At 36.4% G+C, this 62,523-nt stretch overlaps 1 protein-coding gene across 2 annotated transcripts; it reads right to left on the reverse strand.

Annotated features, from left to right (window-relative positions):
- Window positions 1–32,509: 32,509 nt before the first annotated feature.
- Window positions 32,510–59,039, reverse strand: LOC132268238 (uncharacterized). 2 transcript variants are annotated; one of them, XM_059769056.1, is made up of 12 exons: window positions 58,724–59,039; window positions 56,722–58,546; window positions 56,286–56,525; window positions 51,553–51,682; window positions 50,242–50,394; window positions 49,666–49,910; window positions 49,486–49,555; window positions 40,925–41,131; window positions 37,795–38,024; window positions 36,617–36,695; window positions 36,397–36,534; window positions 32,510–33,585 (listed from the first exon to the last, which is right to left on the reverse strand). In XM_059769056.1, exons 1-12 carry the CDS (start codon window positions 58,812–58,814, stop codon window positions 33,421–33,423), a joined length of 3,573 nt encoding a protein of 1,190 aa, XP_059625039.1. In that variant the 5' UTR covers window positions 58,815–59,039; the 3' UTR covers window positions 32,510–33,420. The 2 variants fall into 2 exon arrangements, with proteins under 2 accessions (XP_059625039.1, XP_059625038.1); XM_059769055.1 differs by having other exon boundaries at window positions 56,722–59,039.
- Window positions 59,040–62,523: the final 3,484 nt, after the last annotated feature.

A 62,523-nucleotide genomic window follows, 5' to 3' on the forward strand; every position in this document is an offset into this window, starting at 1 on the left:
TACTTACAAGACAAATTAGCCCAAAATCCGACCAGGTATGTGTAATACCATATAAGCCCAACTGGATTGACCCAATCATATTATACATAAAAGAGATGCCGTTTTGCCCAAACAGAAAACTGAAGCAAGTAAAGTACAAACCAATGCAGCAAGGTATGCCATCCATCATAACCAACTGCATCGAAGGTCCTTCTTAGGCCCTTACCTAAAGTGTGTCACCCCACTAGAAGCCAAGGATGTCCTACGCACAATCTATGAAGGGATATATAGCAATCATACAGGGGGCAGATAATTGGCACACAAGGCTATGACTTAAGGTTACTTTTGGCCCCATTTGGCCAGGGACGCAGAAGAGTATTTCAGAAGATGTGATAAATGCCAAAGATATGGACCTTTGATTCACCAACCACCTGAGGACCTACACGTGATAGCCAACCCTTGGCCATTCGCGCAATAAGGGATGGATGTGGTTGGGCCACTGCAGGAAGCAAGATCATAGAACAAATATGTATTGCTAGCTACAAACTATTTCACCAAGTGGGTATAAGTGGAACCCTATCCTAATGTGACTCATACACAAGTTAGGTGATTCATCTGGAACAACATCATTTGTATATTCGGAGTTCCCACATCGATTGTTATGGACAATGGGAAAAACCTGGACAACTGACATGTAAGAAAGCTCTTAGACGAGCATGGGATCAACCAAAAATTGGTTGCCGTGAGCCACTCACAAGGGAACAGGCAAACAGAAATTACAAACAGAAAGATCTTCAGTTGCATAAAGAAGAAGCTAGAGAATAAAAAAGGAAATTGGTTAGATGAACTCCCAAATGTCCTCTGGGCATATCGAACGACACCTAGGAGACCGACCGGAGAGAGCCCATTTGCCATGGATTACAGAACAGAGGTCGTAATCCCGACCGAGCAAATAGCACCTATGGGCGAAGCTTAATATAATGACCCGGTTATTTTCCTTCTTTTCCTCCCCCCCCCCCCCCCCCCTATTTTTACAGATTTTCTTTTTCCGTTGATTTTTCTTTCCCGAGTATGGATTTTTGTCCCTTTGGGTTGTCTCGAGTACTCGGGAATAGTTCCTGAGACTCTTTTTTTTTGGATTGATATCGTCTTGGTGAGGACCGTGTCGTCTTCATATTTTATTTTTCTAATATTTTTCTTTTTTCGTCTTTTTCCCGTTTTTCATTTCTTTTCGCGTAACCTCACTTTTTGTGCAACCCCACTTTTTGTACTAGGATTTGGTCCTGGCTTTGCATGCATCCATTACGTTTGATTTTCATGAAATACGTAGTTTTATTTTTTTAGAAAAGTGTCCTACTTGTTTACTTTTTCGTAAAGGGCATGGATGCATAGTTTCTTCAGAAACATTCTTTGTTTTTTGGGTTTTTGTGTAATTAAATAATGTAATTATTTTTCGTTTTAGGGACCATTTTGTAATTTAATTTGCAAGATATTTGGTGGAGGGACCTTTTTGCAATTATTTTGGATTATTTTGGGATTACTTTTGGAAAGAGGGGTTTTTGTGTTATTACCTAAAGATGTGTGTAAAGACTACGGTACTAGTGCACATAGTGAGTGGAGGAATACAAGATCCTCCACTCACTTCATTTCATTTCATCTTTTTCATCTCTTTGCTTTGAAAACCCTAACTTTGCCTCCATTGAAGCAAGGCTTGAACTAGACCTAAAATCTTAGTTTTGGTCCCTTTCCACTCACCCTTTGACCTAAAGCTTGGAATACTTTAGCTTCCCCTACCCTCCTCTACAAAATCCTTGAAAGGTTTCTGAAAAACCTTTGCTTTCTTTGGATTCTAGAGAGACAGTTCTCTAGTGAGGTAAGGGGTGTTTCATGTTTATAAGCTTAGTGTTTTATATGTTTTTGGGGTTTATATAACTTGTATGCATGTCTTTACCTTAGTTTTAAAGATTGTTGGTAGTAGTACCTTCCATAAAAATAGGTTTTGACATGATATTATTAAAGGCCTTGATTTGATCTTTAATATATATATAAACTTGGAATCATTTGAAGTTGTTTTAAAATCTAGAGAATTTAATTAAATTCCATTTAATTGTTCTAATGATTTAATTAAGTTTTTTCCTTGGTATATGTAATGACTATGACATAATCTTTGACATATAATAATTTGAAGTCAATTAGATGAGTTTTGAAATCTAGAGAATTTAATTTAATTAAATTCTATTTAATTGCTCCATTGATTTACTCAAGTATTTGACATTATTTTTATATTTAAATCATTGATTTGGTCTTCTTGTACATTCATGCGAATATAATTCAAAAGCATGCTTAGTATATATATAATTGTATATCATGTTATAGTAAATTGTTTCATTTACTATATTTCTAAATTCTAAAGATTCTATTATTGTATTGATGAAATCTTGTATAATAATAATAATATTACTTTTAAGGCTTATTACTGGATTGTTGTATCCTTAGTAATTGTAGGTTGTATGAAAGTAACTTGATTTAATTAATATTTAGAAATTCAAAGCATGTGTAGCTTATAAATATTGTGTAGAAATGTTATTTGATTTAATAACTTGTAAATTCCTAGAGATTTCATTAAGGTTGTATTATGAAAATCTTGTAGATTACCCTAGTATATACCTTACAAGCATATTACTATATTGTGGGATGAGTAATTGTAGCTTACTTTGATAGTAAATTAGTTTAGGGTAGTATATCATATCTTGCTATGTGTGTAACGAATTGCACATTGAAGATTCAACATTTAATGCTATTGTATGTGTAACGTATCGCACATTGAAGATACGACATGGTGTATGCCATTGTAGACATGAAACCTTAGGATATGGTTTATGTGGTTTCACCTTATTTGTGCTTGGTGATGAGCGCTGAAAAGTGCGTATTTAAATCCCTTAAGCTTAGGTATTCTAGGACCTTTATCTATCTTATTTTTCTGTCTTAAACTAATTATATGTTATTGCCCCTTTTCAGGTGCTTATCCCAAAAATAAGCTAATTCAGCCAAATAAAAGCATTAAAGAAGCTAACTTAAGCTGGATGGAAGAAAGGAGCAAAGTGGAAGCAAAATGAAGCAAAGTGTGGAAATCAGTAAGTTCGATCGATCTCAACATTCCTTCGATCGATCAGAGCAACATCAATCTGGATACTTCAAGATGGATCCAAGCATTTGTCCTTATCCAAAAGATTCCATCATGTTCGATCGATCCAACCATTCTTTGATCGATCGAAAATATTCGATCTTATCTACACCTACCACCCCACCTACCACTTTTGTCTCTTTCCCAAAATATCCCAAAATATCTTAGAGATTTGTCTTTATTCAAAAAGGCGCCGCCAAGGATGATCGATCTCTACAGAATTCGATGGATCTCACCTAAGTTCAATCGATCAAACCTCCTCAAGTCCGAAAAAAATAAGTTCCAGCTCATTAAAAGTTATCTAATGGTGCAATCATTGGAGGAGCCCTTGTACATGAGTCCAGACCATTGGGTGTGACACTTGAGCTACCTGTATAAAAATTTGAGCTACTTTTTAAACATATACAAAGAGATATACTTAGAAACATTCTTAGAGATAAAGAAAAGAAATGAGGAGAGGCTAGAGATACATTCTTAGGAGTTCTTCCATTCTTCTAGGGTTTCCATTAAGAAAGAGGTCATTCCTACCATAGAGATAGCCCTTGAGGGTTGGATGACTACTTCAATGAGTGGCAAACCATCTTCTTGGGGCTAGAGTTAGCCCTAAGCATGCCTTCTAGACTCTAATGCTTTGTATTTTGAGGGAATTTGTGTTGTAATCTTGTCTTGACACTTATTTTATATATAAATCTTGTTTATTTAATGATTTATATGGTTTAATACTTCCAATTAATCATTTCATTCTATCCATATGTCTATGTATGTTAGAATAGATATTCATGTGTTTATCTCTAGTTTTTGTGTTATTGATGTATGTCTATGTGTATTGATGCTATGGATCTAGAGATTGTCAAGGCATAGTGCTTAATAGAATACTATTGTGGTTTATTTGATGGTTCAAACTCATGTCTTGATGGATTGTGCCTTTCCCTTAGTTTATTTAGTTTAATTTTCATGCTCTTAGCTTAGTTGTAGTGTAGTTGCCTTAGTTGTTAGATAGGAGGACAATCCATGCTCCTTGTTTGATGTTCCATGCTTATAAATGCAAGTAGTATTATTCTCTAACCATGTGATGTGTTTGGATTGTGAGCTTAAAGGAAGGATTAATGGCTTAGTTTGATGTATTGTGTTATTTACTAGGTTGCTTAGACAATATATGCTTAATTGGTCATCCATACTTGTTGAAACAATCAATCACACATTCTCAAATTGCAACGCATGTCTTCCCTCATTAATTATACATTGAATGTCTAGAATGGTGATGTTTAGTGGTGACCTCTAGACCCCAAGACCTCACACTCTTGTTTTCTCTAAATTTCATTTGAATTACTTATTTTACATTGAACTTGTTTTGTTTAGTTTGTAGTCTAATCAACCAAACAATCCACTTTTGATCACTCAACCTACTACCCTATATATTGTTTCCATTGCTAGAGCACCCACAATCCCTTGGGACGATCCCTACTCACCCTAGCTATATTTTTAGTTAGAGGTAGTAATGGTATTTATAAATATTAAAACTTGGCCACACTATTTTGCACAAATTTGGTTGTACATCGACGACCACACCAAGTTTTTGGCGCCGTTGCCGGGGATTGAATTGGCAACGCCGTGTTTTGGAAACAATTAGGAATTAGTACTCTTTTGATCGTGTCTTTTCTTTAATTTATTTTTAGTTATCTATTATGTTTGTTCTTATTTGGCTAGGTGAATTGAGAAAAGGAAGTTGAGTAAAAGAGAATTAAAAGCAAGGAAGCCAAATGAAGCTAAGCAAAAGCAAAAAGGCTAAAATCTAAAAAATTGCAAAGCATAGCAAGACTTGAAAATTGAAAATGAATTGAAGTTGCTTAAGGAACCTTTGCGAGATCTTTCTAACTCAATCTCTAGTTAAATCGTCAGCCCGCGTGGTGCCAAGTATTTAAATTCTTAGATAAATCGTGAGCCCGCGTGGAGGCAATTTAATTTTCTTTGCATATTGTTCAAGCATGGGAGCATGGGATCAATGTATGTGGAGAATGTTTGTTAATTGATTTGTTGTGGGGGCGAAGTGATTGTTATTTGCTTATTATTTGTTTAGCTAGTGTATGCATGGTTGTAGGTCATTAAATCCTACTCTTGCCCCTCCTTATTTGCATCTTGAATCGGTTGTTCGTAATCCTAGGGGAAGAGGTAGTTCTCATCACTCCATTTCACCAATGGAGGAACTAAATGACGACCATGTGGAGGACCTTAGCCACATAGACCAACAAGGCATCCTCCACCCTAATGTGCATCATGAAAACATTCAAGTACCGTTGGGCATGCCTAGACCATTCGTTCACTCACAACAACAAGGCCAAGTTCCATTGGGAATGCCTCGACCAATTTTTGCTCCATAACCTCCCATGGTTCAAGCTAATCAAGGTGTTCGTTTAGCACCACCAATTATGAATCCTCCCATTGCTTTAAGAGACCATTATATGCCTAATGAATACAATGCACCCACTTGCATTCAATTGCCCCCATTTAGAGCACATCACTATGAGATTAAACCGCAAACCATTCAAATGCTTCCTAACTATCATGGACTTCCAAGTGAAGAACCTTACAAGCATTTGGATGAGTTTCTTGAAGTGTGTTCCACCGTGAAATACACAGACATGCCGGAAGAGGTTTTAAGACTTTAACTTTTTCCTTTCACCCTTAAAGACAAAGCAAAATATTGGTTCAACAATCTTAGGCCTTTTTCAATAACTTCTTGGGCAGAAATGCAACAAGAGTTCTTGAAGAAGTATTACCCGGTTTCTAAAACCAATGCCATAAGGACTTCCATTTGTGAATTTTCTCAAGGGGATGGGGAAATGTTTCACGAGGCATGGGAAAGGTTTATTGATTTGCTTAGGAAATGCCCACATCATGACATACCTAAGTGGCAACTAGTTTAATATTTCTTTGAAAGTTTACAAAATAATCACAAGGGTATGGTTGATGCATCTATGGTTGGCTCTTATCTTGACAAGCATGAAAATGATGTGTGGCAATTGTATGAAAGTATGAGTGAAAATTAAATACATAGATCATTACCTTCTAAAAATGGTAGAAACTTTGGTAGAAGGAAGAATGTCGGTTTATATCAAATTGACAATTCCAATGATATAGCCGCCAAGTTGAAATCCTTATCTCAAAGATTTGATCAATTCTTGATTAACCAAACTTCGGTGAATCAAATGTCCTCCTCCCCTAATCATGTTCATCATCGTGCATCTAATAAATCTTGTATGACTTGTTCAAATGTTTTACATTCTACTTCCAATTGTCCCCATGGATATGTGCTAAGTGAAAACCATGAGCAAGTCAATGCTACATTTGTCAACCAAGGGAATAATCCCTATGGCACTCATTACAATTCAAGTTGGAGGAACCATCCAAACTTCTCTTGGAAAAACCAAGGGGAAGGCTCAAACCCTCCCCAAGGTAGTTTTCAAAAAAAGTATGTTCCACCTCCAATGCAAGGCCAAGGTTCCCAAGGTTTTAGATCATCATCATTTCAATTCCATGGCAATCAATTTTCTAATTCTCATTTTCCTAACCAATCATCTTATTCTCAAGGAAATTCTAAGAGTCCCGCTTTTGAGAAGAAAGTGTTGACCACTCTAGGCACTCTAGATGCGAATACTCAGTTGCTTCATTCCCATTCTCAATCTATTGATAAGCTAGAAACCCAAGACGGGCAAATAGCTAGTACCTTAAATGCTAGAGAGAAAGGGAAGATGCCTTTGAATGCACCACCAAAGCAATAATGCGTTATGAAGACTCATTCATCATCGAAAGGTCACACAATCGAACAAGTCAATGCGGTGACAACCTTGAGAAGTGGGAGAATTGTGGACAACCAAGTGAGTATGTCCAATGAAGAGAGTGAACTGGTGCAACCAAAAGTTGACACCCTTTCTGTTTTACATCATATTCCTCCTTTATTGCATTTGCATGACCCCTTTGTTAAAAAAGTAATGAAAAATGATTTGACCAAAGTTTTAAAAAATGATTTGAAAAATTCTTGTGACAGTTTGAAAATTTCTTATGTTGAAGATTCTTCAAAGAAAAATTCTGAAAAAGCTTTTGAGCCTAAAGCTCCATTTCCGGATGCCTTGAAAGGATCCCTTTCTCTTGACAAACAAAAGACCAAGACTAATGAAATCATTGATGTGTTTAGGAAAGTGAAGATCAATCTTCTGCTTTTGGATGCAATTAAACAAATTCCAGCTTATGCCAAGTTTTTGAAAGATCTTTGCACCCAAAAAAAGAAGAACAAAAGCTAAGCACCAAAGAAAGTGGTCTTCACCAAGCAAGTGAGCTCCATTTTGCAACACAACACTCTCCTAAAGTTTAAGGATCCCGGTTCACCTACTACCTCTTGCATAATCGGTGACCAGGTCATTAATCGAGCTCTTCTAGACTTAGGAGCAAGCGTCAACCTTCTTCCCTACTCGGTATATGTCAAATTGGGCTTAGGAGACTTGAAACCGACGTCGGTAGTTTTGTAACTTGCCAACCGATCCATCAAAAAGCCCGGGGTATTATAGAGGATGTTTTGATTAAGATTGATAAGTTCTTCTTCCCCGTTGATTTCGTTGTCATAGACACGAAATCGATTCCGAACCCCAATAGCCAAATTCTCGTTATCCTTGGCCTTCCTTTCTTGGCAACCGCAAATGCCAACATAAATTGTAGGACGGGGATAATGAAAATCTCATTTGGGCATATGAAAGTGAAGTTGAACATCTTTAATCCGACCCCAAATTCCATAGACAAGCATGAAGAAGTATGTGTTGCTGAAAAATGCATTGATAATGAATGTGATAAAGTTGAGTCCTTTCTTAAAAGTGGAATTTCCAAAACTCTATCTTCAAACTTGAATTCAAAGAAAATTGTTTCAAAACCTTATGTTGAAAGGGCATGGAAGCCCAAGAATTGTCTTGATGAAAGACCGTCATTTCCTTTTGATCCAAATCCAACAAGTTCCTTAAAGAACCATTTGTTAGATGGGGTTCAAAGTGTTTTTCACCCCGCCAAGGAGAGGATGCATAACAAGATATTTGATCTAGGCTAAAAGAGCCCAATGTCTTGCTAGTCCTTCCTCATTTCTATTTTATCTTTCGTTTCTTGTGACGTCTAGATATATTCTGGGTTCATACACATTGTTGGGGATTTTGGTTGAAAATACCTGCACTTTCAGTTCTGAAATAGGCATCTTGTGCCTGTTCGATCGATCTCAAAAGAGATTCGACCGATCGAACTTCATTCCTGCGTCAAACCTACATATTTCACCTTTCTGTCCCATCGTGCGAAATGTTTTGTAAGATCGATTCAAATTCTTCTTGGATCGATCTTCAGTTCCAACACTTAGAAAATTTTTGAACCCTGCATAAAACAGCTCTCTGTCTGATCGTTCAAACTTGTCTGCAGGTTTTTACCTGTTCGATCGATCGAAGCATCTTCCAGATCGATCTTGGATTGATCGATCTGTGTTCCTTTGTTGACTTTGACTTTGATTGTATTTTGATTTTGATTTTGATTTTATTTTATTTTATTTTCAAAAAAACCTCAAAAAAAAATTTATTTTAATCTTTACTTTTATTTTCATTTTATTTTATTTTTATTTTTCCAAAAATCCCAAAAAAAAAAAATAATAAATAATAATAATAATAATAATAAATATGTTTTCCAAGGTTAGATCGATCTGAGTCCTTTACAGATCGATCTATGTTTGATCAATTGAGGATTTTTCTAGATCGATTGCACAGGGCGGAGATCATTTTTAAAAATAGAAACCCTAAGGTCATTTGATCGATTTGGCCATCGATCTCAACCCTTGTCGCCTCCCACCGCTGCAACCCACCTTCTCAACCTCCGGTGAAGCCTCCAGCGAGTTTCCCGAGCTTCAAAATCTCATCTCCACCTCTAGATCTCGTCTCATCTCCTTCGTCTCCACTTCTATCCCAATTTGGTAAGTTTGAGTTGTATTTTTCCATTTTCAAGTTTCAATCTTTATGTTTTCGAGCTTTCCATGCTAGATTTAAGCTTCCATGATAGATTTGTTGCCATTGTTGATGATTTTCAAGCATGTATATATATATGTATATATTTTGTGTATATATTTGTTTCAATTTCTATTTAGGGGGTCACGTGCCTACACAAGTGACTATTTTTGTGTTGTTGAGGTGTAGGGGGACCCACAAGCTTGCTTAGGTACCCCCCGTGTCATCCACGTCACAGATTTGTGACTTTTCAAATTTCTCACAGCAGTTCAATCGATCGAAGATTTCTCAGATCAATTTGAGAGATCGAACTTTATCCTGATCAATCTGAGAGAGATCGATCTCATATTATCTTAATCGATCGAACTTCACAGATTTGGGTATGCACACTTCACACACTGTCCATAGTGTTCATACTAGTTTCTTGATGCCCAATGCCTATGTTTTCCACATTTGATGCATTTCATACTCACACTATTGAGCATGCTTCACTTAGTCATTGTTTACTTGGCTGCATGATCACTTACGTAGATTCATGATTATTACTCTGAGTTGTCTATCTTATTTGACATACATGTTTCTACATGTGTGCTTCAAATCTCTATTATTTGTTGCTGACTTTGCAAGTGTTTCATTCTTTTGCAGGCTATGGCACGGGTTAAGACAGTTAGTTGCCTATCGACATTATGAGCGGAAAGTCAGACCCCATTTAGATGAGGAGGCAGGACCTTCACATGCTCCAGATCCATCTCTAGAGCATGTTAAGCATATCGAGCAGCCCGAGCATTTAGAGCAGTATGAGGAGCCAGCTCCGGCTCAGTCTGACCGCTCTGTTTCTTCCGCCTCTACCTCTTCCTCGTCTCATTCTGATGAGGTTGAGCATACATCTTCTCCGTCTCCACCACCGGCACAGCCAGGCCAGATTAGAGGCCAGCCTCTCCTGAGATACTCACGCCTTTCAGTGGCGCATGAGTCAGTTATTGATATTGATTTCTTCTCCCGGTTAGTCTTGACTCGAGCAGCTTTCGACGACATCGAGCGGCGCGGCATTTCAGCCATTCTGGCGCCAGTTACTTATCCTGTCTTCCCGCGGCTAGTTCGAATGTTCTTTGAGAACCTCTGGCCAGCCCCAGGTAATCTATCAGAGCTGCAGACCACCATCGATGGCTACCCCATCTGGATTACAGTTGATACATTAGCCAAATCTTCTCGGTGCCCGCATGTCTGCCCTCCCGAGCTTCATTATCCTATTTTGCAGAGGCCTTCTGACGCAGACATAGCCATTGCATTGACAAGCCACTATGCAGCTGGCGAGACATTCGCCACTCAGACTTATCTGCCCGATGACCTATAGTTTTTCGATTCGGTCTTGTACCGAAATGTGTTTATGACGGGGCAAAAGATCCAAAGACGATCTGATTTTCTAGCCGCACTCAATGCTTTCTACACCGGGCACTGGGTATCTATCTCGGCACTCTACTGGAGTGTCATGATAAAGCTCTACACAGACTACATCAGCAAAGCGAAGCCCAAACGGGCTAAGTACCTTCCATTCGCTTATCTTATTACTCAGATCCTGCGGGACCAGCGCTACCCTTTCCATCCACAGGAGCGTCCTGAGACAGGGCCTGCAGCTTTCTCAAAAAGGACTGGAATAAGAGCTACAATGCTCTTATCAAGAGCCTAGAGCAGGATGCTGTTTTGGCAGCTAAGGAAGCGGAGATTGCAGAGACGGAGGCAGCAGCAGCAGCAATGCCAGCAGAGCATGATCCAGCAGACCCATCGAAGGCTGCGAACATGCATATAGATATTGATCTGGAGCGAGAGCCAGCACAGGAGTCACCACATCACTCTTAGGTAGGGTCGCCATTACATGTCCCGGAGCTTAGTCAGGATGAGCATCATTCTTCTAACCCAGTCATACCTAATGCTCCAGTTCCGACACCCAGCCTAGGAGAGCGTATGCAGACCTTGGAGGACACCGTTGTCTCTCCTCGATCCAATGTGGCCTCCCTCAGTACTAATGTGGTATCTCTCCACTTAGATGTCATGGTTGCGCTGCGAGATATATCCAGAGATATCCGGGGATCACGCCCCGCTCGCCCGACCTCCTCTGCCTGATCTCTCTATCTCTTTATTCTCATCATTTTTATATATCTGTGATATTTGACTGTTCTATTTATACTGTTATGATATTTTTGCGGCCAGTCTGTTGGCCTAGACACTATGATGTACATTATTTTTCTTTCTATACATGTTATCTTTTGGATGTCATATCTTTATATTGATATATCCGTTTGTGATTAACTCCATTTATCAGGTGCATCCCAGTGACTTCAGTGAGAGAGAGTGCTGCCCAAAAATTTTTTAGGACCACCCTTATTCCTCTCTCCTTAATTCATTTATTATCCCATTTACACTTGCATGTCTACTGTGCACTATTATTATCCCTTTTGTTATCTGATGAGTTTTATCCAAGTGCCATCTTTTCAAGACCATAGTTAATCTCGAGTTTAGGGGGGTTATACCACCCACTTTGGATACTTGTATCCCGGCCATTCTTTGCCATAGTTGCACTGGTATACTCTTTCTTTTGCTCTCTTTACACATTAAGGACATTGTGGCATTTAAGTTTGGGGGTAATGGTGTTAATTGCAGTATTTGTTTTCAATTCAAAATTTAAAGCATGACTTATGTATTTGAGGGATTTTCTATGATTGATCCATAACTAACTATGATTTTGATCTTTTGAGGACTATATTGCTTAAAATTAAAAAATTACTTGACTTGAGAGTCCAATACTCCTTGTATGCCTTGTGGATGCCATTTTGAGTAAATTTTTCGAAAGATTGATATCTTGCTTACACTTGTGGTCCACATCATCCTGATTTTGTGATTGCTTTGAGATTCACTCTAGGATTCTACACTAGGACAGACGCACACTAGCATTCATTTGTGGGGTACATGCTTTGTTGATTATTGCATTGGTTATATCCCAATTGGGCTAGTAGTGCATTGAAAGCTTTCATTTTGATAAAGGTGGATAACAAACCCTTTTCATTGAGTAGTCGGGGTTCTAGCCTCGTCAAGTATTGAATTTCTCACGCCGAAAGGTGGAGGGCCCAAACTCTAGGTTAATAATTGAATGCTATTGAAAAATAAAAAAAAATAAAGTTACAAAAGTAATAAAAAAAGTGAGGACTTCTCCCAAAAGGTGAGAAGTGGAAAATGATTAGATGGAGATTGTTTTGATTTGTAGCATAGTTGATTTGAGCTTGTAAGTCCTTAGGGGTGTTTTAACACCTAGTGCCCTAAAACCGTCTGGTTTAGGAGTCATTGACCTAACGCTTGACCTCATGGATCGCTAGAAAGCTTAATAGATCAACACATTGCACTATGCTTCCATCTTTGATCCTTAGGAATAAAAATAAAATTAAAAAAATAATAATAATAAAAAATTCGAGTGAAAAGAATAAACGCACCTAGATGAATAAAGTTTTAATAAAAGGTCTACTGTTTGTCTTGATGATCGGTACTAGATTTGTGTCCTACTTTGAGGGTAAGGATGTGATCATTTCTTTAGTTGGCTAAGATAGCAACATATTTGATGCCGGTTTACTCAAAAAGGATTCTAGAGTTGTTTTGATTTGCATGATCATTTTCTTGATGTGTGGAAGACCAAACTTGTTTGCTTGGTGTTGAGATTTTGGGAGATTGCTTAGAAAAAGTTGAAAAATTGCATACTTGAGATAGTTTTCTCCCAATGCTTGTTTGCAATATTGGTGCCTCTTTTGTGAGAATGAGCTTAATGCTTGTGGGTATCATTTCTAGAAACCCTTACGAGACTTCACTCGTTCACTAGGGGTAACCTAGGGGTTCAAAAGGCTTGTTGCATGCGCTAAATGCAATCGTGTTCCCTACGAAAGTGGCGTTATCCATTTATTACTTTCTAGATTCGTAATTGTATAGTTGTTCATTTCATTCCTTTACTTTGCAGTTCATTGCTAGGGACTAGCAATATTTAAGTTTGGAGGTGTAATGAGCGTTAAAAAATACACATTTAAACCCCTTAAGCTTAGGTATTCTAGGACCTTTATCTATCTTATTTTTCCGTCTTAGACTAATTTCATGTTATTGCCCCTTTTCAGGTGTTTATCCCAAAAATAAGCTAATTTAGCCAAATAAGAGCATTAAAGAAGCTAACTCAAGCTGGATGGAAGAAAGGGGCAAAGTGGAAGCAAAATGAAGCAAAGTGTGGAAATCAAAAAGTTCAATCGATCTTAACATTCCTTCAATCGATCAGAGCAACATCGATCTGGACACTTCAAGATGGATCCAAGCCTTTGTCCTTATCCAAAAGATTTCACCATATTCGATCAATCCAACCATTCTTCGATCGATCGAAAATATTCGAACTTATCCACACCTACCACCCCATCTACCACTTTTGTCTCTTTCCTAAAATATCCCAAAATATCTCAGAGATTTGTCTTTATTCAAAACGGCGCCGCCAAGGATGATCGATCTCTGCAACATTCGATGGATCTCACCTAAGTTCGATCGATCTCACCACGGTTCGATCGATCAAACCTCCTCAAGTCTGAAAAAAATAAGTTCCAGCTTATTAAAAGTTGTCTCATGGTACAATCATTGGAGGAGCCCTTGTGGACGAGTCCAGACCATTGGGTGTGACACTTGAGCTACCTATATAAAGATTTGAACTACTTTTTACACATATACAAAGAGATATACTTAGAATTATTCTTAAAGAGGAAGAAAGAGAGGAGGAGAGGCTAGAGATACATTCTTGGGAGTTCTTCCATTCTTCTAGGGTTTCCATCAAGAAGGAGGTCATCCTGCCACGGAGATAGCCTTTGAGGGTTGGATAGCTACTTCAATGAGTGGCTAAACATCTTCTTGGGGCTAGAGTTAGTCCTAAACATGCCTTCTAGACTCTAATGCTTTGTATTTTGAGGGGATTTGTGTTGTAATCTTGTCTTGACACTTATTTTATATATGAATCTTGTTTATTCAATGATTCGTGTGGTTTGATACTTCCAATTGATCATTTCGTTCTATCCATATGTCTATGTATGTTAGAATAGATGTTCATGTGTTTATCTCTAGTTTTTGTGTTATTGATGCATGTCTATGTGTGTTGATGCTATGGATCTAGAGATTGTCAAGGCATAATACTTAATAAAATACTATTGTGGTTTATTTGATAGTTTATACTCGTGTCTTGATGAATTGTGTCTCTCCCTTAGTTTATTTAGTTTAATTTTCATGCCCTTAGCTTAGTTGTAGCGTAGTTGCCTTAGTTATTAGATATGAGGACAATCCATACTTGTTGTTTGATATTCCATGCTTATAAATGCAAGTAGTATTATTCTCTAACCATGTGATGTGTTTGGATTGTAAGCTTAAAGGAAGGATTAATGACTTTGTTTGATGTATTGTGCTATTTACTTGGTTGCTTAGACAATATATGTTTAATTCGTCATCCATGCTTGTTGAAACAATCAATCACACACTCTCAAATTGCAACACATGTTTTCCCTCATTAATTATACATTGAATGTCTAGAATGGTGATGTTTAGTGGTGACCTCTAGACCCCAAGACCTCACTCTCTTGTTTTCTCTAAATTTCATTTGAATTGCTTATTTTACATTGAACTTGTTTAGTTTAGTTTATAGTCTAATCAACCAAACAATCAACTTTTAATCACTCGACCTACTAACCTATATATTGTTTCCATTGCTAGAGCACCCACAATCCCTTGGGACGATCCCTACTCACCCTAACTATATTTTTAGTTAGAGGTAGTAATGGCATTTTTAAATATTAAAACTTGGCCACACTATTTTGCACAAATTTGGTTGTAGATCGACGACCACACCACTTGGTAGGTAGTTTCATGCATTGTGATTATATATAAGTCTTGAACTTGTTAATTTTAGGAAAGTTTGTAAGGACATTGAAATATGTTACGGCTAGTGCTCGGCTCTAGTACGGGAGATAGAGAGCTCCCTACAACATATAGTGCGCACTAGGTAGTACCTTGTGGGTTGTAATTGCCCGGAATAACTTGTATAGTCTTGATTGAAAACCAAGATCACATGTCCTAGTCTTTCCAACTACTTGATTTCGCATTTAATTTCCAAGTTATTAGTCATTGATTACTTGTAACTTGTGATTTGGTGCTTGCGTTTTCAAATCCATTTAGTATACATGCGCCTCGTATACTTGTTTTGTGTATATTTAAATTCCGCTTAATATACTTGTACCTCGTATACTTGCTTTGTGTGTTTTTCTACTCCATTTAGTATACTTGTACCTTGTATACTCACTCCATCTGTTTTTCAACTCCGTTTGTATACTTGTACCTTGTATACTTTTTTTGGGTGTATTTAAATTTCATTTAGCATATTTATACCTTGTATGCTTGCATGTTGTGTATTTCATTTCAACCGCTTTTGTATCTTGAAATGATCCCTTAGTTCATCTTGGAATATAGACGTTAGGTGGCATGAACCACATGGATCGATTTATATCAACTTGAAAAACTTTAGGTTATACGCATGTTCATTTCCTATGAGTAACTTTTTACTCACCCTAGTGGTTTTGGTTATTTTTCATGTAAGGAAATGTTATTTTGGGATGCACAACATCCCTAGGTTGCTATGATAGCTTGAAGTGTTTTAGAGCATTGTATTCATGCACTTGTTAGCATGTTTTACTTTATTTTAGTTTTATATGCCGCAACTTGTATCTTTTGTTCTAAATATGTAATGTGCACTTGAGTGCACCTTTTGGGCCATATTTGACATGTATGTAATGAGGCCAAGGGCCATTCACCTTTAAGTTTACTTTTATGTCATTTGGACTTTATGTTTAATTATGAAAATGATGTAATTCAGAGGTTTGGTATATGATATTTTGCATATGACATGTATTAAGGCCGTAGGCCATTGGAACACACTTAAATATGCATATTACGGTTTCGTGCATGTTCACAATTGTACACAACATCATTCTTAACGAAATGAACACTTGGTAGCACTCATTTTCACCTTTTTTTTTGCGAAATCTGGTTTAAGGGTTATTTAGGGTATTTCTTTTGAAAAATAAGCTTCGTCCTTAACATGGTCACTTAGAAAACATGATTTTAGGAGGGGTTTCTTCACAACATTTTTTCAAAAAAAAGTCGTATCGGTCTCGAAAACCCCGCGTCAAAATTTTGATTTTCTAGTGCATACATTTTTGGGGAAAAAGTCTGATCTAAGTGACATTTTGGGTATTTCACTTGAAAAATAAGGGCTAGTTTTGACATAGTTGACCAGAAAACATGATTTTGGGGGGGTCACTTCACAACTTTTTTCCAAAAAAGGTCATTTAAGCCCTCAAAACAGCATTACAAGTTGGAAAATCTGTGCAAAACCATGTGGCTTGTCAGGGTGCTGCTGTGCGCACGCGTGTGCACCCCACGCGCGCGCGGCATGCGCTGTGGACACCCATGGTGCCCCTCCTTGGCAGCCTTGACGCCCTCTTTTCATTTGGCTATAACTCTTTCATTTGGACTCCGAATCAGACGATTTTCGAGTCTAACTTCGTTAATTTTTTGTCTTCTATCCAATGGTGTGCCCGGTAGCACCCACTTTTGTTTTGAAATGACCATTTTACCCCTAGGGTTGCATTTGTCCGTTTTTAAAATGTTGCTTTCGCATCTTGTTATCTTTTGAGTTCCGTAGCTTCGTGGGAAGTTATGTTGGCGTCTTAGGGATGACATGCATTCCTAGAGACTTTGTTTTTGGGTGAAAAGACCATTTTGCCCTTGGGGCCAAACTTAGTCTATTTTCAACTCTACCTTCCGTTTTCGTTCTTGTTGAGTTCCGTGACTTCATGGAAGGTCACTTTGGCGTCTTAGGGATGATGTACATTCCTAGAGACCTTGTCTATGTTTTCTCTTCCACATTCGGAATCCGTTATTGGATCAACTTCGAGTCATCACAGGATATACTGGCTTAAAAAACCAGGGCCGTCACACTTAACATGGGATAAGAAGGAAATGCGTAATCCTTAAAGAAATTAAAAGGGTTTTCTTCAGCAACTAGTTTAGTAGGTTCCATCCTCAATCGAGGAGTAACTCTTCAGCATCGGCCAAATTTCTTTATATGGCAGCCGATATCGGTAGACCCACTATACCTCTGGCGATGAACCTTATCAATATATGATTCTTGCTATATAGTGTTGCATCGACCACATAAAATTTTGCATTGGATGAACAATTTTCCCTCTACAGATTCTCTTTCAGCCGATTTGTTGTCAGCCAATTCCATTGCCATCTCTTTTTTCTTTTCTTGAAATTAGGTTGAGATCGGCAAACTAAAACAATTCTTTCAGCCAATGATTGGTCTTACTGATTATTAGATGTCACGATTCGCAAAGAATTCTGGTACACTTGCCAATTTCCTTTCAGCCGATTGGCTCTTAACTGATTTTCTTTCAACCGATTCGTATTCAGTCTATTCCATCTAGGGCAACAACCATGTTGAATGAGAGCAAGTTGGGTTCCTCTCAGCTACTTTATCTCCTTAACTTGAATAACTACCGAAAGTGGTGGCTAATATTTTGTCGATTGTAGCTGATATTTAGGCCAACATTGCTGCTGAATGGGATCGGCAGCAAGTTGAGATTAATTTTTTGCCCAAGCGTATAGCTGACTGGTCATCAGCTACCCCCGAGTGTTGGAGATTGTGGTATAAGAAGGTTCACCAATGGCGTGGTTATCTGTTGAGAGATAAATTCATGAGCTATAGAATTCTCTGTTTGATCTGGATGATTTTGACCAGCCGACAACTGGGCTGTTATAGCATCCAACTTACGATCCATTCGCATTAGCATCTCCAGTATCTGCACCCATAGGTTGTCAGATCGCATAACCGATTCACCTTTTGTAATACCCCTAATTTTAAAAGGATAGTCTCGGTATTTATTTATTTATTTTAATTATATTTTTTAATTATTTAATTGATTATTTGACTAATTATTTATGTGTTTAATTGAATTAGGTATTACTTGATTATTTGATTATGTGTCTATGTATTATTTGTATTTGTCTATGTGTTAATTGTTTAATTAGATTATGTGCTTAAATGGTATTTTGATTAATTATAAATTAAATGTTTTCTTTTCTTTTATTATTTTATTTTATTTTTCTTTTATGGTTATGGTTAGTAGTAATGGGCCAACCAATTGGGTCCCATGGATTACTTGGATAGGAGGTTGGATGTGTATGGATTATTACCCATGGATAGTTGTGTATGTATATATATAGATATATATTATACACATATATAAAAATAAAAATAATTTATTAATTACTTTTATGGTAACTTGGGTAATAATATTTAATCTGATGTATATGTTTGATATTTAAATAATAAAAATATACATAGATTTGATACGTGTTATGTTTTAAGTTACTTTATAATATTATGGTAACTTAAGTATTATTGGATAATCCATTAATAAATAATGGAATGTGTATAATTTATTTATTTAATAAATATATACATAAATTATATACGTAACATATTTTACTTACCTCTTTAATATATATAAAAGGGAAAGTAATTTATTAATTACTTTTATGGTAACTTGGGTACTAATATTTAATTTGATGTATATGTTTTATATTTAAATAATAAAAATATACGTAGATTTGATACGTGTTATGTTTTAAGTTACTTTATAATATTATGGTAACTTAAGTATTATTGGATAATCCATTAATAAATAATGGAATGTGTATAATTTATTTATTTAATAAACATATACGTAAATTATATATGTAACATATTTTACTTACCTTTTTAATATATATAAAAGGAAAAGTAATTTATTAATTACTTTTATGGTAACTTGGTTAGTAATATTTAATCTGATGTATATGTTTTATATTTAAATAATAAAAATATACATAGTTTTGATACGTGTTATATTTTAAGTTACTTTATAATATTATGGTAACTTAGGTATTATTAGATAGTCCATTAATAAATAATGGGATGTGTATAACTTATTTATTTAATAAAGATATACATAAATTATATACGTAACATATTTTACTTACCTTTTTAATATTTTAATTTTTTTTTTTTTTAAGTTGACTTGCATTGGGAAAAAGGTTAGGGTTATTTTATTTAGCCTATAAATATATAGCTATAGGTTGTAAAAGGGGGTTAGAAATATTCACGTGATATATTATAGAGAGAAAGAGTTAGAAAGGGAAGGAGGAAAAGGAAGGAAGGAGGAGAAAAAACCCTGTAGAGAGAAGATCAAGAAGAAGAAGTTTAACTTTCGATCCAAAAGTTTAAGGCAAGTTCTTCTTCTATCTCTTTCCCTTTGATTCGTGCTTCTATGCATGCCTAGGAAATTCCAGGATTTATTAAACATATAAAATTAAATAATTATGCATGTTTAATTGGATTAGAACATAGGTTTTATGAAATTGGTTCATATTTGTTCTTGTGTTATGAATTGATAAATGCATGATTTTGATTTGATTTCCGGTTTGAATTTTTATATGTTTACATTGTGTATTTTTTTATATCTGTGGAATGATGGAATGTAGAAACATGCCTAGGATTCCTGAACATTAAATAGGAACTAGGTTTGGGGTTTAAATAAATTTAAATAAACTCAATCATAATGATGCTTTCTATTTGAATGTCTTAAACAAACGAATGGATTTAATCTTTTAAAAATGTTTTAGCAATTGAGATTAAATGTGTAGGATGAATTGGATATGGAGAATGCTTATTTAACGGTATAATAAAATATCATCATGTATAAGATTCAGTTTATGTAGGACATATGATATAGGAAGCTTAAATAGATAATAAGTCATTCCTATTATGTGTTAACTTGATATCATATTATCATAGTTATTTCTGGAATGTTTGATATATTTCCTTAATTGTTACATCAATTGTTGGATTGTGTGATTTAATGCACCGGTATGGGACGGTGGCATTTTAGGGACGGATTAACTTATCAGTTAAGTCCTACCTATTTTATATAAAGGAATGGATTAACTAAAATATTAAGTCCTACTTATATTCAAGTCAGGTCAACTGAACAAGTTGAATGACTTATAGAGGATTAATTTATTATATAAGGGAATGGATTAACTAAAATGTTAAGTCCTACTTATATTCAAGTCAGGTCAGCTGAATAAGTTGAATGACTTATGGAGGATTAATTTATACTGGATATGATGGTTACTAAATTATATATATATAAGTATGGTACCATGATATGAGCTTGAGTCTCACGATCAGTGGTTAGGGCGCGTATATCGTCAGGGATGTGTAGCTAGATATAGTGTAGTTGTGTACCCTGGTAGGTCTAGGTACTCATGCCCACTATATGTACGTTTTGCATGTTGCCTACTATTCAGGTTGAAACAACCCTATAGTCTAGTGAGGTTCCTTTAGTGTGTGTATATATATATATATATGGACTACTAGTTACTGTTGGATTGACTAGGATGTATATGTGTATCGGATCTCTGCTTGGACTGTAGTAGAGTAGAACTTATTTGTGGGCCTGACCCACCATTATTTTTCAGGTGTTCGTCAAAAGTAGAGGTTGTTCGTGCTGAGCAGGGATCAGTCTACTTCATTCTTCCGATGCTACATAGGAGTTCCTTTATGATTCAGTTTCCTGATTTAGACAGTTATTACTGTCATTTGTTTAGTTTGGACTTTCTAGGGGTCCACACAGTATGGATTCCCGAGTTGTATTTTGGAGGATCAGTTGTATCAAAAGAGTTTATTAATTAATGGAAATATATTCTGAGGTTTATTATTAGATTATCATTTTAGTTTCTTGTCAGCATTTTATTTATTCTTCTTTATTATTTTGTACTCTGTGTTCGTTTATTGCCGATTCGTTTTTTATATCCTCGGGTGTTCGGGCGTGGGCCTGGCCAACCCGCATTTGGAAATCTGGGGGTATCACAGTTGGTATCAGAGCACTCCAGGTTCAAATGTCCTTAAGAGTGTCTTTCGTTATGTGACTTCCGCGTTGCGTCTCTTAAAACTTAGAGCCCATATTAGGATTCGTTGCATTCTACTTACGATTTGTTAGGAGGAGCTTATGTCAATTATATTCTGTAGTCATAGAATGTTTGGCACTAAGAAAAAGATGGGTTCAAAGCGAAAGCGATAAAAACCCAAAGGAGTAAAGGAGTACGTTATCGATTTCGTTGCCAGAAGGCAGAGTTAGGGATCGATGGTTTAGGTTCGTTTGGCGTTACTTTAAAAGTATAAGCCAAGGAAGGATTTAGGTGTATGTGATAGGTCACCGCATATTCGGGCCAACACGACTTCAGTTGATCTCAAAAAGGAGACAAGCGAGGAGTAAGAGCCGAAGAGGATCCTAATGGAGGAGATTTATGTGCATCCAATAAAGAGGGTACTAAATCTTGAAAATGGATGATCGCGCGAGGTGATCTGAATTGTTAATAGTATAGCGAATGTTATTAGTAGAATTGGGGTTGATCAATCTACATATAATTAAGCTTTCTTATCATCTCTAAAAGAGGTATATAAGAAGTATTGTTCAAGAGTTTGGGGATCAGATGTGTTCTTATCAGAATGAAATATATAATTTTTAAATCACTTACAAGAGGACATGGTATTATGTTGTGACGTTCTAATTCGCTTTATAAAACCAAGTTAGACAGTTTACATTCCGCATATAAGAAAGATGAGGGTTAAGCCCTTGGTATTTGCTTAAGCAAACATTTGTGTTTTTAAGCTATGTTTAAAGGATATGTTTCAAGGTTGGCTGATTATTTACGAAACTATAAAAGGAAATTTTGAAAAAATCTAGTAAGGTTGATTTCAAATGAGACTTTCTTTTTTAGAAAAAACGATATCCTAAGTAGGAGTATATCTTGTTTTATTGTGTTTATCATACGTGTTTTAATTTTTTTTTTTTTTTTTTTTTTTTTTGTTAATTACTCGGGATTTGGTATGTGGTTTAGTTGGAGACACAAGTGTGTGATCAGTTAGCTATTGTTTTAATAACATGGACTAATAGCACTATTTACGTTAGATTTGTGAGCGTACGGTCGTAGGATTTGGTAGATACACATAAATCTAGCCAATCTATTGGATCTGGACATGTATCATTATGGTATGTTTTAGGATGGGATAGCTAAACCATCACTACGAGTCAAAGAATCTAAAATGATTTGTTTGATATACATTACGTTAGGTATGGATTTGTATCATAGTACAACGCCATGATATTGGTGGTTGTTAATGTTTCAGTATGCGTGAGGTGGTGGTAAATAAAGATGACTGTAACGCCATGATGATTTATCAGAGATGCTAGATTTGCTGAACATTTTCTTGAAAATTTCATAAATTGTTACCAAGTCGGAAGGAGGATTTAGTACTGGATTAAATACTTATTGGAATAACACCGAGTGAGGATAGGACACTGAATAAATATTCATCAGTAAATTCTTAATTAATAATTTATTCACGAGGGTGTGTCATTAGGAAGAATTTGCTGGTATTGCACATCGAGGAGGAAACTAAGTCTCATCATTTCCATAAATAATATGGAATTATTTTTTTTAATCACAATTTGCAACAATTAACTGTTGCAACGAAATTGAAGACTTATGTAGAGGATGGAAAGATTTCATATTTTTTTGAAGTTAGACAAAGAAGTTGGATTGTCATTAACTTGTCTTAAAGAAGCAGGGTGTGTCAAAGATAAGATGGTGAGACCAAACACTTATATAAAGATGAGGTGCATGGTATGTATGGAAATGTCGGAGTTTGTTGACTTTTGTTGAGTTAAAGTCATAGTTGACTACTGATAAATGGAATTATCGATTGACTTTCAATATCGATAAGTTTATCACAGATCAGTGGTGGATAGATTTAGTTGCAGAATTCGCTTTTGAAGATGCTCTAATTTAAACAATGGGTACAGACGAAAGCTGGTGGTACCGGATTAACGGTACTTTCTGCAGACAAATTGGATGGAGGATGCAAGGACTGAGTTTCACAACTCTTAATTCTTTATTTATCCTAGTGGAAACATAAGGCTTCACGGTATGAAGTAGACGTTTGGAGGACAGGCAGGACGGGGGACATAGTGATTTTGTCTCCCAGTATAATATTTATTAGATAATTGAGATGGACCATCAGAGATCACTAGATCATTTACAGCCATTCCCAATATTGAAATGGAAATGAGAGAGCATTTTCCACGGATTTAGTTGAGGGATTGCTGACTTCGCACAAAGGTCATGATTCTGGATGGGATATTGGTTGACTGATAAGTTTGGTCAGCTTAGTTCTGGTTTATTTCGAACTGGTAAGACTTCAGTTCATACGAATAGAATGGATCACGAGATGGTTTAGATGGATAGAAGTGGTGATTCACACTTTATATCAAGTTTCGTCTGGTGGAAGCAATTATGGAAGTGGATGCTCTCAACAACCGATAAGATATTTAAGTCTTTCGGTTAGTTGATGAGTTATCAGTTGAATTTATAGCATGTGTAATAATAACACTTTTTATTACAAAGGTAATTTAGGAGGTCAACTTTGAATATCGGAGCTGACCCTAGAGAAGGTGTTACCTTACTCAGATGGAGTTTTAGGTACTGGAGAAGGATTTAGTAGTTTCTGTAGATAGTGTTATGATAGTTGGGCGACTGAGCTGGAAAGTTTATAATTTTTTTTGGTACACCCAAACGGTTAGAAGGTACATCACGACATCAAATGTCGATTTTGGTGAATAGGTACGAATAGGGACGTGTATATGATTGCCCTAAGTGTAAAACCTGCTACAAAGGTAGAAAGTTGATCATTGGATATTATAGGAATCTTTAGCCACTTCCTATAACAAATATGGAAGTTGAATTAAATAGGAGTGACAGTCGGTGGGAAGGATAGACATTGATTTGGAATTTCAATTTTCTATATGGAATCCAAGTGGTGGATTGAGAAAGATCGCTTGAGGACATAAATTTGAGTGATGCTTATTTTAGAACTTCATAGTAGTTCTATAGTTCAGTGATAGTGGTGTTATAGCATATGGATGTCCATATTAGTGGATGCAAAGTGCTATTTCGAATGAGCTTTATGAAGATTTTGGAGCAGCAGCTCTACTTTATATCTATAGACGGAGGACTTAATTGAGAGATTAAATTAGACCATAAAGGATATATTTGAGGCGTATATCCTAGATTTTCATGGACAGTTGGAAGTGTTTACTTCACTTGTCGAAATTTTGTCTGCGATATTGTTGGCACAAGGAAGTTAGTGTGACATCTTTGGAGGTTTTGTATCTTTCACAATGCATACCTCTCTTTTGTTGGTTGGAAATAGCAGTAATGGTTATACAATCAGACCTCGATTTCATTTAAAAATATGCCGGAAAGAGATACTTCCCTTTGTATTGAACTGCGCGCGGTTGGGAGGCGACAGTGGGATGTTGTAAATAGTTGAAGTCGTATACTAGAGTTTTTCTATCAGGGAATAGTTTGCTCGTTCTGTTTTCCATGTAGGAAGAAAGGCGATTTTTGGAGAAAGGTCAATTTTACTTATTACATTGATTTTTGGAGAGGATTGTGTTTCGCAATTAAGGCAGTTGCCTCTAAATTAGCATTACCAAATTATTAGCGCTGGGTGCATAGGAGTTTGTGCGTATATTCTATGGCACTTGGAGGTATGTAGATCATTCCCTTGTCGAAATGGGAGGATTACGTTGTTGTTTGATAAAACCTATGCATTGTATGATTATTGTGTTTCTTAAAATATATAAACCTGTATACCACTTGGTATATTGGAGTTAAGTGGAGCCCTCATAGTGAGGTTGCGTCTACTTGGGAATATGAGGATGTTTTTCGCTCACAGTTTTCAAGCATAATGGAAGAAAGTAAGGGCGAATTCCGAGGACGGAATTCCTTTTGTTAGGGCGGAAGAATGTAATACCCCTAATTTTAAAAGGATAGTCTCGGTATTTATTTATTTGTTTTAATTGTATTTTTTAATTATTTAATTGATTATTTGACTAATTGCTTATGTGTTTAATTGAATTAGGTATTACTTGATTATTTGATTATGTGTCTATGTATTATTTGTATTTGTCTATGTGTTAATTATTTAATTAGATTATGTGCTTAAATGGTATTTTGATTAATTGTAAATTAAATGTTTTCTTTTCTTTTATTATTTTATTTTATTTTTCTTTTATGGTTATGGTTAGTAGTAATGGGCCAACCAATTAGGTCCCATGGATTACTTGGATAGGAGGTTGGATGTGTATGGATTATTACCCATGGATAGTTGTGTATGTATATATATAGAGATATATTATATACATATATAAAAATGAAAATAATTTATTAATTACTTTTATGGTAACTTGGGTAATAATATTTAATCTGATGTATATGTTTGATATTTAAATAATAAAAATATAAATAGATTTGATACGTCTTATGTTTTAAATTACTTTATAATATTATGATAACTTAAGTATTATTGGATAATCCATTAATAAATAATGGAATGTGTATAATTTATTTATTTAATAAACATATACATAAATTATATACGTAACATATTTTACTTAACTTTTTAATATATATAAAAGGGAAAGTAATTTATTAATTACTTTTATGGTAACTTGGATAGTAATATTTAATCTGATGTATATGTTTTATATTTAAATAATAAAAATATACGTAGATTTGATACGTGTTATGTTTTAAGTTACTTTATAATATTATGATAACTTAAGTATTATTGGATAATTCATTAATAAATAATGGAATGTGTATAATTTATTTATTTAATAAACATATACATAAATTATATACGTAACATATTTTACTTACCTTTTTAATATATATAAAAGGGAAAGTAATTTATTAATTACTTTTATGGTAACTTGGTTAGTAATATTTAATCTGATGTATATGTTTTATATTTAAATAATAAAAATATACATAGTTTTGATACGTATTATGTTTTAAGTTACTTTATAATATTATGGTAACTTAGGTATTATTAGATAGTCTATTAATAAATAATGGGATGTGTATAATTTATTTATTTAATAAAGATATACATAAATTATATACGTAACATATTTTACTTACTTTTTTAATATTTTAATATTTTTTTTTTTTTAAGTTGACTTGCATTGGGAAAAGGGTTAGGGTTATTTTATTTAGACTATAAATATATAGCTATAGGTTGTAAAAGGGGGTTAGAAATATTCACATGATATATTATAGAGAGAAAGAGTTAGAAAGGGAAGTAGGAAAAGGAATGAAGGAGGAGAAAAAACCCTGTAGAGAGAAGATCAAGAAGAAGAAGTTTAACTTTCGATCCAAAAGTTTAAGGCAAGTTCTTCTTCTATCTCTTTCCCTTTGATTCGTGTTTCTATGCATGCCTAGGAAATTTCAGAATTTATTAAACACATAAAATTAAATAATTATGCATGTTTAATTGGATTAGAATATAGGTTTTATGAAATTGGTTCATATTTGTTCTTGTGTTATGAATTGATAAATACATGATTTTGATTTGATTTCCGGTGTGAATTTTTATATGTTTACATTATGTATTTTTTCATATCTGTGGAATGATGGAACGTAGAAACATGCCTAGAATTCCTGAACATTAAATAGGAACTAGGTTTGGGGTTTAAATAAATTTAAATAGACTCAATCATAATGATACTTTCTATTTGAATGTCTTAAACAAACGAATGGATTTAATCTTTTAAAAATGTTTTAGCAATTGAGATTAAATGTGTAGGATGAATTGGATATGGAGAATGCTTATTTAACGGTATAATAAAATATCATCATGTATAAGATTCAGTTTATGTAGGACATATGATATAGGAAGCTTAAATAAATAATAAGTTATTCCTATTATGTGATAACTTGATATCATATTATCATAGTTATTTCTGGAATGTTTGATATATTTCCTTAATTGTTAGATCAATTGTTGGATTGTGTGGTTTAATGCACCGGTATGGGACGGTGGCATTTTAGGGACAGATTAACTTATCAGTTAAGTCCTACCTATTTTATATAAGGAAATGGATTAACTAAAATGTTAAGTCCTACTTATATTCAAGTCAAGTCAACTGAACAAGTTGAATGACTTATGGAGGATTAATTTATTATATAAGGGAATGGATTAACTAAAATGTTAAGTCCTACTTATATTCAAGTCAGGTCAGCTGAATAAATTGAATGACTTATGGAGGATTAATTTATGCTGGATATGATGGTTACTAAATTATATATATATAAGTATGGTACCACAATATGAGCTTGAGTCTCACGATCAGTGGTTAGGGCGCGTATATCACCAGGGATGTGTAGCTAGATATAGTGTAGTTATGTACCCTGGTAGGTCTAGGTACTCATGCCCACTATATGTACGTTTTGTATGTTGCCTACTATTCAGGTTGAGACAACCCTATAGTCTAGTGAGGTTCCTTTAGTGTGTGTATATATATATATATATACGGACTACTAGTTACTATTGGATTGACTAGGATGTATACATGTATCGGATCTCTGCTTGGACTGTAGTAGAGTAGAACTTGTTTGTGGGCTTGACCCACCATTATTTTTCAGGTGTTCGTCAAGAGTAGAGGTTGTTCGTGCTGAGCAGGGATCAGTCTACTTCATTCTTCCGATGCTACATAGGAGTTCCTTTATGATTCAGTTTCCTGATTTAGACAGTTATTACTGTCATTTGTTTAGTTTGGACTTTCTAGGGGTCCACACAGTATGGATTCCCGAGTTGTATTTTGGAGGATCAGTTGTATCAGAAGAGTTTATTAATTACTGGAAATATATTCTGAGGTTTATTATTAGATTATCATTTTAGTTTCTTGTCAGCATTTTATTTATTCTTCTTTATTATTTTGTACTCTGTGTTCATTTATTGCCGATTCGTTTTTAATATCCTGGGGTGTTCAGGCGTGGGCCTGGCCAACCCGCATTCGGAAATCTGGGGGTATCACACCTTTAGCGAAAGGAATCGGATGAATTTCTTCTGCATTGTCATTCTACGGCTTCGGAATTTTTTGGTCTTGGAGGCATGTTTGCAATTCATTTACCCAGTAGGACCCACTGGGTGTACCAAAATGTTGACCCCTTAAATCAACTAAGCCTGCCGATTCATAAATTGGCTAAGTGCGGGCGTGACAGAACCAACAGGCTGGTTCAAGTTAGAGATCTTGGTCAAACTGAGTCTCTTTTGAAAAATAATTGACCAAATGATTGTAGAAATAGAGAACATTGAACTTCCTTTAATGGGTTCAATTGCCATAGGTGAAAATGACTTTAAATGGGAACCAATTGCAATGAAATAAAATTAATATTGAAAAGGAATTGCATGTGCAAAGATTAAAGAACAAATTAAGACTACTGAAAGTATATGAAAGAACATAATTGAATCTTACTGGAAACGAAATTGCAAAATGAATGGAAACAAAAGAGAATTTAATTAACTAAAGAAACTGAAATTTAATAGAAGAATTAACTATGGACAATTTAATTAAACTAGAAAATTTAGAATGAATAATTAAGGAAATCAAGTTTAATTAGGAAAACATGATTGAAAAGGAAAATTGTATTGATATGATTGAGAATTAGGTGCTGGACCCTTCACAACCATGTTTTTATAATTATTTATAGAAAACTAAAGAGTCCCTAAATCAAAGCTATTGGATTACAATTAAATTCTCAAAACTATTCCTAGTAATAAGCCATACTAACCCATAAATCACGTATATTCTACCTCAACTTCCTTTGTTGAAGAGTCCGATAAATATATTCTCAAAGATGAGAATATATATTAAGGATAACTATATATAAATCCTTATCAACTAAGATTTGTTATCACATGGATGGACCAGGATCACCTCCAGTCCCACAGTAGCCCATTTTCTCCTTTTTGTGTTAGTGAACAGTAGTTACTAAGGTGGGTAAAAATATTTATTTGTTTTATACACAATTTTCACACACACATATATATATATATATGTATGTATACACTGTTCACAAATACTATTTCTTCTTCCCTCCCTTACTTTCAGCAACCTAAATCCCACTATTTTCTTCTCTCCCAAAATATTTATTTTGATTTCTTTCCAAAATCCTGCCATTTCAACAACCCAAATTTTGATTTCTTTCCAAAATATTTCAAAAAAAGTGCGAACCAGTGATGTTTGTACTCTTTAGTCAGATAAGGAAAAACAGACCAAAAATCGAGATTTACATGAATAAAGCTTAGATCTATGGATGATACTCTGGAATTTCTGCATAATACTTCAATGAAATTACATGAGTTTTTGGAGTGTGTTTGGGTTTTGAAGTGAAGCTTTTAAGTTCAAAAGTTACTGTGAGTCGTTGGAAAGTCCATTAATGGAAGTTGATGAAGCTTTTAGAGAGAGAAAGGAAGAAGACGACATTTTGGAAGAAGACAAGGTATTTTGGATATACTGCATAACATCCCAAACAGTTTGTAATTTAAGTCAATATAAGTTGTACGCAACATCCCAACATAATCCTAATAAATTGTTTATGCTCTTTAGTCAGATAAGGAAAAATAGACCAAAAATCGATATTTACATGAATAAAGCTTAGATCTATGGATGATACTCTGGAATTTCTGCATAATACTTCAATGAAATTACATGAGTTTTTGGAGTGTGTTTGGGTTTTGAAGTGAAACTTTGAAGTTCAAAAGTTACTATGAGTCCTTAGAGAGTCCATTAATGGAAGCTGATGAAGCTTTTAGAGAGAGAAAAGAAGAAGACGACATTTTGGAAGAAGACAAGGTATTTTGGATATACTGCATAACATCCCAAACAGTTTGTAATTTAAGTCAATATAAGTTGTACGCAATATCCCAACATAATCTTAATAAATTATTTGCACATAGCATCCCAACAGTTTGTAATTTAAGTCGGTATAAGTTGTAAGTAACATCCCAACATAATCCTACTTAACATCCCAAGCAATACGTATTTTGTATCCCAAGCAGTACTAACTATATTTCATTCTTATGTTATACGTAAAATCCCAACAAAATTCTACTAAAAAAAGTGCGAACCAATGATGTTTGTACTCTTTAGTCAGATAAGAAAAAACAGACCAAAAATCGAAATTTACATGAATAAAGCTTAGATTTATTAATGATACTCTGGAGTTTATTATGTTATACGTAAAATCCCAACAAAATTCTACTAAAAAAAGTGCGAACCAGTGATGTTCGTGCTCTTTAATCAGATAAAAAAAACAGACCAAAAATCGAGATTTACATGAATAAAGCTTAGATCTATGGATGATACTATGGAGTTTCTGCATAATATTTCAGTGAAATTACATGAGTTTTTGGAGTGTGTTTGGGTTTTGAAGTGAAGTTTTGAAGTTCAAAAGTTACTGTGAGTGTTTGGAGAGTCCATTAATAGAAGTTGATGAAGCTTTTCGAGAGAGAAATGAAGAAGACCACATTTTGAAAGAAGACAAGGTATTTTGGATATAATATTTAAATGTGTTTATATATATATAATACAATATTTAAAGCTTTTATATATAAAATACAAAGGTGGTAAAAATTTAGTTAGTCAAGATTTTTAATTGATGTGGCCAATTCTCCTCCACTTATTCCAAAATGATGGAAATGGTACACTATGTGACTGGAGGTGATTTTCACCCCACATGGACAAAACTTTTATCTCTTCAACAATATCTTCCACCAATAGATGCGTCCTCACCAAACCAAAACATTGTTATAGATTTAATCTTTACCCACGTGGTCGATACCACATCATCACCAAAATAGTCACCACGTGATTTGCCAAAAAATGGTGTCAACAAGTTGAAACGCAGTTAAAAAGACTTCGTCGGCGGCAAGCCCTCTGCCTATACTGGCACCCTGCCGATCGAAATAAAGTCGAATAGAAACATCAACGGGAATGTTGCAACGGGCACGAACAGCGTCGAGGTCAAGAAAATATATAAAGTAGTGGATGCTAAAAGGAAAAAAACTTTAAAAAAAAAAAATTTATAAAAAAAAAAAAAGGGAAAAAAAGAAATAGGCCTCACAAGACAGAGAAGACTGAAAGAACAAAAGAAATTACTCGCCGAAGACAATGAGGAAACACTGTCCAAAGCCAGAGGGGGAACTGGGAAAAGGATGAGATCCTTGACAAAAAAAAACAGTAGAAAACATTCACATTGCCAAAGTCAAGATAATAAAGCTTCAGTCAGCGCAACGAGAACACACGAAAGATCAAGACATGGAGACTTGTGCTGACCACTCTCAAGAGTCACGTTAGCCGTCATTAACGCGAACCCCCCAAAACGTGATTAATTTCACCTTTTTATATTAGGAGACAGGTGAAAAGACCAAAAACACCCGTGGGCCTGATCTAAGCTAATCCATTCAACTTGATAACCATGGTAGCGATCCATAAGCCTAGCCTGAAGATGCAGCAATCCAAAGGCCCAAATCGAAGAATTGAGAGTTGACTCCGAAGAAGGCCACGCAAGAGAAGCCCATCACCCTCACCTTAGGATGATGGAAAGAAATTAGGGTGACATATAATGTACTCCCTTTGTCCCAAAATAGTTGAGATGCATTGGAATTCCAACTTTTTATGAAAGTGTACTTAATAATGAGTGAAGTTCCATTTTTATCCTTGTAAGGTGCTAAACAAGTAAATGAAAAAGGGGTAGTTTGGAAATGTGATGAAAAATAATACATCTATTTTTGGAAAGGGACATGTATTTTGGGACATCCCAAAAAACGAAGGATGGACAAATATTTTGGGACGGAGGGGGAGAGTATTATAAATAAGGAAAGAGGAAGAGAAAAGGGGCATATTTGGTGTAAGAAAAAAAAAATTCCATTAACAGAAATAGAATTTTCTTCCATCTACACTTTAGATTTTAACCCGATCCTAACAACCTGGATACAAGTATTTCTTGAAGAGGATTGGAAGTTGCTCAGGTTGAGCTTACCATTAGGATCCAACAGCTTATTAATAGTGTTAAATTCCCAACAGCTTATCAGGTTGAGCTCAGCAAGTGTTTTGTGTAAATAATTGAACAAGGTTCCTATTAATAAGTCAAACCGAGGAAAAAAAAAAAAAAAAAAAAGTTCAAAATAAGCGAAATAGAGAGACAGAGATGTACAAATCAGTTGTGCAACGTCATCTTGTATCAGCAAATTGATACATTGGAAGGAAAAACAAACCAATGGACGCTAGAATTGTAATAAAAAAAACTCACCAATGTCAATGGAAAAGTTAACAGCATCAAGATGCTGCCTAAATGAATACAAATCATAATAAGGGCAAATAACTTGAGAACAAAGAGAGCTTACTGTCGAACTTTGAAATTTATGTGAAATTGAACGCCTACACTTCCATATTAACACAACAAACAGTGTTCTGTACAGTAAAAACTCTTATGTGCCAAACTTACAGCAAAACAAAGAGATACAACACACGATTTGACGGAGTCCTACCTGTCCTCCAAGAAACCCACTGCTACTTCTTTTTGTATCATCAGTCAGCATTGTCCCAGCCAACACTCGTAAACTGCCGGGGCCATATATCATTCTTGGTTTGCATCCATATCTTTCATCACATCTGTAGACATTGTCAGTACACATCTCTCTCTCTCTCTCTCTCTCTCTCTCTCTCTAAGCTTTTCTGAACATTAAATAGAGTAATTTTTTTTTTTTTCTTTTGTTTCAAGTCCTCAAGAATATCAAATTTCTTTACTTAACTTCCTCACAAACTACTAACCTATTATAAGATAAAACAATATTTTAATTTCTCGCCCAAAACCATTGCAATCGTTAAGATTACTAAATTCCTCTCCAAGCTTCATCCATGGAACCTACATATGCACATACGCCACTCTTTCTACGATAGTGGCTGGAGTGATTGCGCCGATGCTGGAGCTTCATGCTGAAACTACAGAGTGAATGCAGCATACCGTGCAATTTCCTTTTGCTTAGGGAAGCATCACAGTAGGCCTTCCTATTTTGAGCTTCATTTGAAATCTCAAGATTTCAATAATCAACTTCACAAACAGTCTGCTTGAATACATGTTTAATCAAGTTGTTTCTGACCCTCCAAACTATGAGTTCCCATACGATCTCCATACTTCTTGCCATTGCCGCCTGTTGCCGCTTCTCTCAAATGGATAATTCTGGACATCTGTATGTGTTCTTGACATGCTGCTTCCACTACCTCTCTTCTGGGCATTATTCCTTATTTCTTCTTCAAGGTCATAACGTGACCGCTGCAATAGATAACAATTAACCAAGTTAACCACAAAGTTCAAATGGAAAAAATGAACCAAAAAGAGTGATAGTTTTAAGGCCAGTAATAGGGATGTTTAAGAATGCAGAAGAGTAACCAGAAAGTACATACCTCACAAAATTTGACAAAACTCCACAAATACTACCTCAACTATTTGGAATTCACTACAAAGAATCATGTTTCAACAATTCGCTCTATCTTAATACTGTGACTTAAGTTGAACCAAAAATAATAATATTTTATCTTTGTATCTTAATCCATGTTGATTTTCAGTCTCTCTTTATAATAATAGGGTAAATTACTCTCACCTCCCATGAGGTTTGCCTTTATTACCCTCATATTAAACTTTTAGATTAAGACCTGTTAAATTCACTTACGGTAGTTATAAAATTACCTAATTGCCCACATCTTTAATACAAGTTTGTACACGCCATGCTTATGAAGCAATCCAAAATTTCAATAGACAAATATACTTCCCATATCTCTCTGCACTCAACCACCACTAGCCGCCACTCCCCACCCAAAATTACAAAAGACTAACCACAACGATGGCCACTGAAACCAAAATGACAGCCTCTTCTCTCGAAACTATTTCCGTTGTAGATCTGAAATTACCTTTTCCATTTAATGAGCTTTTAATTTTAAAAATCTCTGTTTAGATATCTTGAACCTTACCTTCAGAATATACATTATCAGGAAACTCTAAATCCTCAATCAATCCATCACCATCATTACCAGATTTCGCCTCATACTCCATCGTCGATTGTAGATCTAGAGTAACCAATCAAAAGAGGTACCGATGGCTCCGAATCAGGAAAAGTCACAGCCGATTCAACCACCACTCTTATCGACTAGCAAGATCACTACCAAGCTACCCTTGGAAATCTCAAGACAGAAATTTTAGAATCAAAGTAAGGATGCGAAAACGAATTAGAACTCAAACAAAGCCCAAGATCTGAAATATGAACACCACAAACCCAACAGACGGAGTAACGGGACCAGACAGACTATGGAACCATCACATCCCACGATCTGAAGCTGTCACAACTTATGCACACAGTGATGTGTATGGGAGTAATGGGACCATGGAACCATGGAAGTAATGGGACCATGGAACACTGCGAGAGAGAGTGGTAGAAAAAGAGGGGCGGGGGAGATAGTGGTGGGGCGGAGAGAAGGGCAGTGGATAGAGAGAGAGAGAGAGAGAGAGAGAGAGAGAGAGAGAGAGAGAGAGAGGAGGGAGTGTAATAAAATATAAATATATATATATATATATATATATATGTTTATATATGTAATATGCATATAAAATATAGAATTAGTTATAAATGATCTGTGATTAATCTTCATTAATTATGTACTAATTTATTAGTGATCTGTGTGTATATATTTATTAATTTTAAATTATATTTTTAATAGAACAATTTTTCTTGTTTATATTTTATATAATTCTATAAATTAAACATTAAGCATTAAGTTAATCAAATTAGTATTAGAAACAAAAAATATTAATTTTATTAATTATTAGTTATTGGTAATTAAAGTGATTAAAAAGGTCAGGGTATTTTTATCCAAAACATCGTGCTCTAAGTGGTCATTTCTATGTTTAATAATGTCACTTTTGTCATTTTGCATCACACAAGGACATTTCAGGCATTTCAATTTACTTCTTTAATTGTCATTTATCCTGACTAACAACGGCAGGAGTGGTCAGAGTAAGGTGAACCAAACCTTAGGGAGGTTGACCAAACTTTTTTCACTAGTTTAGTCCGAGGTAACAAAGGCAAACCTCAGGGAGGTCAGAGTAATTTACTCTTAAAACTTCAATGTAGGTCATGTCACTCTTCCTCACTACTTCCACATCTCGTAAATGCTTTCATATCTAACTCTTGTCCTATCACATTCATCTCAACATTTGCATTTCGAGCGCGCTACTTTATAAACAAAGTTCCATAACTAATCAACATTCTCGCCCATAAATTATGGCTAAGCTACTACGTTTACTTTTATTTTATAGAAGTTCAGCTTTCAAGTTAATCTATATGTTGATCACACAATATCTTTAATTTTAAAAGCAACATCAGGTCCAAACTCTCTTTTTGAATATATGAGTCTAAGTAACAAAGTTTTTCATTCAATTTAGAGTCAAATTAAGGAAAGGAAAAAGGTAACTAGTTTGAGTGTTGGAGATATCATTGAGGTTTCGATTCTATGAAGACTTGAGGCTTATTTCTTCTAAACTGTTTTTTAGTTAATTGGATTATATCTTCTCGTTTGTGTGTCAAATGCATTTAAATATATATATTTTTAAAAAGAATTAACTAAAGATATCATAATATTCCAAAAGACTAGTAAAGATCCTAGTACTAGAATTATCTCAAAAACCCATAGGAAACACAAAGACACCATCCATGTGCATCATGACCACAATAGCACAATATCCACTTGAAACACGTCCCCATCAGTTATGCATGTATACTTGTGTGTGTGTTTAGAGAAAGAAAGTTGGTGCAGAGAAATTGCATTAGGGTGCAGTTGCAATGACTCACTGCGAAGGAAGTGATATATAGCCATGCAAGTGTGATTAGCGAGATTACTTTGGTAATCTCTAGGGGGAAAACAATTAAGAGAAGTGGACAAGCCACCTTTGGTAGGGCCTTCTGAAAAAATGTTTCAGGCAAAAAATAAAGAAGAAAAAAAAAAAAAAAAAAAAAAAAAAAAAGGTGTTGCAAGGGGGAAAGAGAGGGAGGGGCATAATATAAGAAGGAATATTGTAATATGCCAGTGAGACCTTGGTAGGGTCTGAGAGTACTGCGTAGGCCTCTCCAATCATTTTGAAAAGCCTGTCAGCATCTTTGTGAGCCTCTTCTGCTACTTCCTTCCAAAGCTCAGCATCTCCATTCTCACTTCTTGCCAAAAATTGACCAGCCTATATCAGTTAAAAAACCTTTCAGAAAAGGCAAACAATAGTAAATATTATAAATATATAAGCAGATATTAAAAGGTCAAACCTTGTCAGGATGATGTCTGAGAGCAGCTTTCTTGTAGGCCTTCTTAATTTCTGATACCGTAACAGATGGTTCAACTCCCCTAACATAATTTGAAATACAAAATAATTTTAGAAGCTTTATTTAATTGATCTTGGCAGCAAAAATGTCGTAACAATGATTACACAAGCCCATTCTAGTTCATGAGCATAATAGAATTTTCTATCCCATTGAAAATACAATTCCGACAATATCATAGCTACAATGAAAACAACAAATATTACATTATTTGTCCGTACTGCCTTCTAAGCAAATGGAAAAACTCTTTGCACTGAATGCACATTCTGAAAAACAATAAAGATAAATTTCGTACATAGAAATATAGCTGTCCTTCTATATTGATTTAAAAAACGTGGCATGAATGGGCAATCATCAAGCCCATTCTAGTATACCACTGCTCATTTGCCAAACACTGGGTGTCGCAAGTAACAGATTTGAGGCACACTCATTTATCTAAGCAGTACATTTTAATAATCCGGCAAGCAATACAAAGAAGATAAAAGAAAATTTCAGAGGGGAAAAAAAAAGGTTGACCATGAAAATAGCATCCAAGAAGAAGAGACAACTCTACAACAGAAATTCATCTTGAATTTGTCGACTGAGACAGGAAAAATTATTGAAGATTTCATTTGTTTGGGAAATTAGGTCAGTTAGAGAAGGTAGAAAGGAAGAAAACATAGAGAATTGAAAAGACCTAACTCCAACTGGCCAAGAAAAGGAAATCCTTTGTTTTGGAAAAACTTCCTAAGCAGAAAGGCATTAAAATAGAATGATTACTAAACCCATTCAAACTAAGCTAAAGCCCTTCATATTTTGTGAGACCACTAGTTACAAAATCCCAGAATTGATACAGATGACATATTCAACATGCTTATGAACAGGTCTATGGGAGCTTGGGGGATGACGCAAGAAATTCTTGCCTCCATAATCTACGTGTCTTATTACATCACGGATTTGGCAAAGGGTCACATTAATTAAACCAGAGCATCCAGGGAAAATACGAGTTCTAGAAGCTTTCAAGACGTACGTTCGGATGGATTACTGTAGGACATAAGTGATTCGAATATATAGGTGACAGCACAACATAAGCAAGTGCTGACATGTTTTAACTGCTGATAACACAAACTTAAATAGAAACTTACAAGATGAGATACATATTCAAGGGGATTTCCTTTTTCACTTCTTCTTCCAATACAGAAAGCCGTGATTGAGCTTGTTTTAGGTCATTCACACAGGTCATTCTATCAGATGCTCCAGATTGGTTCACCTTCTCTGCTCGCTTTGTGATAAGAGATATAAGTCTTTGAAGATCAATAGCTGCTTGTCCATAATCTCGAATCATCTCAAATAAAGTGGCTCTTCTAGAAATTGCCTGCAGAAGTATATCAAGAATTAAAAACAAATATCTACTGATATGCTAAAACTGAATAGAATAATCTGTTGATGACCATCTACTCCAAAAGCTTAAGCTGTTAGAGAGGGTGTAAAATCATTCACCACGCCCCCTCACATGTGCCCTTCTTTTCGTCCAACACGTGTTTCAATTTTAAATCAGGGTGACGGTGAGGTTTGAACACAAGACCTACCCTGCTCTAATACCATGTTGACAACCATCTACTCCAAAAGCTTAAGCTGTTAGAGAGGGTGTGACTTAAATATTTAAATCCTTCAACATAATCAACATGGGCTGTTTTGTTTATTTTCTTGTTTACTGCTAGCGATTCCTCATCCATACTCAGCTTTTTACATTTTTCTTCATACTCTAATTTCCTCGTTTGTTATTGAGGAAAAGGTTTTTTTGGGGGATGTCCATTCAGAAAGTTCGAAGTAGAACTTCTCTGCAGGAAACATAGGCACAAAGGGAAGAGAAGAGGGGTGTAGAGAGCTAAAGCAGATCTCAATGCAGCTTTTTTTGGGGAGGACAATGGCTTCCGGGAGGTCAACAATATGAGGAAGCAGCGTCAGGTTGTGTCAATTGGTGTTGCATGTGCAAAAGGGATGAGGAGTCAGAAACTCATCTTCTTTTGCACTGGCCAGTAGCGTGGGACGTTTCGGCTTCGAACCTATGATTTTAGTTGTGTTTGGTAGGGTTTTGCTGGCTTCTACAATGGAAGTTCTCAAGTCTTGGAGAGGATGGCAAGCTCGATATGCATGGAGGGTTGTTCTGCTTTATATATTTCGGAAATTATGGTGTGAGAGAATTAGGAGGTCTTTTGATGTAATACCCTGGATTTTTAATTTAAGTTTTAATCTTGATTAATTGTGTGATCAATTTATTTTTGGAAACTTTGTTACGTTAATTGGGAGTTTGTCATTTATTGAGACCCAAGGTCTTGGAATGATTTATTTAGTTAGTAGGGGTGATTATGTATTTAATGAAGAACCTTGGTGTATAGGAGTTGTAGTAGTGGAGGCTTGTGTAATTACTTGAACTTTGGAGGAGTTTTGGGCGATAATGAGAAGTGGATATTTTGGTGGCAGCCTATGAAGGGGGCACATGCCCCACTAATGCATGTCTTATATTTGTCACCATCACCATCACCACCATCAGCTCATCATCTCTACGTGCATCATCTTTTTCAGGTAGGGTTTTCTATAACTTATGTTGCTATGGTAATGTTGTGTCTATTATGTGGTAATGGATTTTGTTGTTCAATTCTTGCGTATATGGTTGGTTTTGAGTTACTCTATGACTTGATCACTTCGATTCTCCATCATCTTTTGAAGTAGTTGTGGATTTCTGAATTCCGTGAAGCAGAAATAAAGCACTTCAATTTGAAGTATTCTTGTATATGCATATTCCTACTTGTAGTTGATATATCCACACTCCTACTCTTTGTATCTTGCTGCTTTGGATGGTTCATGACATTTCTTAGCAACACATGTTATGGCTATTTCCTACTGGGACTTCTTGTCTCACCCCACCACTATGCAGCTTTCTACGATCATTGGAGAACAATTGGAGTTGCTGAAAATTATGTAATTGGAGACCATCTAGTTTTGCATATTTAATGTGATGAAATGTTTGTATGAAGGTTATATGATGATCACGTTGCATTTGAGGCCAGATTGTTCTATATGTAAAATAATGTTATGTTCTGTAAAGGACTTTAAATGTGTTCTATTGTGGGCTGAAATTGGAGTGGTGTGTTGGGATGATTAGTAGCAGTTCTAAGATGGACCACTATACCCATTTCCAGATTTCTTTTAAAATTCTCTCAAGTCTTCCTTTGGAACGAAATTTTTATAAAGAGCTGTTGTGCTCCAAATGCCTTGAAATTTTTACCACAAGTACTCCCATGTGTCTTGTAACTCTCTGGAAAATTTCGTGTTGAAAATCCGACAGTGCCTGCTGTCCATCTTTTTATCGCTGCGGCGAAACAGATTTTAAATGGTTTATTCAACTTCTTACGTTGGAAAATTACGAAAATTTCCAGGTTTAGACTTCTATGAATCCACTTTCCAACAACCAAAGTCTTGGAATTTTCTCAGTTTTTTTTTACATTTTCTAAACGACCAAAGTTCATGGAACGATTTATTTCCAGCTCACCTTATAAAAGCTGTTTTTAGTTCTAAAAGCTGATTTAATTAGGAATGTTTCCCGACTCCAGAAGTGGTTCAGTCATGTTACCCCTCAAGTCAAGTTTCTTAAGAATTTTGGTTTGGCCCATTTCGATTAAAATTGAATTTTCTACGAAATTTTGAGTAAACACTGTGCAACTTTTTTTAAGGTTGTTCGTGACCTGTTTAAGTTGGTGATTATCAGAGCTGCGCAGCGGGAGTTTGTTTGATGTTATTTGTGTTGATTTGGGACCACGAATGTACTGTGGATTTGTAATTTGAATGTTTTTTGGTGATTTTATTCGGACGGTTTCTGAATCATGTTTTGTAATTGCCCCTATTTCAGGTCGTAACATTTGATGTTGTGGAAGCACTGATATGGTTGCTAAAACACTATGAATTCATTAATTTTTGGGGTTAAAGGGCAAGTGTGTACATTATAGACAATTTTATTGATTTTCTGGATAGTTTGAGGGTATAGTGATGTATTCTTTTGTGTAGTTGTTTCTTTAAGTGTGTCACTCCCCTTTGAGCTTTTCTCAATGAAATTTTACTCATAAAAATTAAAAAATTAAAAAAAAAAATTGAAAAAGAGAGAAAATTCACCCGCCCCCAATAAGTAATGAAAAAGAGATTTTGGCACAATTTCCATTTGACAGCAAGACAACCCAACAAACCCTTCCCCATAAAACAGCAGTTTTGAGGCCTAACCTTGAGATAATTTCCATCAAGGGCTATAGCTAGACAGCAGTCTGCAATGGCATCGGTGGTTTGGCCAAGAGCTTGGTATGCAGCAGCACGATTGCAAAAACAAATAGCTGCAAAAGGACGTGACTGGATATTACATAATAAAGCAGCAGTGTAGTGTTCAACAGCTTCTGCATGCCTTCCTGATTGAAATGCCTCATTCCCTGCAGCCTGTTGTCGAGAAAAAATATATCAATAGATATAAATTAGTTAACCATTTCAGATTTTTCAGCATAGTAGCACTTGGTTAGAAACATGAAGACATCAATCATTGGAACACAAGAAGTTGGCTTGAAGAGTGATGAAATCAAAATTGCTAAGAGACAAAAAGACCTCTCACGTGAAATGCAGCGGTAGAGGGAATTGGATTGGACGGCGCCACAGGGTAGACATCTCAAACCCTAACCTCCAATGCTTGAAACCCTAGCTGGGGTGAGAGCAGCAACTCTGGTTCTGGAATGTCTACAAAAAACTGCTAGAAGATAGACTCCCTCTTTCTTTGCATTCTATCCTAAAGAAGCTACTTTAGGGTTTTGTACATAAGCCCCAAAAAATATAAGAAACTTTTCTAATACCTCATGCACATACCATCTATTACAAAACCAACCCAAATACCCCATAACAACCCAAGGTCCCAAATTTAACCTAGCTGAACTAAAACATCCAAAATCTGAAATTATGATAACCCCTAGACTACACTATTTGCAGAAAACAACCCAAAACACCAACTAAAACAGATACTATACATATTTACATATATTCGCATCATTCTCCCTCCATTAGAAAGAACGCGCCTCCATGCAAGTTGCTACTTTTGCAACCTTGCACATTTTGTCATCAAGTTTCATAAACTCCTCTTCGTTTATCCATTAGTTCTCATAATCAGGTTTTCCTATCTTTTTGACAAGGAAATGAAATTAAGTACCAGCTCTCATCTTCATTTCACGCACTTGGATTACCTTTTCAACCTTATCTTTCTTTTCATAGGAGGACTTGATGGCTCACCTTTATCTCTGACAATTTCAGCTCTTAAATCACCATGAAAACCATAGAGATCAGACACATTAAAAATGGGAGATAAGTCTAGGCCTTGAGGAAGTTCCATCTCATAGGCTTTTTCACCAAACTTGCACAAAAAAATTCATGGGCCAATCGTTTTGCACTTCAATATGTGATGAGTGCAAACAGGATACCTTTCTTTGTGAAGAAAACCATAACCCCATCCTCAACTTGGAACTCTTTGAATCTTTGATGCCAATCAGCAGCCTCTTTGTAGTGTTAGATTCAGTTGCAACATCTGTTGGACGTCTACTTGTCCACCATTTCTTGAGAAACCATATTTTCACTGCTCCCACTATCAATGATCAAATTGCAAAGCTTCCCCCCAGAAGTACAGCGTGTTCTGAAGATATTTTTACGCAGCTAATCATCTTTGTTGTAAACTAGAGCTGCAAGCATACCGCCTGATAACAAGTATTTTGCCCAGCACATCACCTTTAACTCCTTCGTCAACACCACCATCTTCTTGTACCTAACAAAGTTCTCAAATCCGCCATCCTGATCATCGACAAAGTTAACATTAACATCAGTTCTCCTCTTTGGCCATTCATTAGATCGATCGCCAAGTTCTGAACATATAAAACATTTTACTACTCCTTGCCCTTGCGTGGTATTCCTGTTTTGAAAAACTTTGCCACCTGAAATGTTTGCTTGGCTGTTAGGACAAGTGGGAACTGCTGTCTGCTCACTTTGAATGGCATTACTCGCTCTACTAGTTGATGCCCCACTGCTGCGATTATTTTCAAACCTTTTGAAAGAGTTGCAAGTGAGTTGTGCTTCAAATTTTAGTCCAAGCTGGATGAGCATCTTTGACTTTATAAGAGCATTGCTGGCTTACTTGGTTTTGTATGGCTAATCGGAGATCATTAACACATCGACTGACCCTTTGAGCTTCGGTTTCAGCAAGATAAGTCCTCAATGATAGCTTGCTGAACCCTTGAGTATACTGTTTTACAGTGTTTTATCGTTGCCACGCAATAAGCAGAGCACAGAAACGAGTTTTTGCCACTGTTATTTGGCAGCTATGGCAGGAGAGGAATTTGAGACTGCATCAGAATCCTCATAGAACTTATGACAACAATGCTAGAGGGGTGTGGTGGGAGGTCCTGATGCTCACTGATATGACTGTGGGAGAGATCATCCTTCATTGATGCTAGTTTGGCTGATATATTTTCTTTTATGCTGTTTGTTCAACCATTTTCTTTTGTTTCTCAGATTATTACTGTTAGCAATGTTCTTGTTATCCCAAGGATATGCCCTTGAAGTTGTTTTGTATTATGTGTTTTATATCTATAAAATTGTCCTCATGTACCCAGGAAAAATAAATAAATCCCGAGGCAAGAATTGAGCTCTCAGCTTCTCTTTCATCTTGTCCACCTTCTAACCTTTCTCTTCCCGTCTTTCCCCATCATTTTGGTAGTTCTTTCACCAGGTAGAGGCTGGACCTCTTAGTTTTGCGCCAACAATTTTCACTTTCCTCTCTTAGGGAACTTCTTTCAATTCAAAGTAACTATCGATGTTGTCTACCCAATCAAGAAATTCTTCCAGTTTTATTACTCCATCAAATTCTGTGACATGCACTCACACACCATACTCTTTAAAATTTTGTAGAGCATGTCCAATGCGATCTTGAGTCCTTCCATTATGCTGAGCAACTCTTTCCTCTGAACCTCCTCCGTCACTAGAACTGCCACCACTTCCTCCCTCCAAAATCTGGTTGTCTTCATTTTCAGATTTTGCACCACAAAGACTAATGTTCACTTCCATTGCAACGATTGTTTCTTTGAATAACAAGTTGTGTAAGGTGCTAGATTTGTTCCCTCATCAACCACCTCAACTCCTCCAGCATTTCAACAGTAGCATTATTCCTAGCTCCCCGACCACGGTTCACTCTTCCACCTCTTCAGCAATCATGTATCACAAACCCAACAACCAAGAAACAAAGACACAAGCAGCCACCAAGAAATAACTGCTTTGATACCAATCTGATGTAAATAAAGGTTTCTATTTACTAGAAATATATTTGTAACACCAATCAACAAGAGAGAACTAGGTCCTTACATGAAACAATAGGATTCACATTGCCATGACAGTAAAGTTCTATGGAATTTCAGATCAGGTGTGATAGAGAAATGGCAGCAAAAATACTAGCCTCTCACGCGAAATGCAGCGGTAGAGGGATTGGACAGCGCCGCATGGTCGACTCCTCAAACCGTAGCCTCCAATGCTTGAAATCCTAGCTGGGGTGAGAGCTGTCATGGGCCTAGAGTTTCTCCACTACTCCAAACACGCCCGTGCAGCACCAAGGCATTGTACCTCCTCACGACAAGACCTTGGTCAGCCTAACTCCCACCGTCACTCGTGCCTCTCACCCGCATTGTAGTGTCTCACGCCCTCTGCTCGGCTTGCACACTCACACACACTCTTAGACACTTTGGTTGGCAAGAGGAAAAAATACTTTTATTACTACTTGAAGAGAGTACACAACTTATGGGTTACGACACTCGTGGCAACTCACTCTCAGTTTTGGAGCTTCTCAAACTTGGAGCTTGTTAGTTACAAATGACACTCCTCACCTATTTATAGGTGTCCTCCCTACTTTCTAAAGCTCTCTACACAAATATCCCTATTTAGAGTGTTAGGGACATTCTTTTGCAAAATATAGTTTATAAGATTGGTAATGGTACCAAAATTAATCTATTTTTGGACCCCTGGTATAGGGGAGCTCTCCTCAGAGCTAATTTTTCCTTCAGAGTTCTTAGACACCTATCCCTGCCCATTGATGCTCCTGTGTGCTCGCTAGCTCCTAATGGTCACTGGGATCTTGATGTTCTCTCTATTGCACCTCTTCTTCCCCTTAAAGATTATCTACAGACCACTCCACTTTCTGTTGCTGAAGATCAAATTGGTTGGCAATCTGGACAATTTATTTTCAAAAAAGCATGGGAGAGCTGTAGACCTCATTTTAATCATGTTCCATGGGCTCCTTTCTGCTGGAATCAGGGCAGACCCAGAGTTTCAATATCTTGCTGCATGATCATGCTTGACGAGCACCCTTCATGTGTTAATCTGCAGAGGAAGGGCTGGAGTTTGGCTCCTAGGTGTGCCAATTGCCTCAATACCTCTGATGACAGAGATCATCTTTTTGTGGATTGTGCTTTTGCAGCTGCTATCAGGGATTGGTTTGCAGCCCTTCTTCATTGGCCAGCACCTGTTTTTCAGAATGGTAGTAGGCTTCCACAACTTGCAGAACATTTCCTATATTACTACAGAACTTCAAAGCTTCCCAGAATGTTATTTGCAGCCATTCTGTGAGGGATTTGGAAGGAAAAGAATCATAGGTTTCACTCGGGGAACTCAAACTCTCCTCATGAGGTGGCCTCTGCTACTTGGTTTTCAGTATTAGATGCTGCTGGACAAAATGCTACTGATGCTATCCCTTAACATTTTATTTTATCTTTTGCATGTGTATTGGAAATGGATGTTTTCATCCACTGTTTTGTTCTGCCCTCTTTTCCTCATGTACTCCAATGATTTACCCTCTAATAAAATTCAACACCAATTATGAAAAAAATACATATATCCAAAACACTATAAAATTCTCTACTATTCTAGAATCTTCTATACACTCTACACATACCTACAAGCTCTCCAACATTCTAGAATCTTCCAACTCAGTCTACAATACTCCACAATCTCCACACTACTCTGGAAGACTCCAAAACAACTCTTCACATATGACATGCAGATGCTGTGTAGAGTCCTCAGCGCTCATGTGGGCAACCTTCCTGCAAAATAGGTGGGGCGTGACATTCTCCCCCGCCCAAATCCTACGACATCCTCATTGCCTTCTCGATGCTCATCCTGCAAACACATTCGAGAACACCTTCCACTTGATGAGACTCTTGCCGCATGTCTCCTCCGTATGTGTGACCCGTCTTTACACTTCCTCTCTCATAGAGGCACTTTCAGCTCTCAAGGCCCCTCAGCGCTCAACTACTATAAAAGCTTAAGCTATTAGAGAGGGTGACTTTAATATTTAAACCCTGTAACAACCACACACACCCCCACCCCCCCCCCCCCCCCCCCCCCCAAAATACAAATGATTTACCTTCTAATAAAATTTAACACCAATTATGAAATATATATATATATATCCACAACACTATAAAATTCTCTACTCTTCTATACACTCTACACATACCTACAAGCTCTCCACACTACTCTGGAAGACTCCAAAACAACTCTTCACATATCCCATGCAAATTCTATGTAGAGTCCTCCTCAGCGCTCACATGGCAAAACCTTCCCGCAAAATAGGTGGGGCGTGACATTCTCCCCCACCCAAATCCTACGACACCCTCATTGCAGTCTTGACGCTCGTCCTGCAAACACATTCGAGAACACCTTCCACTTGATGAGACTCTTGCCGCATGTCTCCTCCGTATGTGACCCGTCTTTACACTTCCTCTCTTGTACAAGCACTTTCAGCCCTCAACAATCCTTGCCACCATCTACTCTAAAAGCTTAAGCTATTAGAGAGGGTAACTCCCCCCTCGGCCCCCCCGGTGTGGCCTTCTTTTGGTCCAACTCATGCTTCAATTTTAATTATCAAGGTGACGGTGAGGTTTGAACAAGGGACCTTGCCTGCTCTGATGTCATGTTAACTACCATCTACTTTAAATATATATATATATATATATATATATATATATATATTTTGTTGATAAGTAAGATTGTATAAAAAGAAGCGTTCAAAGGGGGAACGCATCCCTCAAAAGCTACACAAGACCAAATACGGCCTCTAATCTCTCAAAGAGTCAATAAAGTCCACTATCTCATCAAAGGATTTACAATATCTCCCAAGAACCCAAAACAAAATAGAGCTAATAAATGAAGAATTTCAATACACCAATAGAAGTCTCCTTCCCTTCAAAGTATCTCCTATTTCGTTCAAGCCATAAATACCACCAGACACACAAAGGCGTAATCCTTCAGAAATCCCGAACATGAGCCCCCACTAAACAGCCTCTCCAGGCCCCAATCAAGCATTCAAGCCTCTAGTAGATTTGGACATAACCCACTGAACTCCAAACAAACCAAACATCAAAGACCAGCAATCCCGAGCAACTGAACAATGTAAAAGAAGATGATTTACCGTTTCCTAGTCTCCCTTACACATACAATAACAGTTAACCACTTGTCTCCTCCTCTTAAGGTTATCCTGGGTCAATATCTTTCCCAACATAGATGTCCAAACAAAGAAAGCCACCTTGAGGGGGACCTTAGAATGCCAAATAGTCTTCCACGGGAATGCATCTCCTCAAGAAATCCCAAGACATCTAAAGTATGAGCGAACCTCAAATGACCCCTAGAAGAGGGGGCCCATACCATAGAATCAGGGACTCCACTAACAATCTCTTGATGATACAGCAACTCTAAAAAACCAACTACGTAATCTTGAATATGCCTCAAAAAACAAACATCCCGGGATGATCTACCACTATCAAGACGATAACAGTCACTCACCAAGGCCTGTCTGTTTATGGCAACCTGAAGAGTTTGGGATAGGAGAGAGCAAGAGATCCTTGCCCACACCAAACATCCCTTGATGGCGTCCCGAGAGGATCCAAGTAAAAGATAGGGAAAGAGCCAATGCAACAGCCTAAGGTATCAACAAGAACAGAAATATCAGGAACCTCCCCAATTGGAACCCAAACACTTTTTCCCACATTAATCTTCAATCCAAAAACAACATCAGAACGCATCTCAAATATCTCATTTAAGAAACATCCGCATCACAAAAAACCAAAGTATCATCACCAAACATCAAATGAGAAATCTCCAACTGACTAAGAGCGTCTCTTCCGACCTGAAAACCCCTCAAGAAACCCACATCCACCGCCCTCCTCAGCATTCTACTAAGAGCCTCCATCACGATGAGGAACAAAAAAGGAGAGAGCGGATCTCCCTGCCTCAAACCCCTCGAACTACAGAAGAAACCCATCGGAGCTCCATTCACAAGGACCGAGAAACAAACATTTGAAATGCAAAACAAAATCCAACTTCTCCATCTCTCACCGAAACCCATCCTTTCCAACAGAAAAAGAAGAAAGCTCCAAGAAACATGATCATAGGCCTTTTCAATGTCCAGCTTGCATAACACTCTTGATGCCCCACTACACAACCTAGAGTCCATGCATTTTTCAGCAATAAACACTAAATCAAGAATTTGGCAACCTCCGACAAAAGCGTTTTGAGAATCCGATATAACCCCCATCCGGCACCTCCCTCAATCTCAAAGCAAGAAGTCCCTTCAACAGATCATTCATAAATTTATATATATAAGTAGTGTGATATTGTGGCCCGAATTTAGTGTCGGGTCGCATTGTGACCCGCTTACGACCTGTTTCTAAGCTTTATGTGGGCCCAAAGCTCTGGGGGTTCGGGGGCTTGGCCCTAAGGAAATTTTTTGACCCGTTTTTGGCTTGTGGCTCGTGGACTCTAATTAGTACTCTTGTAGCCCGATTTATAAGGGCGCTTAGGTTTTGGAGTGTATGTTGAAGAGACGCTAAAAATCGTGCAAAGAGAGTGAAGGGCTGAAACTTGTAATCTCCGATTTTACACATAGTGAAGACTTTCGCTAGATCTCCACCGTGGACGTAGGTTTTGCCGAACCACGTATAAATCTTTGTGTGGTGTGTTTATTTTTCTGTCATGTTTCGTAATAGTTGCTTGGTTCGCTTAGTTTGCCGCAACAGTAGATATATCATAAATTAAAGACCTCCGTTATCCGTTCCATGTGAATGCACATCCATAAAAATTCTTTCATTACTATTTTTCTTTATTTATCCAAAACAGTTTTGATATTTTTCTATATATCAATATTTTTTGGACTTCTTTAGGCTCTGTTTGGCAACCACTTTTGCTTTGCGTTTTTTTGTTTTGACCCAAAACAAAAACAATGTTTCTATTTTAGAGTGTGTTCAATAGTAATCGGAAGCATGATTGGTTGCAAGATTTTTGGAAGCAAAAACATGAAAACATGTTTGGTAAAAAAGTGTTGCAAGTTTGAAAAATAAAATGGCTAGTTAAAAATGTCCTTTTTTTTTGGGTACTGTTCATCGCTCGCTACAGTGTTTTTGCTACAATGCGGAAGCAACCGGAAACACCAATTTGGTGCTTCCGGTTTCAGCCTCTTTTTCGGAAACGTTTCGGTACTATTCAAATCGCAGCAAACATTACCAAACACGCTTCTATGTTTTGCTTCACTACAGCAGACAGTCTGAAGCAAAAAATACGATGCAAAAGAGGTTGCTAAACAGGGCCTTATAGACTAATTTTATCAATTTTTAAAGCTTGGCCTAAATTGCAAATACCAAAACATATGTTCATTGATAAGAAGAGCACGTCCACAATTAGCATGTGTAAGAATAGTAGAGTATAAAAGCATGAAAACGGTATACCTTATGGTGTAATAGCTCACGTATGGTGCCAACTAATGGAATTGCTGCTTCAAGAGACTTGCTTCCAAACCTGGATGGTAAAATTAGCATCAGGAACTTCATGTCACATAGAAAATGGACTGATTAGAATTGCCCATAGAAAAATGCTGAAGTTCTGCATTTGTAAAGATTAGGAGTTACTTTTTCAAGACAGGCTCTAATTCCACTTGCTTCTCCAGAAAAGCAAGAGCATCCTCAAGCCTCCCTAAATGAAAATAAGACTTGACAATCAGGCGCCACCGCCAAAGCCTGAAGGAAGAGTTTTCTTGGGAGTCTGAACCATCCAGATGTGCCAAGTGGCCATCAGCACCTGATGCAGGAGAGTCTATCTCAACAGAACGAAGCGTCTGCTCGCACAACTGAATAACCTCTTCATATTTTCCCAGCTGTTAGACGGAAGAAAAGTTAGATCAACTCTGAGGACAATACTTAGATGCTAATCTTCATATGGTTTACTTTGACTTTCAATTATTTTTAAGTTGCTCGAAGTGAAGTTCCAAGGGCCACTACTTGGTGCCAATGAAAGCTAGACTCCAAGCATCAGAATGCAAATTCAAGTCTCATGGCAGAGACTTTGTGCATATAATGTCAAAAGTTAGGTCTGTACCCAGTCCATTGTTTCCAACACTGTTGATTAACAGCAAACAACTCTGGGTACTAGGCCTGCTGGCATTACTCAAAGTGAAGTTTCAGGTAAGAATTCATATAAGAACAAACCATGAGAAGAACCACTGCTTTCATCTCCTGTAGTTTTTCTGAGTGAGAGCTTATTATTAAAGCCTCAGCAATTATTTCCAAAGCATTTTCTGCATCAGTGGATGTTCTTCGTTTCAAAAGATCAGCAGATCGACTCATGCACTCAGACACTTTCTGAAAGGGAAAAACACCAATAAGTGGTATCACTAGACAAACCAAAATGTATTCAGTTTTTTATGCAGGAAAAGACTAAGCACAAATAATTCCACAAAACTTTAATATTTTCACTTCAAATCAAACTTTAGCAAATCTCATCACATTTAAAAACATTACTGGAAAGAAGAAAAAATCCAAAGCAAAAAACATGAAACATGTCAAGAGAGAGAAACAAATTTTGACTACTTGTAAATTTTATCTGTTAACCTAATATTTTGAGCTCTTGCATCTTATTTATTCATAAAAGCTAAGCTTCCCCATGTTTTATAAGAACTGAAGACAGAATGTAAGAGGAATGTCATTTAGCAAAAACAGTTTTGTGCTAACTGAATTAGAACAAATTAGGTCCAACAAGCTTTCGGAAAGCTTAGGACAGGAAGGAATACACTTTTTTTTCTTTTTTTTTTTATAAGTACAAAAAATATACAAACATTATAAGTGATATCACATCTACTCTCCAGTAGATAATTATGTTCCATCAGCATGAACTTCAGAGTTGCTAGTACAAACGAGCATAGCTCTTTTTTAAAGGCCTCACAGTAGTTCAACCAATTATTATGTCCTTTCATTCTTCCAAACACTAATTGCACAAACCGGTCAAACTTCTTGAAAGGTACTAAATGCTTAACATGAAATAAGTGTACTACTGCCATGAAATTGTTAAGCGTGTAGTTTTAAAAAAAAAAAAACACGAAAGCAAATGCTATCATCATCTCAAAATAAAGTCTACAAAGAAGTTCATAAGAGAAATTCATATTGAAGGTCGTCTTGCTTTAGAAAGCCCCGCCAAACATAGCCTTAAAATGTATATAAAGGACTACCTTTGGATCAGAGTCCGAGAGCATCCACTTTGTGTAAAATAATACCAATGGTTAAATCTGTCTCTAGTCGTGCGTAAGCAAGACATACAGTTGGTAATAATATAGATGACTTCCTTAACTCGGCATTATAGATCTAATAAAGTACTGCATTCACTAATTAATCATGAATTTTTGTAGATTGTTCAATTTTTTGTCAACTATCAAAACGGTGCTACAGTTTACATATAGAATTATGAGACGTACTAAACGAAAAAGAATGATTACAAGATGATTTAGTGAAAACCTTTTACATTACCTGTGCCTTCAGTAGGCCCTCAGAAGCTTCTACTAATAGCTTTTGGTCCACACTGATGTCGCTACCTGACTGCAAGCATTTCTTGAAATGTAGAGATGCATCTTCAAATTCACCAAGCGCAAGGTAACAACTAGAAAGCAATAAATAAAATGCGCAAGTTAGTGGCCATAACTTTCTACAATCACAAAGCACAGTCTAGATTAGAGGTACCCGGTGCTGCAATTCAACAGTGTTAAAGCTTGGTGTAATGACTAAAAGTTCTTTAACAGATTAAATAGTCTATACTTTTAACCTAATAATATAAACATATTATAGTCATGTAGCAGACCCATTCATATGGATTAAGGCAAGGACGAATGATGATGATGAATGATGATGACGGCCACAAGGTTGAAAGCACATTGATTATAGAAAAATAAAAATAAATAAAAAAAAGTTTCCTTTGATAAGTAAAATAAGACTATTATATTAAAAGCAACAAAACTGGGCCAACCCCTGCACACACAACGTAGACCAAAAGACCAAATCTGTCCTATAGAGCAAAAGGAAAACGTAATGATTGCCCTAAACAGAAGGTTAATTTATTTACTTTTTTGATAAATGAATGGCCTAAACAGAATTATAAATTACCCAATGTAGGGAATCATTTCAAACACTGTAAGTATAGACTAAAAACTTAGTTGGTTTTGAGTTTCACAACCTTCAAGACCGTACTGAGTCAAGGCACAATCTTCATGAGCAAGGTCGATTTGAAAAGGGTGTGAATGCCTCATTTATTGCTCTCATTCCCAAAAAAAGGGGACCTACAGATTTTAAGGACTTCAGACCTATTAGTTTGGTGAGTTGTGTGTACAAACTTATTGCCAAAGTCCAAGCCTCTCGCATGAAAGGAGTTTTGGATGGTGTTATTTCATATTCTCACTATGCTTTTGGGGGAGGATGTCAGATTCTGGATTCAGCCCTCATAGCTTCCGAGTGTGTGGGTTCTAGATTGAGTAGCAGAGTCCCAGGAGTCCTTTGTAAGCTGGATGTAGAGATGGCCTATGATCATGTGAGCTGGGGTTTCTTGCTTTACCTTTTGGAGAGGATGGGGTTTGGGGGGAGGTGGATGGAGGTGTGCTGCGTGCATCACTACAGTGAGGTTCTCGGAGCTGGTGAATGGAACTCCTTCTGGATCTTCAACAGCTCGAGAGGTTTGAAAAAAGGAGACACTCTTTCCCCAATTTTCCTTATAGTGATGGACCCATTAAGCTGTCTGACTAGGAGGGCAGTGGAACTGGGATTCATTAAAGGCTTCAGAGTGGGTAGAGAGAAAATGCAGCAATTGGAGATTTCACATTTGTTATTTGCTGATGATATTATAGTTATTGTGATGCTGAGATATCTGAGGTGTGTGTTGGTTTGCTTCCAAGCAGTTCTTAGCTTGAACGTGAACTTAGGGAGGACTAATATTGTCCCGGTGGAGGTGGCGGCTTAGATTTCGCAGATATCCTGGGTCGCGGGATAGGGGAGTTCCCGATATCATACTTAGGCTTGCCTTTGGGGGTGCCTTTTAGGAGAATAGCAGCATGGGACCCAGTTATTGAGCAGTTTGAGAGGAGGCTCGCATGGTGGAAGAAGTATAATCAGTCAAAAAGGGGTCGCTTGACCTTGATGAAGAGCACGTTATCGAGTATACCTACTCACTTCCCATCTTTCTTTCAGATTCCAGCCTCAGTGTGGCAGAGGATTGAAAAGCTCCAATGGAATTTCCTATGGAGAGGAATGGGAGAGGAGTTCAAGTACCATCTCATGAATTGGGACCAGGTGTGCAGGCAGATTCAGATGCAGCGTTTGGGTGTTAGGGGACTTACTCCCTTCAATAATGCCATGTTAGGCAAGTGGTTATGGAGATTTAGGGTGAAGAGGAGTAGGCTCTAGAGAAGGGTCATTTGTTCCAAGTTTGGAGAGGATAGGGGTGGGTGTTCTTCAAAGGTGAAGTGCCCTACTGGAGTTAGGGTTAGAAAATTCATCCAGACAGACTACGATGAGTTTTCAAAACACATTCGCTTCAGGGTGAGGGATAGCAGGAGAATCCAGCTTTGGGAGGATGGAGGACCATTAATGTGGAGATCATTCCTTAAGCTTGTTCCTATCCAATGTTTCTCATGATTGCGGCAGTCACACATGTCATGATTGTTGACTAATACTGTCTTGATAGCAGAGGGCTGACATGGGATATGCAGTTTTTGAGACATATCCAGGATTGGGAGCTGGAGGACATTTAAGATTTTTTGGCAGTGCTCTACCGTCAGAGGGTGGAGGGTGTGGGGTCAGATGAGTGGTTATAGATTCCCTCTTCCAAGGGGCGATTCAGGGTGCACTCTTTCTACATGAGATTGGTGAGTGATCAGGCTATTCCTTTTCCATGGAAGGCCGTGTGGTGCACAATGGCCCCCCTCAAAGTGGCCTTTTTTGCTTGGGCAGTATCTTTGAGCCAGATCCTTACGACGGACATCTTGAGGGGGAGAGGTCACAGTGAACCGGTGCTACATGGGCAGGAGAGATGAAGAGACATTGGATCACCTCCTTCTCTATTGCTCAGCGGCTTGCAATTGTTGGGATATGTTCCATAGCATCGTTGGGGCATAGTGGGTTATGCCTCTTTCTACGAAGAGTGCTTTTGAGGCTTGGAGAGGTCCTTGTGTAGCTTTTGGGATGTGCTCCCCTCTTAAGCATTGTCTATATACTTTACTTATCAAATATATATATATATATATATATATATATATATATATATATATATATATTTGTTAAAACCACTACTATTTATCAAAAATATATATATTTGTTAAAACCACTACCATGCCATCTTCAACTTATATGTACATTTCATAACACCGATTGATGGAAATCATGCAGAGCATCATGCTCCATGTGTTACGTACTTGTTTTAGGCATAGGCACAGGGGACATACTTCGGGATTTATTTTATATATCCTCATTTCTTGGACTTCCCTTATTTTTGGGCTTGCCATGTTTGGTAGTGTTTGACTAGAGTTTATTTTGGTTTCCTATATACTTATCAGGTTTCCTATATATATGGGCTTATGCATTGGAATTATTATGAGTTCATGATTGATTGCAATTAGTGATACCGAAATGCAGTGTTTCTTCCTCCCTAATTTCTTCTTTTTCTTCCCCAAATCTTCTCCATGTTGCGGAAGGAGTGCAATAGCTAGGATAAATGAATCTAAATTTTATGAATTATTCAGAAGGCATTCTATATTATTCCATACTATTTAGCAAAGAGACTAAAATTTGGATGGGAGAGTAAACACTTGTAGGAGATTGATCTGACTAGAAAGTCATTTGAAACTTGAACAAAGAACCAGTAGTGAAACCTATAGAGTCTGCTAAAACAAATAAGTACAATGGATTTGATGCACTATAATTTTTACAATACACGCAATAGAAGCACCAGAAACACTAAACGGAAAATTGATGTTAGCTCAGCATTGCTTAGAATATAAAAGTTAGATTCAGCAAGAATCCCACTTCTTTGGCAGCATGAAGAGGAAATTGGTTCACATTGGTTAAGGGCAATTCCAAATTAGTAAAGGATCATTGCTCACATCTTAACATAAATATGGGCTCCTAAAATTTCATAGGATTACCAGGTTTCTCTAATAACTGAGATCTGTGGTTCTTTTTTACGCTTCCTCACTAATGAAAAAATCAAGCAAACATATAAATGTTAAACAGAAAGAAAAACACCAAAAGCAATAGTAATACCAACAGGACTTATTTACCAGCATTCATATCTAACTTCTTGAAGACAACATATACACAATATAAATTCAACTTCATATATTATCGTTCATCAAGAATAATTCACACCAAGGGTCAATTTGCTTGCTAAGAAGTTTAAATATAGAGAATTCATACTCTCAAGTGCCAAAATCTCGAGTTTGAAATTCTCAAAAGTTGAGATTGCAATTGTTGTAATGTACTTAAATTTCAAAATAACAATTACTTCTTAACAGGCCATTTTTAGAAAAGTTAACCCCATTTTGTCAAAATAATTTCATTGTTTAACTCTTTTGTAGCATTTTTTTTTTTTTGATAAGTTAACTCTTTTGTAGCTTTAAGAGCCAAAAATATTCATATTTTGTTCACGGAACTTAATCATAACAAATACCCTAAATGACCTTGATTATTCACTCCTTTTTAATCACAGGCTAAAATTTCAATATGTAGACGTGTGTGTGTACAAAAAAATATATTTTTTGGGTTGCAAGTAAAACTTCAAAATATGCTTCACAGTTCTTGTTATCATAATTGACCAATTCGAAATGCCTATTAAAGTGGAACTATAAAAATTCCATACTTCATTGGAGTTAGTGTTCACAGTAAATGACATTCTGATAAAACTTTTGTTAAGTTCCAAGAATTTGAAATTCCCAGTTAATTCCAGCATAAAGAACGGAACCTAATAATATTGCTATTTCAACTCCAACGTCAACTACGTCCGCTCATCCTTTGTATTTAAACTACTCCTACAATCGCAGCATAGAGCAAACAGTTGAGCATAATTACAGTTTTGGAGTTACATTCGTCACCAATTCTTAAGCAACAAACAACCTTGGTAATGAATCAACTTTCAATTCAAGATATCATACGCGCATAGAGTTGCACAAATCAAAAATCCCTGAAAACAAATATAGCGGACCATTAATAAAGGATGAACTTACTTGGCAGCCCTTACTTGCACCTTGAGAAAGTTGGGATCTATTGCAGCAGCCATCATACAGTCCCCTAGTGCTGCTCTTATTCTCCCAAGAGACATCCTTGTTGCTGCACGGTTGCTATAGCACAGCATCAAAGCCCTAAGACAGCCTCTGGATGTCTCACTTTGAGAAACACACTTCACCCCTTGTGTGTAGTAATCTTCAGCTCTGGACAGATCCCCATTTGCATATGCTTGGTTTCCCCTGATATAAATCAACATTAGAACTTCTCAACAAAGTCTGATTATGAACATATGACTGCTATATTAAGCATAAAACATAGCCACAAATCCAAACTGCCAACCAGGGCAAAACTATTTTAGCATTAGCTAATTGCAAGAGAATCTGAAAATAGAGTTTAAGCAAAGAAATATCAAGGTATTTAGATATAAATCTGCACCTTAGTCGCCACTTTTCACAGGCTTCTTGAGCTGCCACACTTGCAGCAGGAGTCAAGATAGCTTCTGGATTGATCTCAAGTTCTTTAATTGCATTAGACTTGTTCCGGCCTCTGCCTAATATAGTGGATGCATCATCCTCTTGACCCTTCCTAGGGGACAAAAGCAAAGAAGTTCTAGAATGTGGAATGAACTGCATAGAGGATGATGGGTATGTACTTTTTGTGTTTGGAGAATTATATGAATCATGAGCAACTTTAATCCGATTTTTCTTCTTGTGCTGGCGTGTTGCTGTTGATAATTGACCTTGAGCAGATGAAGACGCAGCAAAGCTGAAGTTGATCCTGCCAGTGTCCTCTGAACTTGAAGAAAAACAAAATTGCCTCCTAATATTCGGACTGGAACTCATCTCAGTTTCTGCAGAGGTATCAGATATACAGTCTAAGTGTTCAGTTGCAGACTTAAAGCTTTCAGTCTCTGCCTCAGAAACAGATTCTTCTGTATGTCCTTCAGCACAACCATCCCTATTAAAATTATACTCAGAGTCTTGCCTTTTCGTTTCTGTGTATTTTGCATCAGCTTCACTAATATCCAAGCGCTGTGTTGCATCAATCAAATCTGCATCTGTTGTGTCATGTGAAACAGTTGGAAGTGTATCACCTGAAACATAGTTTTCGTCAAGATGGAAGGACTCCTCTGATGTCACAGAATTTTCTCTTGAATATTTATTATCAGCTAATACTTCCAGATATGGTGAGACATCCATAGGTGAATATGTCTCGGAAGACTCTGGAATTTCTTGTGAACTGTTTTCCCTTGAATTAAAATCTTGCCCAAACCACAGTTGAGATGGGACGGGTTTCCTTAACTTCCCTTTCTTTTTCTTTGGCCTAGTGTCCCTCTTTGCAGTGAATTCTAATTTCTGATTTAAGCCAAAAGATGCTTCTTCCCCCCTGCTTCCAATTTTCAACTTCCCTATTTCATCTGAAATCATATTTTCAGTTCTTCCACCCAAACTACCACAATTGCTTATACTGGTTCCAAAAGCAAAGCTGCCCTTATCGTTGGAATTAACATTAACATGTTTCTCCTCACCAATGCCAGTATTATAAGAGTCCTCAATGTTCAAATTCTTCATCTTAGAGGGAAGTGTAAACTCTGAGCTTTCGCCCAAAGAATCAACAGCAGTTCCTCCAAATGCAAACCCTTCCATATTGTCAGCATTATAAATAAGACCACCTCCATCAAACTCCCCAGAGTCTTTAATGTACATTTTCTTCAATTCATTTGGGAGTTCTGATACTACATTCCCACCTGCAAAGCTAAAGTGAGTCTTATTCTTCGGATTGGAGATGGAATCAACACCCTTAGCATTGCTAGAACTTTCAATAGTCCCTGAACCTTCAATGTTCAACTTCCTCATCTCATATGGGAGTTTTGAAACCATACTTTCATCAATACCGCTTATGTGGGAATTAAATACAGGATTACTGCTACTTCCATATTCCTTTTCACCAGCAATTTTCAATTTCCTCAAGTCATCAAGAACTACATCTCCAATAGAATTTCCCATCCCATAATTCAAATTTGAGCTCGAATCTCTCCGATTCGCCCCAAACACAAATGCCGCATCATCAACCCTCCCAAAGTTAAATTCCCCTGAAATCGAACTGCCCACACCGGGGAGTGGGACAGGGCGAAAAGGATTGAAACCCGGATCAACGTTACGGGTTTCCGATGCCGGCGTCGACCTGGAAAGATGAGGAGGAGCCGTTTGTTTCCTCATCTTGTTCAGACGTGGCTTCGACAGACCCGAAGCTGAACCAACTGCGGGTTTTCCGGATGGCAATCCGGGCGAATTGAAGCCAAAATTGGGATGGATTCGGTTAGAATTCGGAAACCGAGAAGACCCGTTATTTGAATTTGATGAATTCATGGTGTGGGATTGATTGTTTGAAGAGAAACCAGAAAGAATGAATGGTAGAGAAGGGGCAGAGAACTGACCTTCAGAATTAGGGTTTTTCAGGGAGTGACCTTCATTGAGGACGTAAAAGGTGTGTGCAGGAGCTCTGGAGTCTAGCAACGCCGGCGACATACCAGGTTCGGATCATCAAATCAAATTCAAGGATTGCTTGCTGCTTTGGGGTTATGGCGGTGACTCTCATCGATTGATGCTTGGATGGAGGATAAAGCGAAGCAAACAAAATAATGTGTTTGCTATGATTTGAGATCAAACCAATGTGAACGATGCTGCCATGCTTAGCGTTCCAACTAGGAGGTGGAGGACGAGGATCAGGGTAAGTTGTTAGCCTAAAACCTCCACGTCATGCTTACATCGTAATAACATTATAAATAAATAAAATGGAGTAAAAATGTTTTGCCATAAAAATCCTCTCCTTTGCACATCTCACTGGAAGCTGTCCAGTGAGGTAAAATTGCTGAGGTGGCAGTTGAGGTAAAATTGTATTTACCATATTCAGTGTGTGTACACTTATTCTGTACAACTTCTTTATACAAAATATGTATATAATTATATAGCTGTTCTCAAATTTTCACTTCCCATTTGAAACTCCCAAGCTCCTTCGAAACATTTTATACCAAATTCTCTTCCAGACGGAAGAGAAAAAGCTCTCTCTCCTCTTAACCATGAAATTTGATTTAGAGTTTTGTACCACACACAAATAAAAATAGCCAAGACAAACATCTTCTTCAATTCATCTTCTTCTTCTTTTTTGTTGGGTGAAAGATTGAGTTTTGTAGGGTTTTGATTTGGGTTTTTTTTTTGTTTTTTTAAGGACTCTTGAGAAGACGGATAGTTGGGAATTGGCAACAACGAAGAGAAAGAATGGGTTTGCACAATGAAATCTCTTGAGTTCCAAAACGTCCATTGTGTAGTCACCAAAATCGCAATTCACTCACCGTTTGTAAAGATTGTAAAGTCCCCTTTTTACCCTTCATATCTATCACTCAGATATATATATCTAAATAAATATCAGTTAATTTTCTTGTTTACTTCTTCTTGCAATCTTTTTAGAACCTTTTATTACTGTTGAGTTGATTTATAGCTTTTATAGTATTTTTTTTAAGATAAAATTGTTTATTGTTAGTTAGATGATTTTTTATTTTTTTCAGTTGGGTGTTTATCAGTTTTTTACTTTGGGTTGGAACCAAAGAGGAACTTTAGGACATCCCCAGAGACTAAAATAGATAATAAAGAAATAGCCCATGTACAAATTGTCAGTTTGAATTGGAACATAAAATAAGTGTTACTGTTGCGAGTGGAATTTACTGGTGGGTTCTTGATTGCAGACAACTATTGGTGGGTGGAATTGTTTGGCTGTTGATGATCAAGGCCGACCTTACACTTGGGGTATTGTTATTATTTTTCTTTTATCCTCCTCCATATTAGTTGCTAACATTAGTACAAATTTGAATCTGATCTTTACACTCTTTTGCTGACATTAGTACAAATTTGAATCTGATCTCTATACTGTTTTGCCGATATTAGTACATATTTAAGTCGTGTCCATTTATCAAGATGGCTCATATACGTAGATTTGAGTATTTTGGCTATGAACGACTGATGAATTTTTCGGTAATGTCTGAAATTTGTGACTAATTGTTCAATATGTTTCAGTGGTGTTTTTTATTTCTGATTATGTTTTCTATATAAGATAGAAGAAGAAAGGAAGATATTGGAAATGATTGTTATAAATTTTCTTTTGAAATGTTCAATAAAATGACAAAGAAGATTGCAACTACTAAAAAAATGTGAGAAACGTGATTTATATTTGTCATACAAACATGGTCAGACTTGTATGTCAAAATTTTCCTTTGGTTTTGATTTTATATTTATATATTCTTTCCTTGACCATATTGAATTTTACTTAAGTTTTACAAATTCCTTCAATGAAAATTCACTTGATAGTATAGAAGTTTGGATATATTGATTTAAACAGGTCTAAAAGATAAAGATAAGGATTTGGAAGAAAAAGACGATGAGCATGCAACCAAAGATTTTAGTTGCACAAAAATTGCAATTAAATATGCCAGTTAGGATTTTAACTGCACAAATATGACAATTAAATATCTCTCGTACATCTAGTCTAATACCCTTTGGGTATTAGGATCCAACTTCAATGACATAATAATAAATTTTCATTTTTCACAATTTTATTAGCAGCCAAACAGACCCTTACATACTTCTTGATAATCTCAAATGCAATTATATGTTTGTTTATTTTCTCTAGATGCTTTATATTAATTTTTATGTATAATAAAAATTTTGACCTTCTTTGCAGTGTTTTTTTTTATTAATTTTTGTGCTCCTAGCTACTATTTTTGTTTTTCTTGTAAATCGTAGTCTTTTGTTACACTGGTATTGTTTTCATGTCTATTGTTGAACAAATCTATATCTTATCCTCATTCAACAAATCTATATCTTATCCTCATTCGATATTGATTATCGACTACAAGCTGGTTACATTTCTTATTCTCATGCAGGTTATGTGCTCAATTTTCAAAACTAGGCATACTGAAAAAATTGCTCATATGCTTTAGTTATTTATGTAGTGTCTCTTACACTAGTGATTCAAAAGAAGGAAAAAAAGTTCTTTGATTGCTTTTATCAGTTACCTTATTGAACAGGAATTTCATCAAGTAATGTTGCTACATGTGGACTTGGTGTTGTCCAATAATTTTATTCAATTGATTGTAAATCATTATACGCTGATGATGAAAAATTATATTTTTAATTCATATTAATGGTTTCATATTAATCAAAAAGGAATGAGGAAAAGAAGTATCTCAATGTTACACTTCCATGAATTCAAAATGAAACTTTTTATTTTTATTTTTCTTTTTCATTTATTATCAGTCTATTTTCTTTTCTTGTTTTCATAATCATTGAAATAGTGTATTTCCTTCATTTAACAAAATCTTCATATGCTTACTTATTGAGTCTCTTTAATTTCTTCTTCTCTCGAGAAAAACAAATATATTATGTCTTTCTAAACTTTTTTGTAAAAAAAAAAGAATTTTTTTTGGAACTACCTTGAATTTATCTGTGAAAAAAGTGTTAACCTTAATGACTCCATCCAAGGACAATCTAGAGGTTTTGATGATAACAAATCATTAATGATGTTTAAGGACTAATGTTTACATTGAGTGTTATAGATTATTCATATTCAAATGATGACCTCAATGAAGCACGAATGATCATTCCAAATATTCCATTACTCAATATCACGTCTATGGAAAGCAAAGGAGACAAAGGAACATGACGTTACAAGGAACCAAATGTAAAGTCCGTCCAAAGATAGCTTGGACTACAACGAGTAAGAAAGCAACTCAAAGAAAGGAAGAAAACGAGTCTACTTGAAAGCCTACACGATCATGGACAAAGCGTGAAGAAATGGGTAGATAGGATGGTGAGTGTTTAGGATTCAATGTCAAAGTATTTATGAATCCATTTGAAGCTCATCTCTATAGGACCATGCATATCATATCATTATTCATATGCTCCTATATCCATTAGCAATAGACTATGCACTTCATTCATATACAATTGACATATGGAGTCTTTGCTAAAGAGTAAGTTAGTTCAAGCTTGCAAAAGCTTTGAAAGAACTCATCACTTGTGCTAAAAATGCTAAGACCATGCGCATTATCATACAATTGATATTGGTCAACAATTAAGGCATGAGAAGCCTTCATTACCATGAGTTGGTAACGGACATTAGGACCCCTGAATGCGCATCATGAAAAACTGTATTTTTTGCTAAGTGTGAAAAATGAATTTTTGA

This window comes from Cornus florida, unplaced genomic scaffold (assembly GCF_030987335.1).
Source record: "Cornus florida cultivar Cherokee Brave unplaced genomic scaffold, ASM3098733v1 CherokeeBrave_3.0.0_Hap2_Chr08, whole genome shotgun sequence".
NCBI classification, from domain to species: Eukaryota; Viridiplantae; Streptophyta; class Magnoliopsida; order Cornales; family Cornaceae; genus Cornus; species Cornus florida.

Bases quoted from the DNA above. Each gene is read 5' to 3' on its own strand.
- LOC132268238 (XM_059769055.1), bottom strand. From the start codon at position 58,814: ATGTCGCCGGCGTTGCTAGACTCCAGAGCTCCTGCACACACCTTTTAC. The intron at 51,683-56,285 runs GTAAGTTCATCC...ATTGCTTTCTAG, and splicing joins GTGCAAGTAAGGGCTGCCAA to TTGTTACCTTGCGCTTGGTG. The intron at 36,535-36,616 runs GTTTGACCTTTT...TAACTGATATAG, and splicing joins TCAGACATCATCCTGACAAG to GCTGGTCAATTTTTGGCAAG.